A 57,990-nucleotide genomic window follows, 5' to 3' on the forward strand; every position below is an offset into this window, starting at 1 on the left:
CCACCTGATCCTATTCTCCTCTTCTCCTTCTGGGTCTCAGACAGGACTTAATCCCAACAGTGCTGCTCTTGGAGTCACATTAGCTTCACGACAACACGGTCATCTGCACTAATTAGTAAATCTGAGCAGTAACAAAATCATATTAAGCTGTTTTGCTTTCTGAACTGGAATTACTCATCTGTGACAAATGTTTAGACTCAAATCCACATACTCATTGGTTCAGTAACATGCATGATGATGAAGGCACAGAACATGTAAATTATAAACTGTGCGCTGGCTGATTAATCCTTGTCTTTTTTTAATTCAATATTTTTATAATTTTAAAAAGCATCACTTCCAAGTCATACTGTTTACAACTAATATGCTTCACACAATACACAAGCAAGCAAAGTATGATTACAATTAAAAACAACCCAATTTAACAAAAACATAAGCCCCGCCCACATCCTGTGAGTGCTGCATACAGGGGTGGAAATGTACTAAGTACAATGGAAACTGAGGTAAATAAACACAGGTCACATACATTGGGTGAGAACAAGCTGTGATGAAACTGATCTAGCGTTTCAATAATCTGCCTTATGAGGATGGATATTGGTTATAACGCTGCCTACATAAACAGCTGCCTATGTAAACAGTGCCAACTTGGACAGCTCACTAGGTGTTGGGACAGACCCATAGTTTTAGTCTGTCCTTCAGCATAAAATTAATTCTCTCAATGTGCCATGTTCATCATTTCTACAATCCACTGTTTAATTATTAATTAATTGTTCTTGTCGAGTAAATTCTGACTCTCAGTTCCAGTCTCTGCCTTCCCCAAGTTCCAGCAGGCTTTCAGTACATCATGGCCTTTCTTTCCTAACTCCTGGGCTACATTATCTGCTGCCTGTTTTGGGTTGTCAGCTTTTTTTTGCATTTCATAACCAGACTTGAAACCCTTTCCAGCCCCATAACAAAGAAGTAGCCCCGCCCCCACACCTGCACCTATTCCAGTAGCTGCTCCTGCACCAAGAGCTGCTCCCTCTGCTCCTAATGCAGCAATCTCAGCCCCTATACCTCCTGCAACAGCCATACCAGCACACGCTTCTGCCCCTACATCTGTTTTTTTCATTTGTGGCTGTCCAGGTGGTGTTGTTTGATCTTGCAGCTTTCTCCATCCAGCCCTTACAAGCCCTGCCACCGACACTGCTGGTGCTGCTATTCCAACTCCCACACCCAGTAAGGCTCCCAGTAATGCTCCTGTGGCCACACCACAGAGCAGTCTTTCCACCTTGGTTCTCACTCTCTCTCTAGCTCGTCTCTTAAACTCAGCAAGAGTCTCAGGATTTAACTCAGCAACATCCTCCACTCCATTCTCATGTAAGATTTGACGAAGCTCTTGTTGAATGGCTCTTCCTAATTCTTCTAAGTTCTTGTTTTGGAAGTGTTTGTCATTTCTGTGCATGTTATTTATAGTCCTCATTAACATGCTGATTTGAAATGTGTTGCTTCGGTATGGGCCAGACTCTGCATTTTCAGCTTCATCTACCATGGAAAACCACAGGAAATCCAAAGTTGTGCTTTCCCAGTATTTGTTGTCAACTACATGAACCCGATTTTTACATTTATCTATGAACTCCTTCAAGGTTTTAGAACTCTTGTTATTAACATTAGATTGACAACTTATGAACTCACCAATTTTCATGCCCTCATCAAGGTCATCACCATGGGTGAAAAGCACCACCATATGGCCAATTACTTCCTGACCAAAATATTTGATCAGTGTGTCTATTGCTTTTTGGTTCTCCATGGTATATCTTTCTACCTTCAACACTAAAATGAAAACGTGTGGGCCAGGTGCACACTCTACAAGACAGGATATTATCTCTGCCCTGACATCTTTCTCTGGTCTGTCAGTGTCAAAGATTCCAGGTGTGTCAATTACAACAACCTTTCTGCCATTATTCTTTTTTTCATGTCTTGAAGTGATCTGTGTTTGACTTTGGGGTGCACATGATGATATGAATATACGCTCTCCAAGAATCAAGTTGCCAACAGCACTTTTGCCAACTCCGGTTTTACCCAGCAGTACAATCCTCAGCTCATCTTCTGAAAAACAAACATGCACAAAGGAATAAAATTATCTAGTATTACTACAGCATTTCTCTAGCATTTAGCATTACTATACTATTCTTATAGCATTACTATAGCATTTCTCTAGTGTTACTATACTGTAGCATTTCTCTAGCACTTCTAGCATGGGAGGTTTTTTTTGAAGATGCTAATCCAATTAAATAACACGTTATTATGCTCTAATAAACAAATATAGACTAGCTTGGATTTTTTTTAAGTAACTGTCCTATATTTAGATGGCAGCTGTTGGTATTCTGTCAACCAGCTTCATGAAGCAGCACCTATGATGCTTTTCCATCAGTCCTGAAGACATTCACACACACGTGTGTGTGTGTGTGTGTGTGATATATGTGTGAATTGTAAATTGTTACCGGGGCGGTGTAAAATGGACACAAATTAAGTGTTATATCGCGATATATCGATCGCCGGTGGTTGGCGCCAGAGCGAACTAGTAACTCATTGAATCATAGATGTGGATCAAATGTAAATAAACTAGATTTTTTTTTTGGCGTGAGAAATCAGATGTGTGGCGTGAGAGCGTGTGAAGAAGGTCAAATGTGTGTGACTCACGCTCAATGCGTGAGAGTTGGCAACCCTGATATATATGCGCGTGTTTGTGTGTGTGGTGTGTGCATAATTAGATTTAAAATGTTCTATTAAGAACATGCATATAGTCAAGTGTGTCCAAACGTTTGACTGGTAATGTATGCTCTGTGTTTATATTTTGGAGCATAAAATCCTTTATTTCCTTGAATCATTTATTCTCCTAAAACATATCCAAATTATTTCTTAACAGACCTAGACAGACAAAGCCTTTTAATATAACATTAGATCATTCTTTACGGCACAATGAAAACAATTCTCAGAATGTTGTATTAATTAATTATCAGAATGTTCTATTAATTTATTCTCAGGATTTTTATTAATAAATTCTCTGAATGTTATAACATAATATAACGTTATAACGTAATATAACTTATCGCTGCTCAGCAGTTACATATTCAAGTTCCATTAATAAAACGAACTGTCATAATGGAAGTGATTAGCGTTATGTAAGTATTATTCTTAGTCCTACAGAATAACACAGAATAAAACAGAATAACATAGTTACCAGACTGCATAATGTCCTCCTGTAACATAATGTTGTCCTGTAGCATAAACAAATCAAAACAAAAGTTACATGACAATCATTCATCTCATGGTAATTCCATGAGACTTTAATCTTTTCAAAGATAAGAATTTTCTTTTCAAACTGTGAAAAAAGCAAAGATAACATAGCAAAGCTGCTCTAACTGGACCTAGAATTTAAATATTCAAATATAGGCTCAGTTCTCTAAAGTACATAAAGGTTTACTAATGGTTTAAACAGTAGTAAATAGTTGTTTGTAGCTCCAGAGGTGTCAATTCCAGGTTCAGAAAGTAAAAGTCCTCACCAGGATTTTGCTCAGGCTTCCTGGATTGTGTTGATTCCACTAATTTTACCTGGACTGCACTAATTAGAAGATCTAGCAGGCTTGAGCAAAATCCTGGTGAGGACTTTTACTTTCTGAACCTGGAATTGACACCTCTGTGTAGCTCCCTTGTTTCTAAGACCCACCTTGTGTGCCATAGGAGGTTTTTGTTGTCTCTTGAGAGTCTTGAGAGATGTGTCGATACAGAGGGCTATAACAGCAAAAATAAATGGTTAAAACATTGTCCTGTCTGTCTGTCCCTCCCCTTCTCTTAGGAAGACTGACTGAAATTTATTATTTACTGGTGTTGTGCTGTCCTTGCTTGAGTTATGTTTATAATTAAGTTCATACACCCTGAGCCTTAGCCTATCCGCTTTTGTTTCTGTTATTGACAAGTGCACTGAATTAGAATAAACTACAAAAAATCTTTCATGTGGCCAATGTCATTTCAAGAAACTTCAGCAAAAGTGAAGGACTGCCTACAAGACACTATTTGTACCAAAACCCTTGCAGTGTCATCTGGAAAGGTCTACGTACAAATGAATCTAGCCCTCTGTCTGAACCAGCTCCTGGAATCAAGTCCAGAGGATCAGGATCAGGATCAGCTGGGTTGTTTCCTTGCCCTTCAGCCCCAAGTCATGTGCACTTATAGCACCAGTGTAAACATGGCATGAGAAATCACATTGCAACCAGAACTATTGATCCGGTAATCTGAGGAGCTGTAGGTAATACAGAGTCCAACATAGTTTACATGTAATTATCAAAGAAAATGGCAAATACCCTAACAAAGAAAAAGTGGTAAAAATGTAGTAAAAGTGAGATTTTTTACTAAAGGCTTAAAAAAAACTTTAGGCTTTAAAATAATCATACATCATAATCATCTCCTAAATTTGTTGTTCTGTCAGTGGCCATGAAACTCTTCTAATTGTATTTGGTAAGTGTAATGTTCAGATGTTACAGTAACCTTACCACTATCAACGGTTACGCATGACGAGTTCGGCCAGGTCGGAATAGGCTGTGTGAGTAATGGAACATCCTTTTTCTGTTGGGATGCTGCTTCAAAAGCCTGTAATGTGATTTCTCATGCCATGTTTACACTGGTGCTATAATGTAATTTCTCATGCCATGTTTACACTGGTGCTATAATGTGATTTTGTACTACTCCTCATGCCCAGTTTAATGCCCTGTTTTAAACTGTGTTTGAACAATACTTGAACATTGCTTTTCTTTCTCGACTATAAATATGCATTTAAACCATAAAAGTGTTCCAGCTAATTTTTAACCATTACAGTTCTACTCATTGAATTATTCTATATATCCAAACTAGAACCTCAGAGTACTCTGACTTACCTTTTTGAAGATGATTACCCAGGCTGCCTAAGTCATAAATATGAAAAATGAAATGAAAATTAGTTTTATAGTGTCTGTATTCATATGCACAGTAGGGGAGGAGAAAGAACCAATCATTCCACAGCATAATCTTATAGGCCAGCCTATCATATCTACTTACAGTGTCAAAGTGATAAATATGTACATTTCTCTTTATAAAAGTGTCTGCCAAATGTCATAAATGTAAATGTAGCCATTTGCAAAAATGCCAAAAAACTATGACCATACAGGAATTACACCCTAAATAAAATCTAAAGATAAATAAGTGGCAAATAACTACCAATTATGTTTCATTTAAAACATACATGGTACATGTTTATTTTACATTGTAGCAAAACACATTAATGTAAAAAGACAAACTACAGAAACATTTCTGTGCTCATCTTCTATGGGTAACTGTGATCCGTAGATACACATATTTAAAGACATGCATACATTATAATGGGAATGTTGCCTGCTGATACTGATACTGTGACACTAACTGTTTTCTCATGAACATGAAACAACATTGAACTTGTTGTTTTTGAGACTTAGTTATCATGTCTTGGAAATTCTCCATCACAACAACCAGGGGTCTCTCTGTAAGAATAGTTAGCAGCGCTCAGAGAGTGTCAATGAAAGCAACACACGCACGCAAATGTTACTTCACCAAAGCACTCTAGTTTATTGAACATTTTGTCAGTCGTTATATACCTTGAGAGACAGGTCATGTACACAAAGTCATGCCACTTATGGATATAAGATTACACAGATATGACATACGGTAATATCTGTAATGTCTGCCTAAACTTAGCATAAATCCTGCAATCTTGTGGAAACTGTTCTGTCAGGAACATCTTCTTTCCCATCTTCTTCCTCCTTTTGTCTGGTCCATTGACCTGAGGGTGACCTAAAACGTCCTTATTCAAAAATAATGTCTTATATCAGAAAGCAGCAACTCAGCATTTTACATTTTACAACTCAGCATTTAGTCTGAAAACAGGGAAATTGTGGGAAATTGTGATATGTAACTTGACATATTTTCAGTTCCTGAGTTTGACATTTCCTGTTTTCTCATGAACATGAAACCTTGCAGCACCTCTGTGGTCTTCTTGACAGCAGAAGTCATTACTGCAAAATCCCAACATTAGCATGCAGTGTCAGACTGAGGTCCACGCTTCTCTTGCATGTGAAAGTGTGATATGTAACTTCCAGAGGTGGACATTCCAGGTTCAGAAAGTAAAACTCCTTCCGAATGAATTTTCTCATTAGTGTAACCCAGGAAACACGTTCACCCATCACCACAGTAACCCAGGCACATGTTCACCCATCACCACAGTAACCCAGGAAACACGTTCACCCATCACCACAGTAACCCAGGCACACTCTCACCCATCACCACAGTAACCCAGGAAACACGTTCACCCATCACCACAGTAACCCAGGAAACACGTTCACCCATCACCACAGTAACCCAGGAAACACGTTCACCTACCACAGTCAGTCAGGTAAAATCCTCTTTCTGTTCAGCACTTTTAATGAAAAGTCAGTTCTATACATTTCTTAATTGCACGCACACAAAAATGTAACTCTCAGTGTCATAATTTAGCAGTGAGACAAGCAAAGGGTCTACAAAAAAAGAAAACTCTATACAAACCACTATGAATGTATTACAATTGTCACTGTGTGTTGTGCATACAACTGGTGATTTGGCCTGATGTTTGAATAATGAGAATATTTTAATTTAAACTTTAAAAAAATATTACACTGCAGTGCACCTGTCCTCTACCTCACCTGTAGGCCTACTGGGAGCTATTCTGATTAGAATTGGTGATGGTTCATGCTACTCATGTAAAGGCATCCAGTTTGTGGACCAGTTTGTATAGCACTTTTCTGAAACTCAAGCTCCCTGTCCACAAAGCATACAGAAGAGTGAAGAAGACAGATGGTTTGAAGCGAGTGACAAACCAAACACACAACCAGGTACTCCACAACTGAGGACATTTTAGCCAGAGACTCTACAATTGAGGACATTTTAGCGAGGGACTCCACAAGTGAGGACATCCATCCCAACAAATGAGCCACCACATGGAGCTCAAGGACGGTGAACGATAATAGCTAATTTTAGTAATTACAGTAATTATAAGCCTGGATGCATAAAAAAGCAGAAGGTATGACAGGTTGATGAAATACAGACTTGTTCAGAGGTAATTACAAAATGAGTTTAAACCTGTGAAATAAGGCACTTAAACACCAAGACCCATATGAAGTGATGGTTAAAGTCCTGACTCGTATGAAGCGATGGTCAAAGTCCTGACTCGTATGAAGCGATGGTCAAAGTCCTGACTCGTATGAAGCGATGGTCTTGATAGGTTCACTTTGTGGTTCCACAATTACAGACTGTAGTTAGGCCTGTCACGATAACAAAATTTTCAGAACAATATATTGTCCCAGAAATTATTGCGATAAACGATAATATTATATTTATACTTGACGCGTTGCAAACGGCGTGAAGGTGCGCGCGGCGAAAATGACGTTCGCGAACATCTCCACCTGTGTGTGTGGAGGCACTGTTATTGACGCATGCGCTCTCCGTGTACTGCACTCATTTCCTAACCGGTAGATGTCGCTCTCTGATCACAGATTTGTCTTCCCTTAAGGGGGGAGGGGGTGCGAGAGAGCAGCACTGCGTGCCTTTCTGAAATCTATCGTAGTTGCGGTTTTTTCTCATGTAAACAAATGTGCGTGGAAACCCAATGGCCAATTATCGACATCAGCAAAAATGATCGCGGTAAAAAAAATTATCGTACGATAAGTCGATAATGTAATTATCGCGACAGGCCTAACTGTAGTCCATCAGTTTTTCTGCATACTTACCCCCCTGTTGCCCTGTCCTTCCATGGACAGGGTCCCCACAGAGCAGGTATTATTTGGGTGGTGGATCGTTCTTAGCACTGCTAATGTCATGTTGGTGTGTTTTGCTGGTAGAAGTAGATAATGTACAGTATCCCCTGCAGTTAAGATAATGTCTTTGTCAATATGTATAATAAATCTATTCTTCTGTCATAGGTGCACAGTGCCACATAGCAAGGAAAAATGCTGATATACCGTACTGTGACAATGTCTTAGGCCACCATTATATTTACAGGGTTCCCACACCTTGGTTAACATCAAATTCAAGGACCTTTCAATGACTGTCCAGGACCAACTTCCTCAAATTCAAGAACTGCACCTGGTAGCATTTACCTACTGTTACCCCTGAATATGTTGTCAAAAAACCATGTTTATTCAATGCAAATTCAAAAGACCGAATGCCATTTCAAGACATGCATCCTGAAATGTTCTGTGCATGACATTAAGCGCTGATTAAACGAAAACTTAATTCACACTCAACATGACTGGCAATTTAGCAGTTGACCTGTGAGAAGGTCAACTGCTTATTTCTTGTCAGACATTCACGTAAAGCGGCTACACATACGTTAACTACATACAGGAAACACTAGCTTTCGGTACTGAACAAACAAACAAAAATTTCTCTACAGGAGAATGACCAAACTTTTGCAAAGTAAAAGTCAGCAAAGGCCCTGTAGAATCAATATAATTTTAAATGAACTTGTGCTGGCAAAATAATAACATGTTGACAGTAGACAAATAATAATAACAATAATACACATACAGCACATACATAAAACACAGGAGCAAAGCCATATAATGAGATTAGAACTATAGATTTCTAGAGAAATCTGGTGTGAGATGATTCTAGTATTTTCCAAGTTTTTTTATCTACTTAATGAAGAGTAATATGATTTTTTTTCATTCATAAAGAGAAAAGAAGGCTTTTAACCACTCCACTTACTGTAGTGAATGTGGTATTTTGCTAAAAGTACGACTACATTTATGGCATCAGAGAAATCCGAACTTAAGTTTTCCGCATAAAGTAAAATGGTATCAAAAGAAAGAATGTTAAGTTTGAGATTAATCGAGTTTCTAGTGTCCATGCTCAAACTTTGTGAATGTTGACATGAAAAAACAAATGCTCCTGGAATTCATCTTCTGACTTACAAAAGGTACATGAATCCACATAAAGTTTAAATCTTCTTTCAAGAAACATGGCTACAGGATATATCTTATTTAGTGGTGGGACTTTAACGTGTTAATTTCGATTAATTAATTACAGGAAAATTAACGCACTAAAAAAATTAACGCATTTTAACGCATTTAACGGACGAGACACTTTTGCACCGTGGAATGTTTCTCAGTGCGCGAGTTCCGGGCATACAGATTATGGACACACAATAAGATGATCATGATGGAGATGACTGAAGAGGCTACGCTGGTGGATGGGAAATTTAAATATAAGAAACTTTCAGATGGAAGTACAAACAAAAATAGTGTTATTTACACTTTATGTAGGAAGGAGTTCGCTTATCACAGGAGCACTTCCACCCTTCGTTACCACCTCAACGCAAAACATGTTGCGGCTAAAGCTGGGCGTACACTGTGCGATATTTTAAATCGTGTACTCAGCTCCAGCTCAAACTGTACGACTAAATCGCAGGGAGAGTCGGCTCGTGGAGCTGCTTCAACAGTGCGATACTCTCACGAGGAGCGATTTGAATTTCAAACATGTTTGATGTTCTTGCGACGCTGCGATTTATGATCGGGAGTTGGTCGTGAGGTGTGAATCGTTCCTCGTTTACCTGTGTAAACTATACGCAGAGGCGGTCTTTGCATAGAGGCATTGCTAGGCAATTGCCTTGGGCCCCTCCCACTGCAACCCACTGTAGGGGCCCCCTGACTAGCTAACTTATTTCTCGCATATTAATGTTGATGGGCCCCCTAGCTAAATTTGCCTTGAGCCCCCAAATTGCTAAGTCCGCCACTGACTATACGATGCACGACACGCGATTGAGCCGAAACGAGTGAAAAATCGGCTGAAAATGGGCCAAAAATCGCACAGTGTACGCCCAGCTTAACGCGCAGGTCAGTAATGATAACTTAGCTGCTAAATGTATTCCTAGTACGATAGGGTGACCAAACGTACGTAATTCACATCCTGTGAGGAAACGTCCTGGTTTTTAAATGACCTTCATTGGACCATTAAGACTGGATTAAACTTTCGCGAATGGCCGTAGCGCGACTCTGCACGCGTTTATACATGATGCGTCACATTATTTGTGTTGTCCGCTCTCTGTGGTCGAAGATAAATGCTTACAAGAAGCGCTGCGAATTGCGTCAACTGATGCAAGTTACGAACTACCGTCCAGGGGTGAGTTTCCCAAAACGTTCTTAGCGCTAAGTACTTCTTAACCTCGTACGTAAGAACGAGGTGACAAAGTACTTGGCACTAAGAACGTTTTGGGAAACTCACCCCAGAAAGACAATGTCGAAGAAAATCCAGCAGCTGTATGATGAGGAAAGAATTAAAACAGGTTATTGTGAAGAGTGCCACAAATGTGGCTCTGACTGGGGATCACTGGACCTCTGTTAGCAACAAGAATGATCTTGGTGTGACAGCTCATATTATAGATGATGAATCTATAGATGATGAAGATCCAGTCATTTGCTTTGAGCATGCAGAAGACCACTTCTAGGCACTATGAAGATGCCTATGGCAGAGGCCTGGGAAATTAAAGAAAGTCTACCATCTAAAATGGTATTAAAAAACATCTTCTGATTTACTTCAATTCTTCCAATATCCTGAGCAAAACTCCCTAAATTAAACAACATTTTTGGTCAGAATTTCTAATGTTCTGAACTGTTTTCTGCACACTACACATATATTGGTCTTCGTAGTAGACTGGTGGAAAAATAAACAAGATGTTGAAGTTTATGATTATGTTCATTGATTCATTCATCATTCAAACTTAAATTAATATTTCTCATGTTAAATACTGAAATGCGATTAAAATGCGATTAATTTCGATTAATTAATTGCAAAGCTTCCGATTAATTCGATTAATTTTTTTTATCGCGTCCCACCCCTAATCTTATTTATTACCTTATTTATTATTTTGAAATGAATCTCTTTTACTTTAGAATATATGGGCCATTTGATTAATTGAATTAATGCTAAAGGAATCACTTTGCAGACTTTCTTAAAATCTTTATAACAACTATCATATCAGATCATATTTTTCAACAAAGGATGATAAATTTAAAACATTATGACAATCTTTTTCATAGCAATCTTTTGTAAATATTGACTTCCTACCAACTGTGCCCTATTATTCCTTGACTGCGGTCTTCATCCATGTGAAATTGAAACCCCCCAAAGTATTCAAGGACCTTCAAGGACGGCTGTCTTTTATGCCTGTTTTCAAAAACATTCCAGGGCCTTGAACTTATTTTTTCAGATTCACAAACTTTCAAGGATTTCAAGGACCCGTGGGAACCCTGTATTTATTGTTTTAGCAATGGACAATAACCAGCGAAAACACAGGGTGTACAAACACAAGGTGTACAAACACAGGTGAAACTAAAACCTGGAATGTATAATACAAATTTTTAACAAAACAGAAAATATAAACAAAGCAGAATGTTGGACTCTGGATTACTGGAACAGTAGGTTTGGTTGCAATCTGATTAATTTTATTAGTACACTGGTGCTATTTGACTGGATTTTGTTTGAGAAGGTGGTAGTTGCAACTATTTCTCTTGTACAGTATGTGCATGGATTGTCAATTTATACAGTTAAGTCCATAAACATCTGGACAGATACACAACTTTTTTTTCTAATCTTGGTTCATTAGCACAATGAATTTTGAACAAAACAATTCAGATGCAGTTGAGGTTCAGACTTTCAGCTTTAATTCAGTGTGTTGAACAAAATGCCCCTTCAGCTTTAAATGCCCCTACAGCTCTAAATGCAGTGTTCCTTTCTGCTCTTACTCTAGTGTAATAGCAAATACATTAGACTCACCCATGCTGACATGTAGTGAATAAGCCAAACTACAACAGGAACTCAGCTCTTACCAAATGGTGACATTAGTTTTTAATGTATTTTGTGCTTAAAGGTCAACATTACATTCATGTTTTTCAGTGGCTTACAAATAACTTTGGCTCTAAAGGATACAAAACCAGTTTAAATGTTTTTACATAACATTAAATGGTTTTACTTTACTTTAATAATTATAAGCCTGGATGCATCAAAAAACACAAGGTATTACAGAATGATGAAATACAGACTTATGTCTTATAAATGAAGTATAAACCTGACAAAATATAGTATTTTATCTTTATAAAAACTTTACAGTGACAATGTATGTGGCCCCAAAAAAAGCCATGAGGGCCCCAGTGTGAGAGGGAGGGGCCCCAATATGTGAGAGGAAGGGGTCCAATGAATGAGGGAGGGGCCACAACTTGTGATAAAGAGACACAGCCAGGTCCTTCAGGATCAAAAGCCCGTTTTGCCAATTTAGAACAGCCAAGCAGGGAAGTTGCTCAAGTCAAGACAGAGTTGTATGTGAAACTGATACCAAAACCAGCCATGTCACTGCTCCACATCCAACCAGAGAATACTGCCCTCTAGGGTTAGCTGATAGTATCACATCTCGTGTGTTTTTTCTTGTGCGAATGAAAACTGCCGAGGTAGGCGAACGTCTCTGCGCACACAGCGCAGCGGTATGGCTTCTCCCCAGAATGCTTACGCTGGTGGGTCTTCAAGGTGTCCAGCCGAGCAAAGGTTCTCTCACACTGAGAGCATTTGTAAGGCTTGTCTCCTGTATGAACCCTGCTGTGCACATTCAGGGTGTAAGCTTTGTTGAACCTCTTTCCACACGTGGTGCACACGTATGGCCTTTCGCCCGTGTGCGTTCTCTGATGCGTTAAGCAGTCCTTCAACCGCGTGAACGTCTTCCCACACTGAGTGCAGAGAAATGGCTTCTCCCCCGTGTGGATTAATTGATGAGACAACAAGTAACGCAGGACTTTGAAGCTCTTCCCACAGTGAGAGCACTTGTGCGGATTCTCTGCATTGTGTAACGCCTCATGCGCTCGTAAACCGTGGGATCTGCAGAACGTTTTTTCACAGTACGAGCAGCGGTACGGCCTCTCGTTCGTGTGCAAGCGTACGTGGTTCACACAGTGGGTTTTGTAACTGAAGCTCTTGTCACAGTAGGAGCACTGGTAGGGCTTTTCCCCTGTGTGGACCCTCAAATGCGCCTTAACGCTTCCTTTACAGCTAAAACGCTTCCCGCACACGTCGCAGCCAAAGGGCTTATCCCCGTGCTTTGCCTGGTGCGCCTTAAAGACGGAGAGCTTAGTGAAGACTTTGGCACAAAGTGAGCACTTGTGCATGTCTCTTTTCGCATGCAGACTCTGGTGGGTTTTGAGACTACCTTTAGTACTGTAATCCCTATCACACTCGTTACAGTGGAAGGTCTTGTCCCCGGTGTGTTTCATCATGTGTGTTTTCAGATAACTCTGTGTGGAAAACATTTTCTTACACACTGTGCATGTGAACAATTTTAATCCAGATTTGGTGTACTTCCGTTTCCCATGCTTCCGCTCTTTGGTTGGAAAGCCCCAGCTCCCTTTAGCGGACTGCGCCGTACCGTTTCCACCTGAAAGAAAGAAAAACATGTATGTACACGTTTTATATTAGGGGTGGGCATAGATTCATTTTTAAAATCTAGATTAATCTCACTGAAATCTTGAAATTAATCTAGATTAATCTATATTAAAATGGCTCATATGCGTGCTACCCAAGTAATGACTAAAAGTCCGTTTTTGAGAAAAAACTCAATAAAATGTGGGCTACTCGTGTTCAACGGTTTATTCAGTTAAACATGAATTTGTAGCCTACATACTGTACATTAAAAGGGGTTGATAACATGTTTATTCAGCTAAACATGATATTTGAAATGTAAGCCAACATTTAGTACATTTAACCTCACGGAGGTAATTTGGGGGGGACTTTTTCAAAAGCCGGTTTTGGTCCTCTGCAGTTTTAACGGTTAAAAATAAATATTTAAATAGCGACGAATCTAGCGCTAGGACCATGCAGAAAACAACCGCTCCGAGCTCCGCTCCAGTAACACTTTACGTTCCTAAAAATGAATTTTCCATGAAGCAAACCTAGCGACTTCGTGGCTGCATCCATGTAAACACACGTACGATTTGTAATTCACAGGTTTGAAAACACATTCTCGCCCCTACTGTGCACTTTGGTTAGGAATACAGCCGAGCTAAACTATCAAGCTGAAAGTCATCATAATTTGCTTACCCATTTTGACCCAGTTCCCAACACAACTTTAAGAATAGATTAACGGCGATAATTTTTATATCGCCGATAAGAATATCAAATTAACGAACGGCATTAACGTCGTTAACGGCCCACCACTATTTTATATATATATAGTGGTGTGTGTGTGTATATATATATATATATATATATATATATATATATATATATACACACACGCACACACACATTTATAGGACACAAATATATATGTAACACATTTCAAATGTTTTTATTTTATATATTTTTTTATATAAATAGCTAATCTGCACAAAAATGGCATAAAGAGGAACTGTTTAAAGGCATGTGGTGTTTAAAGGCGTGTGGTGGTGTGCGAGTGTAGTGAGGATGACTCCTCAGTAAATAAAAAGATATCTAACTAGATTTTTTGATGGTAGATTTTTGGCAAAACATTCATACTTGTTGAATAAATGTAAAGTAGCGAAAATCCTTTAATAAATCTATGAGTCAGTATCTAGATAAATCTAGATATCTTTTTGCTCAGTTGGAACAGAATTCATCCATGTATACACCTCAATCAGAATGCACTACATCACTGTATACATTTTAATTTGAATACAATACTGCTATCAAGGCCATTCTGAACACAATTTCAGTTTGACCTTGTCAATAATTATTTAAAAAGAATAATAGCCATGTAAATGAAGCTCTGACCATATTCAGAGCATGTGCATCAAAAAGGAGGTGTGTGTGTGTCAAAAAGGAGGTTTGCAATGTTCAACATGACAAGAAGCAGGAACAGAAGAAACAAAATTGATACTATAATCTTTAAAGGACCTGACAAAAGTTCCCAAGACAGCAAGACAGGTCATAAAGCTCGCAATAACATGGCTGGTGGCATTATAAAGATTCAAATATGACTGGTCTCAATGCTGTACTCCTGTCCATGTGAGGTACATTGTTATTAGCATGTAACAATTTGTAAAGTAACAAGTGTACACACCACACTGAAAACTTTGGTCAATCTGGTAAACTGCTCACCTCATACAAAAATACTCAACCACTATGAATTAATGAGGGCCCCAGTGTGAGAGGGAGGGGGCCCCAATACGTGAGAGGAAGGGGTCTAACCAATGAGAGGGAGGGGTCCGATGAATGATGGGAGGGGCTCCAATATATGAGAGGGTGGGGCCACAACTTGTGATAAAGAGACACAGCCAGGTCCTTCAGGATCAAAAGCCCATTTTGCCAATTTATTACAGCCAAGCAGGGAAGTTGCACAAGTCAAGACAGTGAGTCAGCACACCTGAACCCAGTGACATTACTACAGCACACCTGAACCCAGTGACACAGCACACCTGAACCCAGTGACACACTACTACAGCACACCTGAACCCAGTGACACACTATTACAGCACACCTGAACCCAGTGACACAACACACCTGAACCCAGTGACACACTACTACAGCACACCTGAACCCAGTGAGCCAGCACACATGATCCTAGCAGTGCAATCACTATTGGTGAATTCATTATACTTTCTAGGTAAAGAACACCAATTCTGGCTGATTAAGCCTGAAAGCCATTGGGTCATAAATGAAAACAAACCAATGCAATGCTGATAGTCCAGTTAAAGTTAATGTATTCATAACTCAATGTGATGCTGATTGGCCACAAAGTTAATGTATTCAAAAACAAAATTAATGCTGTTTGGTTACACTGGCTAACCTAACATTATGTGAGTAGTGTAAGCAGAATTTGGGGTCACACATCTCCCATCAAAACTACAACTACGATTGGCCATACAGTTAAAAAAAAAAACAAACTGGTGTTATGGTGACTGACTATACAGCAGTTAATGAGCTGAAATCTTTTTTCATTTTGTTTAGTCTAGTGAAAAAAATGCATGTGTACGATCCAGCAGAGATGCGCTGCTGGAACAAACGAAATTATTCACAAGTCAAACTTCCTCATGGCCCCAAACACAGAATTGCAGCCGTTTCGCTTTTGTACCAGTAATGCAGGCAAACATCAGAGTAGAAAGGTCAGAGGACAACAGCGGGGAAAATCTGTAGGCATACAAACCTGATACATCTCATATTTTTATCAAATCAAATATATTTGTATAGTGCTTTTCACAACACATGTTGTCACAAAGCAGCTTTACAGGATTTACAAGTTTTAACAATCATATGGGTCTAAATCCCTAATGAGCAAGCCAGAGGCGACAGTGGCAAGGAAAAACTCCCTAGATGGTGGGGAATAGGAAGAAACCTTGGGACAGGCTTACCTGAAGGATCAAAATCTTCATCCTCATCACGCTCAGCATCATCTCCTCCACTCTGGTCTCCATGTGCTGTCAGATCAGAAGTCAGAGGTCAGGACAACAGCGAGGAAAAATCTGTAGGCATACAAACCTGGATACATCTCATACAGTCAAATGAAAAAGTTTGGGCACCCCTATTAATCTTAATCATTTTTAGTTATCAAAATTTGGGTTTTTGCAACAGCTTTTTCAGTTTGAAATATCTAATAACTGATGGACACAGTAATATTTCAGGAATGAAATTAGGTTTATTGTACTAACAGAAAATGTGCAACATGCATTAAAACAAAATTTGACGGGTGCAAAAGTATGGACACCCTTATCATTTTCTTGATTTGAATACTCCTAACTACTTTTTACTGACTTACTGAAGCACTAAATTGGTTTGGTAACCCCATTGAGCTTTGAACTTCATAGCGAGGTGTATCCAATCATGAGAAAAGGTATTTAAGGTGGCCACTTGCAAGTTGTTCTCCTATTTGAATCTCCTCTGAAGAGTGGCATCATGGGCTCCTCAAAACAACTCTCAAATGATCTGAAACCAAAGATTGTTCAACATAGTTGTTCAGGGGAAGGATACAAAAAGTTGTTTCAGAGATTTACCTGTCAGTTTCCACTATGAGGAACATAGTAAGGAAATGGGAGACCACAGGGACAGTTCTTGTTAAGCCCAGAAGTGGCAGGCCAAGAAAAAAATCAAAAAGGCAGAGAAGAAGAATGGTGAGAACAGTCAAGGACAATCCACAGACCACCTCCAAAGACCTGCAGCATTAACTTGCATCGGTCAGCAATACAGCGTACTTTGCACAAGGAGAAGCTGTATGGAAGAGTGATGCGAAAGAAGACATTTCTGCAAGCACGCCACAAACAGAGTTGCCTGAGGTATGCAAAAGCACATTTGGACAAGCCAGTTTCATTTTGGAAGAAGGTCCTGTGGAATGATGAAACAAAGATCGAGTTGTTTGGTCATACAAAAAGGTGTTATGCATGGCAGCAAAAAAACACACTATTCCAAGAAAAACACTTGCTACCCACTGTAAAATTTGGTGGAGGTTCCATCATGCTTTGGGGCCGTGGGGCTAATGCCGGCACCGGGAATTTTGTTAAAGTTGAGGGTCGCATGGATTCCACTCAGTATCATCAGATTCTTGAGAATAATGTTCAAGAATCAGTGACGAAGTTGAAGTTATGCCGGGGATGGATATTTCAGCAAGACAATGATCCAAAACACCGCTCCAAATCTACTCAGGCATTCATGCAGAGGAACAATTACAATGTTCTGGAATGGCCATCCCAGTCCCCAGACCTGAAAAGGGATGCTGTCACGTTGAGGACCCCGGCCCCTCCCTTTTGGGCGTGTGTTTACGTAGTCTACGTGCATCGTCTGCGTCTGTGGATATTCCGTGGTGATGGCTATGTCATGTGATAATCCGTCTCACCTGTGAATCGTCTCGTAATCACCTGGGGTTAATGTGGTTTGTCTATTTAATGTGCGCTCGCGCAGTGTCCTGTGCTCGTCGTTGTCTAAGTCTGCACGTTGTGTGAAGTGTTCATGTTACTCGTGCGCTGATTGCGCAATTTCTGTGCGTACAATAAAGTGAGTGTGCGTAAATCGGCGGACTCGTGTCTCGTCCGTCTCTCCGAAGCCCACGTCACAGAACGACGAGCCGACCAGAGACACCCATCATGCCGGGCTACAAAAGCAAGCCCAAGAAGGGCAAGAAGCCCAACAAGCGGCATCCCCGCTCTTCGTCTTCTTCCCCACGCCGCGGGGTTTCGCCGACACTGGCGCAGCTCAGGGAGGACCCGGAGTGCGCGTACCTGCTGTGCGCAGCTCGGGAGACCTCCATTCCCGAGCTGGCAGCAGAGTATCGCCAGACGGCTGCACGGGTGTGGCGGGAGAGACATCCCTCGCCTGCCCGTGAGCTTTCGCCTATACGGGTCAGCGTCCCCGAGCTCTATGGCGAGACAGGGACGTCATCAGAGGGCGAGCTCGGGGAGGACCCTCCCTGCAGTGAGGAGGAGGGAACACCCCCGCACCGCGACGCCGCGCCAACGCCAGGACAGCTGGAACGAGACCCGCAGTGCGCCGCCTTGCTAAAGATGGCTCGGGAGACCTCCAGCCCCGAATGGGCGGTGGTGTTCCGCCAGGAAGCAGTGAGGGGCTGGCTGGACAGACACGTGTCTCCTCCCCACGCCCTCTCGTCTCAGAGGGTGGACACCTGCGCCGTCAGCGCTACCGCGTCAACCCCGGAGGAGGAGTTCGGGGAGGGGGATTCCCCTGGCGAGGGGGAGGAGCAGGAAGAGGTGGAAGCCGCCTACCCTCCATCGTTCGATGACGCGTCCACCGTGGACTACGGTGGAGAGGGAGTGGACTACCCCCCCTCGCTCGATGACGCGTCCACCGTGGACTACGGTGGAGAGGGAGTGGACTACCCCCCCTCGCTCGACGACGCGTCCACCGTGGACTACGGTGGAGAGGGAGCGGACTACCCCCCGTCGCTTGACGACGCTTCCACCGTAGACTACGGGGAGGAGGAAGAAGAGGAGTCCGAGGAAGAGGACTATCCCCCTCCGCCCGTAGGTCCCTCTTCCGGCATAGAGGGCGGGGAGGAAGACGACCGTCCTCTGTCCGTGTACTCAGGCGTCTCTGCCCGCCGCGGCTGCACCCGGTGGAGGGAACGCAGCGAAAGCAGGAGGAGGACTGCCCAATGCAGCACCAGCAGTGCCGGATCTCTCTCCTCTGCTCGCGCTCCTCCTGGCGCGAAGCCTGGTGCCTGTTTCCTGTTTGTCAGTCCCAATGTTTGTGAGTTTTCCCGTCTGTGTGTCAAATCCCCTTTTCCCGTTTATTCCTCTGTGTGTGAGCGTGCCTGTTTGTGTGTTTGTGAATGTGCCGTTGAATGTGTTTAACGCCTTTTCCCCCGTCTTCCCAGGGAGGGTGTGCTAGGCGATTCGTGATGGACGCTTCGCCAAGGGCAGTCACCTCCCAGACGCAGGACGGAGCGCGTCGGATCCGCCCATCGTCGTGGGTTCGGGGCACTCGGTCCTGTTGGCACCCCGGGACGGGTAGTGCCCTTGGAGGGGGCGTCTGTCACGTTGAGGACCCCGGCCCCTCCCTTTTGGGCGTGTGTTTACGTAGTCTACGTGCATCGTCTGCGTCTGTGGATATTCCGTGGTGATGGCTATGTCATGTGATAATCCGTCTCACCTGTGAATCGTCTCGTAATCACCTGGGGTTAATGTGGTTTGTCTATTTAATGTGCGCTCGCGCAGTGTCCTGTGCTCGTCGTTGTCTAAGTCTGCACGTTGTGTGAAGTGTTCATGTTACTCGTGCGCTGATTGCGCAATTTCTGTGCGTACAATAAAGTGAGTGTGCGTAAATCGGCGGACTCGTGTCTCGTCCGTCTCTCCGAAGCCCACGTCACAGATGCACCGATTCCGATATTAATATCTGTATCAGTCCCGATATTGGAAAAAATTCTAGATCGGGTATCGGTGACAATATGACCGATCCATAAAAACAGATCTATTCAGTCTAATTCTTTCCTAGTAACGCTTTTCGGAGTTAGTTCAACCTTAAATATCCACTCTGTCCCGGATACAAGTGAACTTGGACAGTTAACAGGCGAGTGAAACACGAAGCACACAGAGGAGAGGTGAATCGCTGACTCGTACTCGCGCTGGTGGTATTCCACTTAGTCCGTTTATTTGCTGGTTGACCAAAATAAACCTGGGATCCAGCACTACTTGACTGTTCATACATGAATTGATGAGTTGTCCAAAGCTCATTGAATGCGTTACTTACAGAAATAAAATAAAGATAAAATAAAGAGCTGTGGTCTGAGTCGGTCTACGGCAGAAAGCTAAAAAAACAACAATATTCCATATGCGCACTCAACTCGCTCCCTTAAAGAGACAGTACACATATTTCTGGTCGTTACCTGCTTTGTGCTCTGCGTGATGTCTGCGCTAGCAAACTAGCCGCATAGGTATTGCTGTTTCTCTTATTTCATCTCATTATTTATTTTAAATTATATTTAGAATTCTTGAACCATTTCAAAGGTTTCTTGCAGTTTATTTTTTTCATGTTTGACCAAAGTTGTGAACCTATTGTTTTTGTCAGTTTCAGGTTCTTTGGTATTATTTATTTTACATTCAATGTTATATTCATAATTGCACTGACTGAACAAATGCAAGTTGTGTTGTTTTTACATGTTTTTATGTGTGTTTAAAGTGTGCTATACTGGTGCAGAGTTTTCAATAAACTTGTAATTCAGTATGTCTGTGTTAAAAAAAAATGTTTTAAGTCGATTCAGCACTGTTTTACTCAGATCAGTATTGGCTGATATTAAGCCTCAGATATCTGAATCGGTATCGGAAGTGAAAAACGTGAATTGGTGCATCCCTAGACCTGAATATCATTGAACATCTGTGGGATGATTTGAAGCGGGCTGTCCATGCTCGGCGACTATCAAACTTAACTGAACTGGAATTGTTTTGTAAAGAGGAATGGTCAAGAAAACCTTCATCCAGGATCCAGGAACTCATTAACACCTACAGGAAGCAACTAGAGGCTGTTATTTTTACAAAAGGAGGATCTACTAAATATTAATGTCACTTTTCTGTTGAGGTGCCCATACGTTTGCACCTGTCAAATTTTGTTTTATGCATATTGCACATTTTCTGTTAGTACAATAAACCTCATTTCAATCCTGAAATATTACTGTGTCCATCAGTTATTCGATATATCAAACTGAAATAGCTGTTGCAAAAACCCAAATTTTGATAACTAAAAATGATTAAGATTAATAAGGGTGCCCAAACTTTTTCATATGACTGTATTTCTAGGACAGGCTTACCTGAAGGATCAAAATCTTCATCATCAGCTGCACCCTCATCATCTTCATCCTCATCATGCTCAGCATCATCTCCTCCAATCTGGTCTCCATGTGCTGTGGTGTTTCCATTCAGCTCCTGTTTTCTCCTGCAGTCCACCAGTCTGACTGAACACATCTTTAATGGAGTCTGCAGGGTGTGCTGGTCTCCACCGTTACAGTCAGAGTCCAGACTCTCTGTGGGGTTTGGGTCACTGTAACAGTGTAGAGAGAGGCTGGGTACATCCTCCTCCAACTCCTGCAGTGTGGAGTGCTTCTCACGGTCACACAAACCATCCAGTGTGGATACAGACGTCTGTTCAGGTTCACTAATGGAAGACAGACTGGGTTCATCCTCCAGGTCCAACAATGTGTGCTGGTCCCCAGTGCTACGGTGTTGTTCCAGTGTCTCTATGTGGTTTGGTTCAGATTTACACACTGGAGACAAACTGGGTTCATCCTCCATGTCCTGTGGTGTGTGCTGGTCCACAGTGCTACGGTCTGGTTCCAGTGTCTCCATGTGGTTTGGTTCAGGTTTACACACTGGAGACAGACTGGGTTCATCCTCCAGGTCCTGTGGTGTGTGCTGGTCTCCACCACTGTGACCAGAATCCTGTATTTCTGTTTGGTATAGTTCAGATTTATAGACAGAACACAAAGTGGGCACATCCTTCTGAGAAAAAAAATCACAAAAAACAAATTTGAAACAAAGTACAAATATTGCAAGTATTGTAGTTTTAAGTATCAAAACTAAATGGCACACACGAGTACACGAGTCTACACAAAATACCACATTATGACCATGCGATAAAAGGTTTCTTGAGAGTTTTGAAAAAAAATTTTAAATAAAAAACTAACAAATCACATTTACGTAAGTATTCACAGCCTTCGCCATGAAGCTCAAAATTGAGCTCAGGTGCATCCTGTTTCCACTGATCATCCTTGAGATGTTTCTACAGCTTAAATGGAGTCCACCTGTGGTAAATCCAGGTGATTAGACATGATTTGGAAAGGAACACACTTGTTTATATAAGGTCCCACAGTTGACTGCATGTCAGAGCGCAAACACCAAGCATGAAGTCAAAGGAATTGTCTGTAGACCTCCGAGACAAAATTGTCTCGAGGCACAAATCTCAGGAAGGAAACAGAAAAATCTCTGCTGCTATAAAGGCCCCAATGTGCACAGTGACCTCCATCATTCGTAAATGGAAGAAGTTTGGAGCCACCAGGGCTCTTCCTAGAGCTGGCCGGTTGTCTAAATTGAGCGATCAGGGGAGAAGGGACTTGGTCAGGGAGGTGACCAAGAACCCGATGGTCACTCTGTCAGAGCTCCAGCGTTCCTCTGTGGAGAGAAGAGAACCTTGCAGAAGCACAACCATCTCTGCAGCAATCCACCAATCAGGCCTGTATGGCAGAGTAGCCAGTCGAAAGCCACTCCTTAGTAAAAGGCATAAGGCAGCCCGTCTAGAATTTGCCAAAAGGCACCTGAAGGACTCTAAGACCACGAGAAACAAAATTCTCTGGTCTGATGAGACAAAGATGAACTCTTTGCTGTGAATGCCAGGCGTCATGTTTGGAGGAAACCAGGCACTGCTCATCACGAGGCCAATACCATCCCTACAGTCAACCATGGTGGTGGCAGCATCATGCTATGGGGATGTTTTTCAGCAGCAGGATCTGGCAGACTAGTCGGGATGGAGGGAAAGATGAATGCAGCAATGTACAGAGACATCCTGGATGAAAACCTGCTCCAGAGCACTCGACCTCAGACTGGGGCGACGGTTCATTTTTCAGCAGGACAACGACCCAAAGCACACAGCCAAGATCTCAAAGGAGTGGCTTCAGGACCACTCTGTGAATGTCCTGGAGTGGACCAGCCAGAGCCCAGACTTGAATCCGATTGAACATCTCTGGAGAGATCTGAAAATGGCTATGCACAGACGTCTTCCGTCCAACCTGATGGAGCTTCAGAGGTACTGCAAAAAGGAATGGGCAAAACTGCCTAAAGATAGGTGTGCCAAGCTTGTGGCATCATATTCAAAAGTTCTACAAAGTATTAAGCAAAGGCTGTGAATACTTACATAAATATGATTTCTTTGTTTTTTTTATTTCAATAAATATTTCCCAGGAAACCTTTTCACATGGTCATAATGGGGGTATTTTGTGTAGAATTTTGTGAATGCTTTCCGGATGTACTGTACACATGCACAATTCATTAGACAAAAATACCCTTCACTGTATTTTCCTTCTTCATATTTAATTTCTTCAATTACAAAACAAACCTCCTTAGAACGATTTCCCCAATTAAGGAAGCAAGAGCTACAAACCTCTTTAGAGTGTTTTTCTGTTTGCTGATTCAACTTTCTCTCTAGCAAATCAATCACTTTTCTCAGTTCACAGACTTCAGTTTGTAGGTTTCCAATATCCTCCATGGAGAGGTCAGTCCCTACTGACTTTGTGCAGGATGTTTCAGAGTCACATAACAGGTGTAACTCCAGCAGAACCTCTCCACCCTCCTCACTGCTACAGTGCCCAGACATCTCTAGAGGTGGCGTCAGAGAGCTGTGCTCGATTAACTGAAAAGGAAACCAGTTTTGAATAAATTAGCTTTATTTTTGTTACACAACGAGCATACACTATTTAGGCATCATAAGGATCATCCCTGATCATAACTATGGAAATATTAACAATTTTGGTGTTTCGCTCAGATCCTCGTCACCAATAAACAGTATGATACAAACATCCCAACCAGGAACACAGCAGAACTCATCAATGGTACACACAAATAATACCAGGTCACGTTTGAGTTAAAAAACCCCAGGCCAGAATCAGTTATGAGCCATGTTCTCATTTCATTTTTAGGTGTACAACCACCAATAGCAATAGGGTTCCCCTTACAGTAGAAATTCAAACATTCTTAAAAATATATTTTAAAATGCTTATTAAAATTAAATATAGGCTACACCTGTTTAATTTATATCCTATTTTTACAAAGCACGCATTTTTATTAGATTTCAATCTTTTTTTTTACTGAATCAACACTGCCAGGGGAAAAACAACATATTTGCTGTTCTGTTTGTAATAACAAAGTGAACGCTGCAACAGGTGTTGTGTTGAATTCCGACGCTACAGATAATATTCGGGATTTATGTTTCTATGCATAAATAAGAGATAGACTTTAATTATCCATCACAGCAAACGGCACATTATCTATGTCCAAAGACACACTGACTAAAGGGAGTTAAATGTTTTTTTATAAAAACACACTGGCTATACCGAAGTTCACCCCTGACCACATGACTCACAGGATTACAGCAGTAGTATGTCTAAAAAAATTTTTTACTATAGCTTAGTTATATATATATATATATATATATATATATATATATATATATATATATATATATATATTAGTTAGCCTAACTATAGTTTAGTTAGGACAAAACTAGAGTGCTCAATGAACTAATTTATAATCACTGTAACTTACAGAACTGAAATGTCTGGTTAATTCTTTTTTTATTTTGATGACTTATCTGGATGTGTAGGCTATTCCATATAAAGCACATATCTCTACGTTCAACACGGGTTGTTTTAACAAGGGGAGCATAATTTTGGTGATGCCAGCACAAACCTGCCTAAATTATTCTCCTGAATATAATCTGTAGTGTCTTTATCACCTGTGTGTGTAAACCAGGGCAGTGGGAATTCAACACACGTCTTTATTCTCCATTACAGTATCTGCGGTCCTGTACGAGAATGACCGGACACTGCAATCCCAGTAATCCTCTCTCTTCCCAATGTAGATTACGACGGAGAAACCCAGATTATAACCCAGTAACTTTAACACCCCCACGGCTCAGGCCTACTTTACCTTCATGTGCGCCTAGTTCCCCATGCGTTAAACCTTCTCATCGCTCTATATGGGAGTTTCACTAAGGGTTTTAAAATATAGTTCATGTGGATAGAAACAGGAATGATGAACACAGCTTGTTAAATGAATTTTAGCGGCGACACGTTAGCCCTTTGTCCCTGTGGAAATGTTGTTGCGTTTCGTGGTCTTCGCGGTAGTTCGGAACGTAGGACCCAAGGTAGATGTCTTTACTCTGCCTGATTAAAAAACATATATATATATATATATATTTTTTTTTTTTTTTTTTTTTTAATCAGGCAGTGTGTGTGTGTGAGATAGATAAATAGATAGATAGATAGATAGATCGATAGATAGATAGATAGATCGATCTTTGTTGATCCCTTTGTGATGTTTCGCTCAGAGAAATTAAGATTCCAGCAGCATCATAACAGTAAAGAAGAAAAGAGTGTGTGTGTGTGTGTGTGTGTGTGTGTGTGTGTGTGTGTGTGTGTGTGTGTGTGTGTGTGTGAAATAATCATAAGTAGTAGTAATAATAGTTTGTCTGAACTAACTTAATACTAACTTTCCTTAGTTAGTTAGTTAGTGATATTATTTAAGGCACAGGTAAATTCAATTTCAATTTCAATGTTTATTTCAAATATGGAAAACTAAAAACAAAACAAATGATAAAACAGATAACAAAACACTTTTACATATTTGAAAAGGAATGGGAAGAAGTATAAAAAAGATACTGAATTTAAAATCTATAATCCTTCACTGTGAAAATTAGAGTTAGATGTGGACATCATAGAATTTCCTGTTTGTAATACGACTTTCAAAACAATATAATAAAATCTAATTTATATGTGTGAACAAATGTTATCTTGTATCATGGTGCTACCATTTGGCTACGTTTGGGAATGTCATTTGTATTTTTTTTCAGTTAAAAATTATTTATCACTTCCAGAGAGAAATTCACGTATAGTTTATACTGTAGGCTCATCAGAATGAAAATACTGAAAAAAATAAACATTCTAACATGAAGCTTCATTAATATCTTTTATAATGTGTGTTCATGTCCTTCACCCTCAGGATAAGAGAATCTCTATCAGCTCACACTCAAGAGGAAGTATGAGCTGAGAGTGGACCTGCAGGACTTTGAGGAAGGAACCGTGTATGCCCGGTACTCCTCTTTCTCTGTGGAATCTGAAACTGAAGGATACAAACTCCATGTTAGTGGCTTTATCAATGGAGGAGCATATATATGTGCCCGCCTCTCATTGCGTGTGATTGGTGGATTCGTGTGAATCTGACCAATAGGCTGTTGGTCCCTGGGCTCACAGGGTTTATTCCTCACGGTCCTCTGAATGCCCGCTCATTCTTCCACCGACACCGGAGACGTATTACACGAGCCATGAAGACTCGCCGATCGGTCACCGCCGTCGACATGACCGCGGCGGCTCTCGGGAGTAGCGACGACGAAAACGGCGTTTCAGAGCCCGATGGTTTTGATTCATGTGATGAGGAGGAGTACCGAAACAACAGAGATCCGTCTGAAAACGGGTAGGTGGTCCATTTACCGACGCCGCCGTGTGAAACTGATCTGAGGCGCAACGGTCGTGAGTTTTGGGCGGGAAATTCAAACTCGAACACACACACACACACACGCAACAGCACGCAGAGTAATGCGAGTCAGTCAGTGTATTTACACACACACTACATCTTATATTAACATTTATTTAACGTGTATTTACACAGACACTACATATTATTATCTTAAGATTTATTTAACGGTCATTCCTGTTGAGTATATGTCACATTTGACCACGAATCCGCAGCAACTACGCGACATTAGGCTGGACGTCGCACGGCGAGTCCGCAACTAACGCCTTCCGTCTCGCCTCAGTATCCAGCCATCGTTTTAACACTTAACGCAGGGTTCGTACGGTCATGAAAAACCTGGACAAGTCATGGAATTCGAAAATGGCAATTTCCAGGCCTGGATAAGTTTTGGAAAAAATAAAAATACTCAAATGTTTTGGAAAAGTCATGGAAATTTGCTTGACACAAAATGTATGTCGTTCTGATAACCGGAAGAACACAATAAATATTATATAATATAGCAATTTTTTTTTTCATTTTGCGGACCACTAACGTAACTTCACACGTTAGTTCACTGCGTTAGCGGAATGCTGGTAAATGCCGGTTCAACAATGGCTGCCTCATGGACAAATACAAGCTGTGGCTTGAGAGACAAGGACACGGGGAGTGAAAAATGTGCACTGTGTGGTTAACCAACTGGTTAACGATGGGGTTAGAGACTGAAATGTCCGTCGTAAAGCAGTTTTCGTCGTTAAGCGTGACCGTAGATTTAGATACGGTTTGATCATAAATACAGTAATAGAAAAAAACTAACAATGTTCTCGGGCGTACAGCGTGAGAGAGCGTACACTACACTACACTACACAGTGCTGCCACTGCTTCTCCGCGCACCGCGCAAAATATAAAAAAAGTCAGTCGTAACTCCGGTCCGTCGTTAAGCAGGGACTCACCGGCTTTTAGCCCGGTGTGGCTTATACAACATTTTCCATAAAAACCCTGTGCTTATATTGATATTTAAAATACGTTTATTTTTTCAATTAAACCACGTGGCTTTTCATTAATTTACGATATACTGTGGACCTTTTGGCCTGGATTTTTCCTTATTTTTCATGTCTACACATGTATTTAGAGAATATATAGTAATTAAAATGTGCCTCAAAGTCATGGAAATGAATTGTCAAAAAAGTGTATGAACGCTGTAACGTGATTTTAAAATAACATTTGGTAATACATTTATTGTCAAATCTAACAATTAAGAGAAAACATGTTCTTATTTTGTTTTTAAAAAATTATTGGGTAAGTTTTAATCTTTGTCAAGAAAGAGAAAGGTGGACAGAGTTTCGGATTTTTCAAGAAAAAATTATTATTTTTTTGTTCAGAATTGCTTCCCATATGTGGAAAACTTTTTATGCATATGCATTCATTGAGTTTGGTAGTAACGAGTGTCCTACATTTGATATTTTTTTGCAGAGAGGACTCGCTGCTGAAAATACCCAGGGCAGCTTTGTTACAGAAGACAGCGTCTCACCCTGCTCCTCGCCGACGACCATCACCCGCCCAGCCAACAAAGAGGCCACGTTCTCACCTGGCACAAATACCTGTCCCACAGCCATCAATAATGACCCGGTCAGTAAAGAGGCCACATTCTGACCTGGCACAAGTACCTGTCCCACAGCCACCAATAACGACCCAGCCAGCAAAGGTGCCACATTCTAACCTGGCACAAATACCTGTCCCACTGCCCTCAACGCCATCATCTACATCCCCAGCTATTCTGTCCTGGAAGACGGACAAAGACCCAGACACTTCTCCCCCTGTTTCCAGGTTTCAACCAGCTCGGACACCAGGACCACAGCTCAGTTCTACCTCCACATACACACCCTTTGACCTCTTCAAACTTTTCTTTCCTGTGCAAACAATACAAACACTGTGTCAAAACACAAATAAGAAGGCTGCTCAAAATATACTACAGGGAGGTGAATACAAATGGACTGACCTGAACACAGAAGATATGTATAAGTTCATGGGTCTGAATCTGTACATGGCTATGGTGAAGATCAGCAACATTGCTGATTACTGGAGACAGGATCACCTCTTTTCTTTGCCTCTACCACCACAGGTCATGTCATGGGACCGGTATTGGACAATCATATGGAATCTTCATCTTAGTGACCCTGATGAAGATGTTCATAACGACAAGGAAAAGGGAACATCTCAGTACGACGGACTCTTCCGTCTAAAACCCTTGATGAACACACTGAAAGACGCTTGCAAGTCATTTTTTCATCCTCACAGAGAGCTTGTTGTTCATGAAATGATAGGTGCCCCAAAGGCTCAAAGTGGGGTGACTCAGAACACGAAACTCTCAAAGTTGGGAATCAAGTTGTTTGGCTTGGTCGACTCTAAGAGCGGCTACACAGTGGACTTTTCCGTCTACACGGGGAAAAGGGACATACCATCTGGACATAGCCTGTCCTATGACGCTGTAATGTCCCTTGTGCAGCCAGGTTCTTTGGGCACAGGCTACCACATATATTTGGACAGTTTTTATTCTAGTCCCAAACTCTTCAGGGATCTCCATGAGCTCAGATTTTCAGCCTGTGGAACTTACAGAGATAACCGCAATGACTGCCCTAAACCCGAGAAGAACGCCCTCACTAAAAAGTCGGAGTGGGGTTCTATAAGATGGTTCCGAGATGGCCCCATCGTTTACATCAAATGGATGAGCACAAAGGAAGTGTCGGTCTGCTCCACAATTCACCAAGCACATTCTGCTGAAGCTGCACAGAGGAGGATGAAAGGGAGCAATGGCACCTGGACACAGGTGTCGGCCTCCTGTCCCACACCAGTTATGGAGTACTACAAACACGCGAGTACCACTGGTCACTCATACCAGCCTGCGCGGTATTTGTCTGCCCAGCATAAAACCATGTGCTGGTACAAAGAGCTGTTTTATTATTTTCTGGACATTGCCACAACAAACAGCTTCATTCTTCACAAGGAACTCTGTCTGGCTCAAGACAAGCAGCCCATGACGCACAGAGCCTTCATGGAGACACTGACCGCTGAGCTCTGTGGCATGCCTCTCCATGCAGCTCCAGACATGGCACACGCAGATCACTTTCCTATGCCCATACGTTACATCGAAATGGAACCCATTGGCAGAACCTCCATAGGCCGCAGGAGGTGCGATCGTTGCCTTATGCGAGGCGTACGAAAGGACACTCCATGGAAGTGCGGTGAATGTGGTGTTGCCCTCTGTATTCAGCCGGACAGGAACTGCTTTGCTGCATGGCATGATGGTTGAGATCATGCACACATTTGTAAATAGTTTATACTGTTTGTGTTTTATTCTATTTGCCTCAATAAATGATTGGACTATTTTATTTTAGATATTTATTACACACATTTCACTACTTTTGTGAACTAAAGAGTTTGGAAAACTTTATTCCTTACACCAAAACAGTTGAGTAAATCCATATTTTACTGCAAGAGAGTAAATATTAGAATCTCACCCTAAATTTTGAGCTTTAGGGCCATATTTCTTTATGCCATGTAGAGGCGACCGTAAACTGTCGACGGGGGGGGGGGGGGGGGGGGGGGTGCGAACGCATTTGGGCATCTGCTACCTGTTTGTTGTTGCCATAAAGGCAATCCCCGGCATCGTCTTGAGATCGTGGTGCGCGATTTCAAAATAAGAGGGGGTAGTGCGATTGAAAAAAAAGATTCCTTAAAAAAAAACACTTTTCAAAACAGCTCGCGGGCCAGAAATAGATAGGCCCGCGGGCCGCTATTTGAGTATGGGGGATTATATAGTATGTTTTAATGTTGACCTGTTATTAAGTGAAGCAATCACTGCTATTCTATTACACTAAATGGTAGGACACTATGATCTTGTATTGATATGAAAATAAAGATCTCAAAAGCCTGTTATATTCCATAGTTTCTGGTGTTATTTACAATACTATTGCAAGTGTATTAACATATTAATATGTCATTATCAGTTATCAACAGTATATTGCGCCACCCTTAATACACATGAACTTAAAGCGTTTTGCGCAACTGTTCAATACTGTGCAATATGGAAGATACAAACAGCTGAATATGGGAAAAGTATGGCAAGATATTAACAATAAGTAATATGAAAGTGTATAAAAATGTAATTGTTTATAAAAGTGTATAAAAAATCCCTGGTCTCTGTCCGAAATGCCGTACTTCCCTCCTATTCAGTACGTGATAACAAGTAGTATTTCGAGAATTTCCAAATACACAGTATGGATTAAAAAGTAAGTGAAAAGTACCCGGATGACACTAAATCAGGGGTTCGTTTTAAAGCATGCCATTAAACAAAACAGAATAATAAATGACAATAAATATGGCACTCATGACATCTACCTCAATACGTTTGTTTTGCAATCGTTTCCCTTATGTCTAGATTGATATACATAATTTAATTAACGCTGACGGTGGGTCTGTGATGTGTTTGTAGAAATGGAGCATTTGTAGCCGCATGACGTGTTATGTCCATTTATGTATAAATGGAGCATCTGTATCCATGTGTGTTATGTTCGTTTATGTATAAATGTAGCATCTGTAGCCGCATGGGTGATGTTCATTTAAATGCAGCATCTGTAAATAGCCTCATTTTAGCTTTGGCTAACACTAGGAAACCTACTCATGGAAACACTATGCTTGTAGCCTAATACCTTAAGCCTATCCTAATAACAGATACATTCGATGATTTATTTCTTACATACAGTTTAATGTATTCAGGGTAATACAGCTGATAAATGTGAAGCCCTGATGCCTCCTTAAACAAGAATAGTAATAATACTCTACATTTTGACACACAGCTGCCGCAGTGAAGAACACAGCGCTACCAGCTCCCACGGAAGCTCGCTATGGTCACTAGCAAGCATCAGAGAGACTGGGACGTGAGATTGCCCGCAGTCCTGCACGCTTGTCGATCAGCGGTGCAGAAATCGACTGGTTTCACCCCTTTTTTCGCCTGTTTGGCAGGGAGCTCCGCACGCCCATAGACGCGGGCCCGCCGTATGAGCCCAGTCTGTTGTTTGTTAAGGACCTACTGTATAGGTTACACAACGCACACCAGATCGCAAGGGACGCCCAGGGGGCTGCGAGCTTCAAACAGAAAAGAGCGTATGACGCGAGGTGTAGTGGGGGGTCATTGTCCCTGGGTCAGCAGGTTTGGTTGTATAACCCTAAATTCCTATTTAGGGTCGCCAGGATGGCTGATTGTGAGGGGGGGCTATGGACTTATGAGCTCCGCCACCGACTAGCGGAGGATGCTGGGAAATGTACAGGGTGGGAGATTTACGTTTGTTAATGTTCCTTAACATGGCAATTTATGCATATTTGTATTAGCAGTTCATTTATGGAAATGTGGGAGTGCTTTGGGGACATTTTGTTGGGGAGAGTAAAAATCACCATAAATGTTAAAATGTGTGCAGTGATATGGCATGACTGTCGCCAAAGCACCTGTGGGTGTAAAAGAAAGTAATAGAACAGTTATTACCGTTGTTCAATAAAGAGCATTTCTTGCAAAATGAGCTTCCTGAGTGAGTCTCCTTCTTCACCAGCACCACAATATTATAGTTTCTATTTTATAATATAAAGCGCTAGAGGATTACAGATGTTGTGCATTTAGCTCATTGTGTAAAATGAGAATAAATACATAATGAATCACAAATTTTTTCGTCAGCAGTAGAGCACCATAAGCTCTCATAATTAACATAGCGCTCTCATAATTAACATAGTGCTCTCATAAATCAAAATAGTGCTCTCACAGTTAACATAGTGCACCCAGGCCAGCCTGGAGCAAGAGGATATAAAATATCCATCCGTCCATCCATTCTCATCCTCTTATTCGGGTCCGGGTCGTGGGGGCAGTAGCCTAAGCAAGGAGGCCCAGGATTCCCTCTTCCCTTTCCCTCTCTACTCCGATCCTCTCCCAAATGGCCGTGCTCCATACCTTATCTCTTAGCTCCATACCTTATCTCTTAGCTCCATACCTTATCTCTAAGGGAGAGTCCAGACACCCTGTGGAGAAAACTCATTTCAGAGTTGTGTTCGTGATCTCATTCTTTTGGTCACTACTCCATGTCTCAAGAGCTAGCTTCAGTAACCAAGGATTGGTACGCCAAGGTCCCCATCTTGGGCCAACATGAAATATGAAATAATTGGATAATTGACATGAAATAATACCTAGGTATATCTTCACCTAATGGTGATTGGAATCTTACATTTTCTTTTGTTTTTGTAGCACTTCTAAAAGAGAAGGCAAAATGAATCCTTTTACCATTTTGAAAATGGTGAGGTTGAAAACACGCCATCTTAGACACACATGACACAATAAAGTTTACACACAGATTTGTGTGTTATCTTAGGTAGCTACAGCCTGACTGTCAACAATTAATTTATTCTGACATTTTGTAAATCAGCTTAGATTCGTCCTGGGTTTTAGCAACAGTACACAGAAAAAAGCCTAGAATGACTTGGTCTGCTTTAAGTAAGTGGTAAAATGATTTGCTGAAAAAAAACAACAACAACATGATCATTAGTATTTTTAGAATTAGTAACGGAAGTGTATTACCGGAATACATATTTCATAGTGAACTACATCCAAAAATCTGCAGCGTATCAACGTAGTGTACCTGGACGTGACGTACAGAGCATGCGCAGTCGAATCTGGGCCGCTTTGGAGATCATACCGCCACACTTTCAACGACGAGCGAAGAGATGTTAAAAACAAAACGTGGTGTTAACAGTTAACGTCGTTTAAGCTTGAACAACAACAAAAAAAGATCTGTCTCGTCATTTAGAGTACGGAATATGGATTAATGGAAGAGTTATATAGTTAGCTATCTTAGCTGCTGCAGCTAACGAGCAAACTTTGAGGTGTTTGCTTCAGATCTTCAAAGCGCTCACTTACATGGGGAGACGTGTACAGATATTACAGCCGTGTGGGTATTAAACTAAGAATAAATTAATGTTAGTTACGATACGTTAGACTAGCGGCGGGGTGTCTTAACGGGTTGAAACGCTGGTCCATAGTAAGAGGTTTACTAGTGTCTGATATTGTGATAGACGGGTGTTCCTTTGGCTCCCAACGGTTCTTCTGTCATTTTATTCCTGGATGCAGGGAGATCCTGCACTTGCGATATTCTGAATTATCTTTGAGAGGACATTTTCACTACATTTTGAGATTTTGCAAACATCAAATATTTGAGTGACATTTTCTGCTTACAACACACGTCTTTGATAAATATGGCAGTATTAAATGCATCGTGTGTTGATCTGCTGATTAAGTAATTACCCAGTATTCACCGTAACTAGAGATGTCGGCGCTCTGCAGTGTGGAGGGTGGAGAGGTTCTGCTGGAGTTACACCTGTTATGTGACTCTGAAACATCCTGCACAAAGTCAGTAGGGACTGATCTCTCCATGGAGGATATTGGAAACCTACAAACTGAAGTCTGTGAACTGAGAAAGGCTATTGCGCTCTTGGAGAAGAAAATAAGTAAATGGGCAAACAAGATTTCTGAAGAGGTTTGTGGTACCTTTATACTATAAAGTCTCAAGTGTTGTTAACTGAATGTCTGAGGCATGTGATGCCTGGTTGTAGAAATGATTCACATTGTCTTCTTACAGCGGTGTCATATTTTTCTGTTAGTTTCTAAAATTATATTTCATGCCTCACTGGTTTATTTAAAACACTGGAAGTAGAAATTACTAATTACGATTGTACTGTTTATTTGCTGTTTATGCTGTTTATTTTATGTGCTGTTTCTGTCAGGAGATGGATGCTCCGACTTTGTCGACTTTTTGTAAAGCTGAGCTACATGAAGCGGAAACACAGCACACACCACAGGACTCTGGTCACTGGGCTGGAGACCAGCACACACCACAGGACATGGAGGATGAACCCAGTCTGTCTCCAGTGTGTAAATGTGATCTAAACCACATAGAGACACTGGAACCAGATCAAAACACTGAAGACCAGCGCACACCACAGGACATGGAAGATGAACCCAGTCTGTCTCCAGTGTGTAAATGTGATCTAAACCACATAGAGACACTGGAACCAGACTGTAGCACTGGGGACCAGCACACATTGCAGAACCTGGAGGATGAACCCACTCTGTCTCCCATTAGTGAACCTGAACAGACGTCTGTATCCACACTGGATTCTGTGTGTGACCGTGAGAAGCAGTCCACACTGCAGGAGTTGGAGGAGAATGAACCCAGCCTCTCTCTACACTGTTACAGTGACCCAAACCCCACAGAGAGTCTGGACTCTGACTGTAATGGTGGAAACCAGCACACCCTGCAGACTCCATTAAAGATGTGTTCAGTCAGACTGGTGGACTGCAGGAGAAAACAGGAGCTGAATGGAAACAGCTCAACACATGAAGAATTGGATGATGTGAGTGATTGTGAACAACACAGTAGTAGTGATGCTGATTTTTTACCTTCAGGTATGTACAGTTTATTTTCTTTAATATTTTATTTGATAAACATAGTTTGTGTCTGTATAGAAATAAAAGATATAATTGTTTTAGCAACAACAACTAACAATTCATTGTGAATTTTTAAATACTATTTTGCTTGAATTTTAAAATAATTTCATGTTGCTGTTGGGCATATCCATCATTAGGTGGCAGTATAGAGTCTTCTGATGAAGAAAACAAATCCTCTGGGGAACAAAAGAAGAAGGAAACCGATCAGAAAGCAGCATGCGCTCCTTGTAGTGTTTGTGGGAAGACGCTTAGCTCGGTGGGGTTTTTGAAAAGACACCTGAAAACCCACAGTGTGGACGTGCCCTCCAGACCCCACACCTGCCCTGTGTGCGCAAAGACCTTCACCAAGCCCGCCGTTCTGAAGGTGCACATGGTCACTCACAGTGGCGAGAAGCCGTTCTGCTGCGCTGTGTGCGGCAACCGCTTCACCACCAAGGGGAACTTGAAGACCCATGAGAGGACCCACGCGGGGGTCTGGCGGTTCCAGTGCTCCTACTGTACCAAGCGCTTCGACCACAGGTCACACCTCCACAAGCATGAGCGCATACACACCAGAGAGAAGCCGTACCCCTGCTCAGTTTGCAACAGGGGCTTTGCCAGCACGCAGAGTCTAAAAAGTCACCTGAAGCTTCACACGGGGGAAAAACCATTTCGCTGTTCATACTGCGACATGACTTTCAGTCAGAAGGGTCACCTGAACCGTCATCAGCGGCGACACACTGGCGAGAAGCCTTATCTGTGTGACCACTGCGGTAAAAGGTTCTCAGACCCTAAACACTTCTACACCCACAGGACCACACACAGGGGGGAGAACCGGGCGAGGCCGCACCAGTGCTCCTTCTGTGGGAAAGGGTTCTTCCACCGGATCAACTTGAAGCAGCATGAGAGGATCCACACCAACGAGAGGCCTTACAAGTGCCTTCACTGCGACAAGGCCTTTGCTCGGCCCGACATCCTCAAAACCCATCTGCGGGTACACACAGGTGAGACGCCCTATCATTGCTCCATCTGTGCTCGGAGCTTTGCATACTTGGGGAGCTTCCGCACACACCAGAAGAGTCACGCCAGCGAGGACCTGAATCTGAACTTGTAGTGTTAAATGCAGCAGAAACAGAAAGCTTGCTTTCTGCCCCCAGCAAACAAAGCTGAACGAGACAGACAGTCACTGGAGAAGAACAGCCCCCCGGAGAACCTCCACAGTCCTCTGCGGAAGCGTGCAAGACCAACTCATATTTTAATCTTAAAGGGATTACAGAGAACAACAAACATGATCATTGTTAACTTGCAGATTGAATGTGTTCATTGAAAACTGCTGCTTCAAAGGCTTATATAAATGACAATTAAAAATAGTAATGCAAAATAAATATGCTTATATATATGTCCTTTCTCAAACAGTCCAGTGGCTGGGAACGGCGTACCTGTCCATCAAATACAGAAGGTCACGAACTGAAAAAATGTCATGAACTGGTCAAGAGGTTAAACTCAGCCCTCATCTGATATTGCAGCCAATCAGATTACTGGAAAATTGCACAAGCATCAAAAAGAATTGCTCAAACATGGTGTAGGCTGTGATAACTGTTGAAGGCCAAAATTGCATTGAAACACAGGAAATAAAGAACCAAATGTATTTTCTTTGTTCTTTTCTTGGTTTTTAACAGTCCTCATTGATTCTGTTCACACCGCTTCAAAGAACTGTTCTTTGTGAATATTTTTCTTTAGCAGCACAACTTTTGCAGTGATCTTCTAGGCCTTACTTTAAGAGATAATGTTGTTACTGGTCCTGCTGTGTCATAGAGTGTGTGTGTGTGTGGGGGGGGGGGGGGGGGGGTGTTTGGCCATACGCGCTGGGCTGCCTTTATGGTTCTAGAATATCTTGGTCATACGTTCTGGTTCCCCCCATGGTTGTAACCATATGGAAGTCACTAATAAACTACCAGTCTTGTTTCTTGAGAAATGTCTTCAAGACCAACTTCAGTTGGTATCAGTACTGGTAGTGGTTTCTGAAAAGTGATCCTAACACTACAACAATGTATGTCAGTCTTGTTGGTTTCTGATGTAACTAGATTGATTTTTTTTTTTTTTAGATTGAACTAGAATGATTTTAAACTTTTGCTTAATTTTACGTGTATATGTAGGGCCTCTAGAGATTCATTTATGCTTAGCGTAAAAATAGCTCAGTCACTGTGTTTGTTGAGACACCATGATATCTCTTTGGAATCTCTGAGAATAGGGTACATTTCTCCTTTTCACATGTCAGGCATGTGGAAGATTAAAACTGCTGTTTCAGGTTCAACACTAGTGTTAAACGCAGAGAAACACTGCACGTTATAGTTGAATTCATGTCTACATCTGATCTTCCATTTGTTAACATTAATTTCCTTCAGGTAGGCTGGGCCAGTTCATTATGCTGATAACGAACATTTTCTAATACATATTTTTAAAAATCTTCAGCCCAAGTGTTTAGACACAGACATGTATTTCAGCCTCCGAAAGATGGAGAATGGTCTTCATCATTCCTATCACAACCCCCACAGTCACGGTCTGGTGGTAGGGAACCGGTCTTGTGACCGGAGGGTTGTGGGTTCAATTCCCATGCCTGAGGCCATGACTGAGGTGCCCTTGAGTAAGACACCTAACCCCAACTGCTCCCCGTGCACCGGGCTAGGGCTGGGCACCGCTCTGGGCACGTGTGCACCACAGACCCCTAGTAATCACTGCACAGATCAGTAAATGTGGAGGACAAATTTTGACTGAGGTGAAAACACAATTGTTATGGCTCATTTACATTTTTACAACCCACACATGTCCAGGGATGTCTACGTCCAGTTTTCACCTCCATGTTTCTCTTACCCGTGTGCTACTTGTCATTTGGAAGGCCTCAAGCCAAATGGGATGAATTAAGAGTTGGGAAAGTCCCATGTCTGGTATGTACCAGGGTGTTCCAGTGGTCGGCCCCGATGGCTGATAGGAACTGTTACTGTATCTGCTGGCCAAAGGCTATGTGGTCAGACCTATAGGGAGAGGTTCAAACCACAGAAGAGGAAGGTAAGGGTTGTGAAACGTGCAGGGGTATGAGTTGGGGTGTGTGCTGGGGCCTGTAACGGAGTGCCATGGTTGCATAAGACCACAGGGCAGAGTGGGCGAGTGTGTGCATGCAGCAGGGTACATAAGCCTCAGAGGGCTTGACGGTCACCATTTGGCCCCATCATGGCTCTGCTAATGAACTGGGTCCATGTCCTGCTTTGGGTCCTGTTTGCGTCCTGCGCTCTTGCCCGTAATGGTAAGTTCTGCCTATTGTGTTTATTAGAGCTCAGCTGATCCCCCTTAGGTAAGATGCTACTGAACGTCAGGACCAATCAAACAAGGCCTACTCAGTAAGCAGCTTCTCAGAGAGCATTGGGAGATGATTGGTTGATTGATTGATTGACCTTCTTATGAGTAATAATGCACTCACAGTTAGCCAGTTTCTTGACTCCTCAATTCTTGTTTCAGTACCTGGAGATGGAAACACAGATAGTGATGAAGAAACAGAGGTACAGCTCTCCAGTACTATCAGCCCCTGGTTGTTTCATTATATCACAGATGTAATACAGAAAGAGACTAATACTAATCTTCTCCCTTTTTTGCATACCCTAATCATGTTTAAGATTACATTCAAAGATCTCTGTGTAGGTAAGTAGTTTAATTAAATCATGTCTGCATGCACCATAGTTGGACACATCTGCTGAAGTTTACACATCCTTAGCATTATTTCAGTATTTATGGCCTCGCCTGTTGTCTGGGGCGATTCAAAGGTTCTTAACTAGTGTTTAGTGCTTTCTCATATGGTCTTTGATCTGCAGTGTTTTGGGCTTTCCCATTTGGTCTTTGATCTGCAATATTAGTGCTCTCTCATGTGGTCTTAAATCTGCAGTATTAGGGCTCTCTCATGTGGTCTTAAATCTGCAGTATTAGTGCTCTCATGTGGTCTTAAATCTGCAGTATTAGTGCTCTCTCATGTGGTCTTAAATCTGCAGTATTAGTGCTCTCTCATGTTGTCTTAAATCTGCAGTATTAGTGCTCTCTCATGTCGTCTTAAATCTGCAGGATTAGTGCTCTCTCATGTGTTTGTCTGGCATGATTATACTCTCTACCTTTCAGGCATCGAAAACGAACTGCAGACCTGTAATAAGAGACTGTTTGAAAAGGCAAATTATTCCGGTAACCTTGGTGAGTCACTTTGAACAGAGAAACCCATGTTTATTGTATATTAAATATATGCAATAGTGTGAGTGTAAAACAGATGAGTGACTGATTCCTATTAGTGTAAAACAGATGGTTGACTGATTCCTTTGAGTGTAAAAAATACCTTTATGCATTAATGTTCTAATGATTACATGTTTGTTACTATGATGTCCACCTTATATTTATTTAATTGGTGTATTATATTTTCACATATTCAATTTAATCTGTTATTTGACTGATATGTACTACTTACATAATTATGTGATTTATTAATTCGATTAGTATTAGTATCATACGTTGTACAGTTTGGGTTGATGTTCAACTATTCTAAACTATTCTGTTTAACTATTTTATTATACTACAGCCCTGTCCTGTTGTGATGCAGCCTTGTATCACTGTAATAACTTACTGTATGTAAGTTGTATTGTATATTTGTTTGACTCTTAGTATTAAGATCATCTTAAATGAGAGAATTTTCTGTATAATACATGCTCTGCCATTTAAAGATGATCTTTGCTTGAAATGATTTTGGGGGAGCCCTGCCTCAGCGAGACTCTCTGGGCTGCCCTTATGGTTCGATAGAATCTCCATCCTATGTACTGGGCTACCCCCATGGTTCTGTAGAACTACAAATGATAGGTTCTGAAGAACCTCAGCATCAACTCAGGCATCTTATCTTGATCTTGTTTGGGTTGCGGTTCCTCCAGAGAATGACCTGTTTGTTCTGAAGAGGCAGCTGAGGCAGGTCCGTGTGTCATGCAAGGACGCGGCCCAAGCCTCCAACATTCAGATCTCAGGTACAGTGGCATTCCCTCCTTTATCATCCAACCTGAACCTGAAGACAATGATTTGCACTGACCCTCACCTGAGTTCCCCATCCAGATGTGATGTTCCCCAACCAGATATGACGTTTTCAACGTTTCCTCCTCATGCTCCAGGGAGATTTTTCTTCACTGTTGCCCTTGGTTTGCTCACTGGGGCCTTAGACACATTTAAAGCTGTTTTATGATATCAGCTGTTGTAAAAAGCACTTTACAATTAAATTTTTATTTTGACTTTGATAAATGCTGTGGCATAGCGCCATCTGCTGGGGATCTTTTTCTAAACGTTTGCATTCTGTTTGTACACGCAGCACTTCAGGTTCAACTTGATGGTCTGTTGGAACAACTTGGGAAAAAAACAGACGGTCCTGCCAAAGCAGGTATGTGGAACACGTCTATGAAAATGATGTGATTCTCGCTGGTAATATATGAGTGTGTGTGTGTGTGTGTGACTGAGTGTGTGTGTGGGCATGTGTGTGAGTGGGCGTGTGTGTGTGTGAGGGCATGTGTGTGAGTGGGCGTGTGTGTGTGTGTGTGTGAGGGCATGTGTGTGTGAGGGTATGTGTGTGTGAGGGCGTGTGTGTGAGTGGGCGTGTGTGTGTGAGTGGGCGTGCGTGTGTGAGTGGGCGTGCGTGTGTGAGTGGGCGTGCGTGTGTGAGTGGGCGTGCGTGTGTGTGAGGGCGTGCGTGCGTGTGTGTGAGGGCGTGCGTGCGTGTGTGTGAGGGCGTGCGTGCGTGTGTGTGAGGGCGTGCGTGCGTGTGTGAGTGGGCGTGCGTGCGTGTGTGAGTGGGTGTGCGGGCGTGTGTGAGTGGGGGCGTGTGTGTGTGAGTGGGCGTGCGTGTGTGAGTGGGCGTGCGTGTGTGAGTGGGCGTGCGTGTGTGAGTGGGCGTGCGTGTGTGTGAGGGCGTGCGTGCGTGTGTGTGAGGGCGTGCGTGCATGTGTGTGAGGGCGTGCGTGCGTGTGTGTGAGGGCGTGCGTGCGTGTGTGAGTGGGCGTGCGTGCGTGTGTGAGTGGGTGTGCGGGCGTGTGTGAGTGGGGGCGTGTGTGTGTGAGTGGGGGCGTGTGTGTGTGAGTGGGGGCGTGTGTGTGTGAGTGGGCGTGTGTGTGTGTGTCTGTGTGAGTGGGCGTGTGTCTGTGTGAGTGGGCGTGTCTGTGTGAGTGGGCGTGCATGTGTGAGTGGGCGTGCGTGTATGTGTGAGTGTGTGTGTATGTGAGTGGGTGTGTGTGAGTAGGTGTGTGTGTGTGTAGGCACGCTTAGCTGCTTAGCTGGGACCGTCACACCACGACAATAATGAAACCAGAATGACATGTAATTTTTATTTTGTAATGTAATTTGCACATTCACATAAATTTGCACATTTGATATTCATCCTAAAATATTTTTAAACTTCAGAAAATCACACTGCATATACCCAGTTAACATGTTTTCATTGATCCCACCCAGTATTAGGTAGAGATTTCCCAAACTGCACATTATATTCATGTCAAATGCAATCTTGCAGGTAGATCTGTCTGGGCAGATATTTTAGGATGTTACTAACTTTGGCTTTGTACACTCACATTCACCTCTCAATCTTGGCCTGAGTGTTTTGACCTGGGATTCCTGCTCTGTAGTTTTAGACGTTCTCCAAAAATATGTTCAAGTGAAGAAGTTAGAGATTGAAATCACCATGGAGACAGATACAGCAAAAATCGCAGGTGAGTCAAAACATTACAACATAATAAAGCTGTTAGATTTTTTAAAACAATTGTTGACCCAATGACACTGTTAGAGGATGTCCAGAATGTTCACATCTTTATCAGGAATGTTCTGAAGCTACCTACCAAGAATATTAGTGTTTGTGGGAGAATATTGGCTGGTTATGATCTGGTCTTTGGACACTCTATGATGTGACTTCCTGACTCAAAAAAGGTGTACATTGCTCTGTTAGACATTTTGTTTCATCTCCGTGTTATTTAGAGAAGGACAATCAGCTGAAGAAAGCTAAAAAGGAGATGGCAGAAGCTTTTGCCAATCTGAATAAAGTGAAAATGTGCCAGACTGGCAGCAGCAGTGAAAGTGAGGACCGGCACACACACTGTTTGTCTTTCTGTGAATGTGAGGACCAGCATATACAGTTGGCCTGTCTTTCTCTGTGGGTCTGTCTGTCTCTCTGTCTGTCTCTCTCTGTTGGTCGGTCTGTCTCTCTGTCTGTCTCTCTATGTTGGTCTGTCTGTCTTCCTCTCCTCTGTCAGTCTGTCTCTGTTGGTCTCTCTCTCTCTCTCTCTCTCTCTCTCTCTCTCTCTGTTGGTCTCTGCCTGTTGATTTGTCTGTCTTTCTCTCTCTCCTCCCCTCTCTCTCCCTTCCTCTCTCTTTCTCGGTCTGGTGGAGCACTCTTTAGGTCAGAATAACCCATAGTGCCCTTATCTTTTCCTCTGGTGCAGTTGCGGAGATTAACACACTGCAGCAGGAGATTGACAAACTGCGCACAGGAAGTGACAGTTCTGCACAGTCATCACAGATTGCAAGTGTGTAATGTCAAGCATTAGTCAGTTTATATATATTTTTAAATATTTAAAATTTTAAAATATATAGTAAACATTTTCCCATATATATATATATATATATATATGGGAGCACACCTCCCATATATATATATAAAGCACACCTATATATATCTAGATATATCTCGTATTTGAAATACCAGGTGTGCTTTATTGCTTTTATAGAGTTTTACAGAAGACCATGATGTGTTACTGTAGCAATTTTATGTGCTGAGCTGTGCTATTGAGATTAAATATATCACATCAGAACTACAGAAGCAACTGGAGGATAAGCTGAAGGCTCTGAAGGAGAAAGGTGATGCCACGTCTACGCATGGTAGGTGCAGTTCACAGAGAACCTGGCTGGGGTGGTAATCCAAGCTCAGTTTTAAAATATGCTTTATGCCGTTACTAAAATATCAATCATGGTACACTTGCACAGAGAGACTATTAACAATCCTAAAAAGTGAATATGTTAACATTTGATACCAGTAAAATAGTACATGATCATAAAGAGATTTTTTTTAGGTCAGTGTCCTAAGTGATCAACTCATCAACTGCATCTTGCGTTAGGGTTAGGTTCAGGGTTAGGGTTAGGTTCAGGGTTAGCTGTACCAGTAGAATACAAAGATGACTGATTGCATTGTGTACCTGTGTAGGGTAATGTTTATTTGCCACCTTCCTGAGTGACCTGGAGTGAAACTAAGGGCAGGTGTTAGCTGGACACTCTTAACGTACACTTATGCTGCGAGATGCACCTGTACATATTGTATATATAAATATTGATGAATGCAGAATAAACGTATATGCATTTATACATTTATACAAAACATTTGTAGACATCACTTGTTGTAAACAGCTTTTAAAAACACAGCTAAACTGGGCAAGGAAGTGTAAAGAACTGAGTAAGGACTGTTACTATACAGTAGGAACATCTGATCAAGTGATGTCTACAAATGTGATCTTTTATACATGCTAGTTAACATCTGATCAAGTGATTACCCAGTGTCTTTTACACGTGCTAGTTAACATCTGATCAAGTGATCACCCAGTGTCTTTTACATATGTGATGTCAGTCACCCAGATCATTGGAAACCAGGATGAAGTTCTGGATATCGAGAGGAAACTGGCAGACCTGCAGAAGACTAAAGCAGAGCACAGCGGTGAGGCGCAGACTTGTGTACAGCACCTGGAACTTTACGTTTAACACCTTTATTTCTCACTAAAGGACACTTACACCAGTCTGATATGTTTGACGTGTGTGTCTTAGCCCAGTGTAATGTAAGTGATGTGTGTGTTTTAGACCAGTCTGATGTGTGTGATGTGTCTTAGACCAGACTGATGTGTCTTAGACCAGTTTGATCAGACTGATGTGTGATGTAGATGAGTCTGATGTGTGTGATGTGTCTTAGATCAGACTGATGTGTGATGTAGATGAGTCTGATGTGTGTGATGTGTCTTAGATCAGACTGATGTGTGATGTAGATGAGTCTGATGTGTGTGATGTGTCTTAGATCAGACTGATGTGTCTTAGACCAGTTTGATCAGACTGATGTGTGATGTAGATGAGTCTGATGTGTGTGATGTGTCTTAGATCAGACTGATGTGTGATGTAGATGAGTCTGATGTGTGTGATGTGTCTTAGATCAGACTGATGTGTGATGTAGATGAGTCTGATGTGTGTGATGTGTCTTAGATCAGACTGATGTGTGATGTAGATGAGTCTGATGTGTGTGATGTGTCTTAGATCAGACTGATGTGTGATGTAGATGAGTCTGATGTGTGTGATGTGTCTTAGATCAGACTGATGTGTGATGTAGATGAGTCTGATGTGTGTGATGTGTCTTAGATCAGACTGATGTGTGATGTAGATGAGTCTGATATGTGTGATGTGTCTTAGATCAGACTGATGTGTGATGTAGATGAGTCTGATGTGTGTGATGTGTCTTAGATCAGACTGATGTGTGATGTAGATGAGTCTGATATGTGTGATGTGTGTGGCTGACAGCACTGGAGAAGCAGCTGAAGGAGGCAACTATAAAGTTGTCCAACCTGAAGAAAGAGAAGGAGAAGTCCTCAGAGACGGTCACAGGTGTGTACGGCTGCTCATAATTCAGCCTCTTCCTCACTCTCAGTGATCAATAATAATTACATGGACTGTTCTATCAGAGTGGTTATAGACATTAACTCAACCTTAACCTTGCCCATAACCCAACATTCACCAACCTTAACCCTGCCCATAATCCAGCCTTCACCAACCTTAACCTTGCCCATAATCCAACCGTCACCAACCTTAACCCTACCCATAATCCAACCTTCACCAACCTTAACCCTGCCCATAATCCAACCTTCACCAACCTTAACCCTACCCATAATCCAACCTAATCCATCACCTTCACCACAGTTGTTAAGTTTGTAAAGTTTTCCATGTTATAAAATTGAATGTTTGTAATTGATTTGATTTTATGGGTTGATATTTCTTTTGACCACATAAGGGCACAGTTGTTGTTTAGGCAATGTGCGAAATCTAGCTAGGCAACTAGCCAGATGGTTAAGCTTATCAGTCACCTAATTGCTATATAAATATAACAAAAAGAAAATGTTTAGCAAGTAACTTGTGCTAGAGCTCATAATGTTCCCAGAAATGATCACCAAATCCAACATGATGTTTGTGACTTATGTTATATGCACAATATTTAGCTGATAATGAAAAAACTCGTAGTTTAAACACATGCATTAAGATGGACAATGATTGTGAGCACGTAGCCTGTATTTGTGCACGCTGAATCCAGTTTTTTTTTTGTTTTTGTTCCATTGTATTTACATGACACACACATGATCTACCACAGTGCTTTTAGGTGTCTGTTTATGTATGTTACAACTGATTATACTGACATATTATTATTTATGAATAATAACAGAATAATTATAAATTCACTTAAAAGCATGCCTGAGAGAAACAACTTTAAAACAGATTTGAATTTATTATAATAAGAACAATGAAGAGTTGATGTTCAAAATGAAACGTTTTGTTGATGTAACTGTCAAATTCAGCAGCATGTTTGGCCTCCCACTTCTGTCTTTACTCCAGACTCCCCAGTTTTGAACCCCTCTTGTAACATACAGGAAAACCCCCCAGACAGGCCATGTCTGACAGATCATGTCAGACAGGCCAGGTGGACCACATCAGACAGGCCAGGTGGACCACATCAGACAGGCCAGGTGGACCACATCAGACAGGCCAGGTGGACCACATCAGACAGGCCAGGTAGACCACATCAGACAGGCCAGGTGGACCACGTTAGACAGGCCAGGTGGACCACGTCAGACAGGCCAGGTGGACCACGTCAGACAGGCCAAGTAGACCACGTCAGACAGGCCAGGAGGACCACGTCAGACAGGCCAGGTGGACCACGTCAGACAGGCCAGGTGGACCACGTCAGACAGGCCAGGTGGACCACGTCAGACAGGCCAGGTGGACCACGTCAGACAGGCCAGGTGGACCACGTCAGACAAAACAGGTAGACCACATCAGACAGGCCAGGTGGACCATGTCAGACAGGCCAAGTAGACCACGTCAGACAGGCCAGGTGGACCACGTCAAACAGGCCAAGTAGACCACGTCAGACAGGCCAGGTGGACCACGTCAGACAGGCCAGGTGGACCACGTCAGGCTAGTACACACATCACAACTGAAACCTGTCACTGCTGTCATCATAACAACAACCTGTTTCACTGCCAGATGAAGAGATCAGTGCCATGGACAGAGAGGTGAAGATGCTGCGTGATGATCTGACGGCTCTTAACAACATTCTCTCTAAGATACCAGGTTCTGTTCTTCTAGAGTTCCTCTGGTGATAGTGATAAAATGTAAAGGTATTCCTTTAGGGTTAGGGTTATAGTATAGAGATTCCCCTGCTCTACTGACAAAAACCAAGGATGCCTTGATAATTAAACAATGAGTTAAGTTGTTCAGGATCAGAAACAATTAAAACAGTAATTGTTTACCATCCCTAAGTGCCTAACTATGATACTGCTGGTAGTCTAACTTGACGTGTTGTCAGACTGTAATGTGTCATAAATGTGTTTTTTACAACCTGCTTTTGTGTGCATCTCTTAGACCTTGAGAAAGAGCTGCTGGAAAAGAAAGAAAAAGTGGAAGACCAACTCAACCAGCTCCAGAATGATGGACAGGGGCTAGGTGTGTTCAGCACCAACACCACACAGCTACTATAGATGTATCTCTCCTAGCATTTACTATAATGTATTTTTTAACCATTACAATCCTTTCAGGTTCAGTCAGTGATTCAGTTAACAAGACAATGCAAATTTATGTAAATTAATTTAATATTAAATTAACCTTTTTGAAATGGTTTAGTTGTGAGATTCAGTTTAGGTTTTTAATTGGATAAACAGAAGTGGAATTGAATATGGTCAGAGTTGATCCCATTTAACTCTCAGGAACGGTTTAGCTGTTCCAGTTATCCGACTGAATTGTTTTATTTTGTATATGAGTTCGTATTTGCTTATTATTCTTTTCCTTCCCTCAGTTTCCAAGATCTTGGCTCTGCAGTTTCAGTTGCGTGAGGCCCAGGTCAAGGCACAGGGACAGAAGAAGGCAGCAGATTTCCAAGTAGCAGGTGTTTCTGTTCACACTGACACAAATCTTTACACTTATTGGTGGGGGAGGGGTGGATGTGGCCTCTTCCTTCACCAAACTGTCCTGCAGAACACATGGGGTGTGAGATACTTCATTATTCAACCATCAAACAGGTGGACTAAACATTATTTCAACAATTACTTTTGTCTTCTCAGATCTGCAGAAACAGCTGAAGATAAAAGAAAAGCACATCTCTGACCTGCTGACTGAGAATGAGGGTAATCCTAATCCTAGCTCTAACCCTAACCCTAACTCTAATCCTAGCCCTAGCCCCAACCCTAACCCCAACCCCAACTATAATCCAAGCCTGTTTGAACTCTTCACCACAGGAAGGCCTTTATGAATTCACAATCAGCAATTGTTTATATTAATCCTAAATTACACTAAAACAGAGTCGGTATGAATTCTGAATCACTTTAAAACTGTCTGTATTCATTCTGAATAACACTAAAATAGATCTTGTATGAATTCAAAACCTCACTAAGGAATAACCTATATGACTGTAGAATCACTAAATTAGAACCCAGAATTTAAATTTGGAAACCAAGTTGGAAATTGTTGGTTTTTGAAACAGCAGGCCTGGCCCATATTATGATGTCATTATTGTGCATTTAGTAGCTGTCACGGGTGAGGTGAGGCAGAGATGAGTATAGCTTATACACGTAGCTTATTGACGTAGAGAAGCAACTACAGCGACTGGTACCTATCAAACCAGAGCAGACTGGATGGAGATGTAGACTGTAGATATTCACATGTATGAACCCTGTCTGTCCATGTGCGGCATTATACAACTAGGAAACAGATAAATCACAGCTTGGTTTCTTGGTTTCTATTTGGATCTTCTCATCTTTTACACATTATAATCTGCTGATCTTTTGACTGCACACCAGATCAGCTTTGCACCTTTTTTGTTCCCACATAAGATCAATCACTGTGATGTTTAGTAGCTTGTTATCTGTCACTGATGTGAATGGCCAGACAGTCTGAATTAGTGGTGGCTGATACCAAATTGTCCCGCTCCATTTCCTGTCTAGTTCTGAAGAATGGAAGAGGAAAACATTGTGAAGATCTCGAGGATGCGTACATCGGTGAGAGAGCCTCACACCAGACCAGGCCACACTTAACCTCACTAGTCCTGACAGTGAAATTGCAATCATCATATATTTAATGGCATTTCATTTGGTGTGTTGTATCATAATATGTGTTGTGGGGGGCGTGTCACTAAAGTTCTCTTCAGATAAGCAAGTACTGTAACATATTAACTTAATCAAATTGGTTTTGTTTATTATTTTACTTAATATCATTTACCATTAAGAATTTAACCAGTGTTCACTGAATGTGCCAGAGCTGAGAGATGAATAAAAAATGAATGAGCAGGACAGACAACTTGAATGAGTACAGATGACATTCTTCTTTCTCTTTCTCTGATTTTGCTTTTCTTTCTGTTTTTGCAGAAATCCTAGATATGATTAAAAATCTTCCTGATACAAATATAAAGCTTGGTGAGTGAAGTGCTGTAGTTTGGGGAAACCAGTAAAGTACATTTACAAATAACTGTGTCCAGTTGTCAAAACACGGAAATGTCTATTGTAGTTTAAGCTTCTGTCCAAATTGTATCGCAGTTCTCGAGATTGTGTCATTCACCATTGAAATTGACATCATGAACACCATCGCTGAGAGTGAGACGTCAGAAGAGAAGATCAATGGTGCGTTACATCAAATCCATGTTTTGATATGTGGGGTTACTGGGTCTCTAGTACATACAGAACTGTGGTACAGGAACACCAGTAGCCGCTGGCCACTGGGAGCATAGGTTTCATGTTCAACCACTTGACAGATCTCTGTTTGTCAAAGAATTAAGGAAGAAGCAAAAAGACGTGATTCATCAGCTGAACTCAAAAAAGGAAGAACTGTACGATAATGATTTATCTGCAGAGAAAAGTACGTGGTGCCAAGATTAAAGGCTTACAGCACTCTAATAATGTACTACATTTTTTGAGTATTTGTATAAAGTACTTCACCACTATTCTTGAGATAACTTATAGAGTATTGTTATGAATTACTCTGCCACTTTACCATTTTAAAGTATTAGTACAGAGTATTTGTATTTCATATTAGTGTTTTAAGTAATAATCAGAGACTGAGAGTACCAATGTAACGATATACGTGTTGGTCTTTGGGTCAGTTCTGAAGATAGTAGCAAAGCTGGAAAAGATCCGGAAACTGCAGAATCAGGCTGCGAATATCGACCAGATCAAAGGTACTTGTTCTCAGCATTTTTTACTAACATTACTAACATATTTACTAAAACAATAGACAATGTATGCAAAAATTTCATGGAACATTTATATAAACATTTCTCTACCAGCCTGACATACTGTATGACATTTAGCTTGGATGTGGACACAAGTGCTGAATAGAACCGGATTTATTAACAGTTTTCAGTGGTTTCATGTAGCCTAACCGTGCCGACACAGAGGGCATGGTGATGGCGAGGCATGACAAATAGAATAACAAGACTAACAACAGATTTGAAACTATATCACCAAGGCACAGAAAACAATGGCACACAAATGGGAACGCAATACACATGAAACACAAAAGACCATACACAAAAAGTTAAACCAATAACGATTAAGACAGACTAGAACTAAGGAACACGACAAAACCAGATATAGAGGACAGTAGAACCACGTAGAGTAATCAGCAAAGGCTAAAACATATAGCGTAATAAGAAACTGGGGATAGTTAACAATGAAACAGCAAAGATGCATATAATAGCTTAACCAGGAACTGTTTAGAGAACACGAACATAAGAACAGCGAAAAGACATACAAATGCATAACCAGAATGTGTTGGCAAATATGCGAACACATGAACAAACGAACACTGACCTCCAAACAATGACTGGGACACACAAGGTATATGAACCAAAACAAATCACTAAACTAAACTAGAAGCAGCTGAAACCAAACTAGCAGGACAAAGACATGAACAAGGGTTTGATGGAATTCCTTTTTGTATATGTGAGTGTGTGTGTGTGTGTGTGTGTGTATGTGTGTGTGTGTGTGTGTGTGTGTTATGAGAGTTTGATCTTTGTATATATCGTTATGTATTATATAAAAATTAAACTCTAAATAAAATACTCTTTTTTTGTTCTATTTTTGAAGTTGAGGAAGAAGAAATGTTCAAACTGATCAGTGAGCTGGAAGATTCCAACCCTGTCAAAATCCGTAAGTCCATTTCTGAGGTCTACAGCTTGGGTGCAAGCTGGCGGTCCTGGGAGACTCCAGTCAGTCATAGGGTTGAACCTGCTTCTGATTCCAGTCAGTCATGGGGTTGAACCTGCTTCTGATTCCAGTCAGTCATGGGGTTGAACCTGCTTCTGATTCCAGTCAACTAGTTTATGTGTTTGAAGAAATTGTCAAATTGTGTGAGAGTTGAAACAGATGTATTAAGCCACACAACATTCTAGAATAGATAGATAGTTGATGAAAAACTTAAAAAATTAAGCAAGGAATTAATTCAGTAGTTCATTACTCTAACACTTTTTCTTCTCTGTTTTACATAATTGACACTGAATGCATTTTAGATCCTTTTGACCTTTCTCTCCTTTGCCACCATTTGTTTTCTGTTGTCAGTTCTAAGGAACATGGCTATGCTGTCTGATACAACCTGGTTAAAGAAGCAAATCGAAGTTATCAAAGATCAGACTCAGACCCAGATAACCGGTACAGATATCCTACTTGACTAACACAGACCACTGTTTCATTGACATTTTTTCTATGTTTCTAAGGGATGAATATAATAAATGGGATTGTCACAGTAATAATTCCTTTTTCTATAATAGAGATTCAAGAGAAGCTTTCAAAGAATGGAGAACTGCTAAAGAAGAAGACCACAGAACTAGCCAAGGCCCAAAGTAACATAGAGCAGCTGAGTGAGTTGTTTTATTTGCTAACGAGCCGATATAGAACAGATTAGTGAGTGGTTGTGTTTGCTTATGAGCTGCTCATTGCCAAGCTGGTGTTCATTTTATTTCATTGTTTTTTCAGACAAAGAGATCACTGTCCTTCAAGAAGAGGCTAAAGTTCTGAAGAATCAGATGAAGGATCTGGAGCTGGTGTCAGACAAGAGGCTGAAAGGTTCCCCATGGTTCTTCCTGATGTTGATGCTGCTGTGGATAACCTTTAGTAGACCTCCTAGACCAAAAACTAATTATTAGAGTGGCATTAAAGAAAACTAGACAAACGTTTTCAAAATATCGGAATCAGTCTCTATTTCTATGTAACGTCTTCTGCTGATTTACATCCACTTCCATGACAGATCTGGAGAAGGAGTTAGCCCTGACAAAACAGGCACTGGTGAAGGGTAACAATGCTCTGCAACAGAAGGACTCTGAATTAGCAAATAAAGGTGAGATAATCTAATTTTAAAAGATCTAATTATTCATGCATCTTTCAGAGTCTAAGTTATGATCAGTGTTACAAAAAACACACATGGAAAGCGCTGCTGCCCTTACACTGTAAATGTTCAGCAAAGTCCCTGATTATTAGCACCACTACGGGCACCCACTAGCACCACTACGGGCACCCACTAGCACCACTACGGGCACTCACTAGCACCACTACGGGCACCCACTAGAACCACTACGGGCACCCACTAGCACCACTACAGGCACCCACTAGAACCACTACAGGCACCCACTAGCACCACTACAGGCACCCACTAGCACCACTACGGGCACCCACTAGAACCACTACGGGCACCCACTAGAACCACTACGGGCACCCACTAGAACCACTACGGGCACTCAATAGCACCACTATGGGCACTCACTAGCACCACTACGGGCACTCACTAGCACCACTACGGGCACTCACTAGCACCACTATGGGCACTCACTAGCACCACTACAGGCACTCACTAGAACCACTACGGGCACTCACTAGCACCACTACGGGCACCCACTAGAACCACTACGGGCACCCACTAGAACCACTACGGGCACCCACTAGAACCACTACGGGCACCCACTAGCACCACTACGGGCACCCACTAGAACCACTACGGGCACTCACTAGCACCACTACGGGCACTCACTAGCACCACTACGGGCACCCACTAGCACCACTACGGGCACTCACTAGCACCACTACGGGCACTCACTAGCACCACTACGGGCACTCACTAGAACCACTACGGGCACCCACTAGCACCACTACGGGCACCCACTAGCACCACTACGGGCACCCACTAGAACCACTACGGGCACCCACTAGAACCACTATGGGCATAAGTGGAGGACACTATTTTGATTGATGATTTAACAATTTATCATTTAGTATAGCAAAGAGAAGAGGCATTTATGGAGTTAATGCATTGCTAATATTTGTTTGGTAAGCTTATTCAGTTCCAAAGCTACATGTCTGTTTATTAAGTCCTTGAGATTAGGACTGTGCTGTAGTTTGTGCAGGACTGTGGTGTAGTTTGTGTAGGACTGTTGTGTAGTTTGTGTAGGACTGTGGTGTAGTTTGTGTAGGACTGTGGTGTAGTTTGTGCAGGACTGTGGTGTAGTTTGTGTAGGACTGTGGTGTAGTTTGTGCAGGACTGTGGTGTAGTTTGTGTAGGACTGTTGTGTAGTTTGTGCAGGACTGTGGTGTAGTTTGTGCAGGACTGTGGTGTAGTTTGTGTAGGACTGTGGTGTAGTTTGTGTAGGACTGTGCTGTAGTTTGTGCAGGACTGTGGTGTAGTTTGTGTAGGACTGTTGTGTAGGACTGTGGTGTAGTTTGTGCAGGACTGTGGTGTAGTTTGTGCAGGACTGTGGTATAGTTTGTGTAGGACTGTGGTGTAGTTTGTGTAGGACTGTGCTGTAGTTTGTGTAGGACTGTGCTGTAGTTTGTGTAGGACTGTGGTGTAGTTTGTGTAGGACTGTGGTGTAGTTCTAATGTTCTTTATTTTCAGTTAACAAGATCACAGAGCTTATTGAGCAGCTAAAGCAGGCAGAAGAGGAAGTGCAGAAGGTGCAGCAGGAGATGTCTGAGCGAACATCTGGTGAGGTTCACTCATTCACATCCACCCATCCATCCACATTAATTATTCCATCCACATTGAGCATCAATTAATCCATCCACATTGAGCATTAATTAATCCATCCACATTGGCCATTAGTTAATCCATGTACATTGTTAATTAATCCATCCACAGTGATCATTAATTAATCCATCCACAGTGATCAATAATTATTCCATCTGCATTGATTAATCCATCCACATTGATAATTAATTAATCCATCCACATTGTTCATTAATTAATCCCTGCTCTTTGTTCATTCATTTATGCATCTACATTGGTTCTTTCATGAATTAATCCATCGCTACTTTGTATGCCTGCCATTGAGGCATGGAAAACTGTTTTTGTTTATTTTTGTTTAATTTGTTTTACTTCCTCATACAGATCTAGAAGCAAAACTAAAGCAGGTGAAGGTGGAAAAATCGCAAATTCTGGCAGAGAAAGAAAGTAAGATGGGTTCTGTGGGAATTTGGGTTGGGGTGCTGGTTATAAGTATAGGATAGATTTTGGGTGGAGGTGTGGGTTTTGAGTAGAAGTATTGTTTACGTGTGGAGAAGTAGGTTATGAGAAGAAAAGTTTCTTGGGTGGAGGCAGTGGTTTTAGTGTGTGTTGTGGTTGAAGATGGATGTGTTTCGAGGTGTGTGTTGTGGGTGGAGGTGTGGATTGTGGGTCAAATCAGATGTCGTGGGTGGAGGTGTGTTATAGGTGTTGTGTTGTGGGTCGAGGAGTGTGGGCCTCGTGAGTCATTGATGACCTGTTTCCTTTTTCAGGACTAGAGCAGGAACTGAAGAAAGCCAAAGAGTGTGATGAACTCAAAAAGTCTTACAAAGGTATTCAGAGACACGCCAGTCTTAAATACTTTTAAAACACAGTTTTAATACATACTCTTAAAAACACGGCTTTAAACAAAGCATGGCTTTAATACAAAAAGTCTCTGAATAATTTAACGTGTTAAAATTAACACCTTACAAACTATTTTTTAATGTAGCGTTATCAATAATTATCACTGACGTGATTGGTGTGTGTGTGTGTGTGTGTGTGTGTGTGTGTGTGTTATAGAACTAGAGGCTAATTTCCAAAATACAGTTTCAAAGCTGAATAACAGTTTAGCCCATCAAGGTGAGTACTAAACCCCAGAGGTGGGACCAAGTCAGTGTTTTGCAAGTCTCAAGTAAGTCCAAGTCTTTATCCTCAAGTCCCGAGTCAAGTCTCAAGCAAAGACAGTCAAGTCAAGTCAAGTCTCGAGTCAAGACAGGCAACAGTCAAGTCAAGTCCCAAGTCTGAAACTTGGAATTTCAAGTCCTTTCGAGTCTTTTTTTTTTTTTTACCAATGTTGCAGGTATATTTCAAATGTAAATAATAGACGTGTTCTTTTTTAAATTCTCCTCAAATCTTGATAAAACATGTGCAACTGAAAACACAAAGTATAAAAAAAATTTAAATTACACCTCTTTATTGCACAGTTCAATTTGTTAAAATTAGCTGCAAAAATATTCATACTTTAAACTACAATTTTCCAGAAATAAATATTCTGTGAAAAAGTCATAAGTAGAACTCCATGTTCAAATAAAAAGTGCTGATATTTTCACAGTACAATACAAAGAACCATAACAGCATTTTTCCCTCTCTTCTCTTATCTGGTTTCTTGGAGAACATGTGTGTCCATGTGTGAGTGACACAAGACAAACAAATATAAGAACTGAACAATTAACAGGAATCAGGAATGCAACTTTAGACATTTCAGTAAACTATTCTGCATTGCATTTGCAAAAGACCAAACTGGCCAAAAGTCTGTATGTCATTTGTGCACGATGAGGCCGTAGAATGATGTCCCCATAGCTGAAAACTCGCTCCACTTTTGTCAATATTTTTTTTCTCGACGTAGATGTCTTCAAATACACAATCCATGCTGAGATAGAACTGGATATGATGGTGACAGAGAGAGGCTATCTTCCCTGAGTTCAGATACAGAACCCAGGGTTGCCAACTCTCACGCATTGAGCGTGAGACACACGCATTTGACCACCTTCACACGCTCACACGCCACACATCCGATTTCTCACGCCGAAAAAAAAATCTAGTTTATTTACCTCTGATCCTTATCTATGATTCAATGAGTTACTAGTTCGCTCTGGCACCAACTACTGGCGATCGATCGATCGCGATATAATACTTTCCATATAAGATGGAATTTGTGTCCATTTTACACCCCGCCCGGTAACAATTCACGTTCGCTGACCCCCCCATTTGATTGGTTGTGCTGCAGCTCATGCACACACACACACACACACACACACACACACACACACACACACACACACACAACGTACAGAGTGTGGAAAAGCAGAGGACCGGTCTGCGTCAGAAGGACGGAAATGAAATTAATGGGGCGCACATTATAAATATTAATATGCGTTTTAAAATTTAGATTTGGGGTAAAAAAATCAAGTCTTTGCAAGTAAACAGGTTCAAGTCCAATTCAAGTCCCAAGTTATTGGTGTAAAAGTCCAAGTCAAGTCTAAGTCTCTGAATATTTTTTCAAGTCAAGTCAAAAGTCTTAATATTAATGACTCGAGTCTGACTCGAGTCCAAGTCATGTGACTCGAGTCCCCACCTCTGCTAAACCCTATTGATTTATTTTAAAATACCCTTTAACAAACTGTAATTGGTTTCCTCTTTAATAGCTGTAATGGGGTTTCTCTTAAAGGAACTCTAATGTGTGTCCTGTTTAATTAGCTCTGATATATTTGCTATTTAATGAACTTAGTGTGTGCTTTTCCAATAGGCTCCGCTTTGTTTAATCATTTGCGCTGTGTGTTGTGCTCATCTCACTTTGTCATGTTAATCTTTCGCAGTTTTTACAGTCCAACATCTCACCCAGGAAGTGGAGATACTGGAGAGAAAAATCAGTTCATCAGAGGGTGACGTCAATGGTACGTGTGTCACTACGGCAACATCGGTGGTCATTGTGTGACTGGGTGTTATTGTGCAGACTCCCAGAGGAGTCAAAGCTCGACAAACACCAACAACAGCTGTACAGATCATTGAGGGTGTGGTTTAAAGCACCTGCACAACATGTGTGCAGCCAGGTAAGGACAGAGCTTTAAAGCAGCATGTTAACAGGCCGATTTTCTCACAGCCCTGAAGGTACAGTTGAGGAAGAAGAAGGAGGAGCTTGAGAAGGAAAAGAAGAAGGTGCAGAGTTCAAGAGCGGAGAACGCAAAACGTGAGTCACACGCCCACTTACCCCAGGCTGCATACAGCTTCTTCAGATGAGTCACCTAGTACTTCCCCTGCACCTCTACCTCATCCTGCCCCACTGCCCCTGCACCTCTACCTCATCCTGCCCCACTACCCCTGCACCTCTACCTCATCCTGCCCCACTACCCCTGCACCTCTACCTCATCCTGCCCCACTACCCCTGCACCTCTACCTCATCCTGCCCCACTACCCCTGCACCTCTACCTCATCCTGCCCCACTACCCCTGCACCTCTACCTCATCTTGCCCCACTGCCCCTGCACCTCTACCTCATCCTGCCCCACTACCCCTGCACCTCTACATCGTACTGCCCCACTACCCCTGCACCTCTACCTCATCCTGCCCCACTACCCCTGCACCTCTACCTCATCCTGCCCCACTACCCCTGCACCTCTACCTCATCCTGCCCCACTGCCCCTGCACCTCTACCTCATCCTGCCCCACTGCCCCTGCACCTCTACCTCATCCTGCCCCACTGCCCCTGCACCTCTACCTCATCCTGCCCCACTGCCCCTGCACTTCTACCTCATCCTGCCCCACTGCCCCTGCACCTCTACCTCATCCTGCCCCACTGCCCCTGCACCTCTACCTCATCCTGCCCCACTACCCCTGCACCTCTACCTCATCCTGCCCCACTGCCCCTGCACCTCTACCTCATCCTGCCCCACTGCCCCTGCACCTCTACCTCATCTTGCCCCACTGCCCCTGCACCTCTACCTCATCCTGCCCCACTGCCCCTGCACCTCTACCTCATCCTGCCCCACTACCCCTGCACCTCTACCTCATCCTGCCCCACTACCCCTGCACCTCTACCTCATCCTGCCCCACTGCCCCTGCACCTCTACCTCATCCTGCCCCACTGCCCCTGCACCTCTACCTCATCCTGCCCCACTGCCCCTGCACCTCTACCTCATCCTGCCCCACTGCCCCTGCACCTCTACCTCATCCTGCCCCACTACCCCTGCACCTCTACCTCATCCTGCCCCACTGCCCCTGCACCTCTACCTCATCCTGCCCCACTACCCCTGCACCTCTACCTCATCCTGCCCCACTACCCCTGCACCTCTACCTCATCCTGCCCCACTGCCCCTGCACCTCTACCTCA

The 57,990-nt window shown here is 42.1% G+C and overlaps 4 protein-coding genes across 7 annotated transcripts in view; 2 read left to right on the forward strand and 2 right to left on the reverse strand.

Moving 5' to 3' along the window:
* Positions 1-281: 281 nt before the first annotated feature.
* On the reverse strand, positions 282-4,942 carry LOC143484193 (uncharacterized). Its single transcript, XM_076982814.1, has 4 exons — positions 4,911-4,942; positions 3,707-3,771; positions 3,221-3,257; positions 282-2,085 (listed from the first exon to the last, which is right to left on the reverse strand). The coding sequence occupies exons 2-4, from the start codon at positions 3,716-3,718 to the stop codon at positions 761-763; spliced, it is 1,374 nt and encodes a 457-aa protein (XP_076838929.1). The 5' UTR covers positions 3,719-3,771; positions 4,911-4,942; the 3' UTR covers positions 282-760.
* A 6,950-nt stretch (positions 4,943-11,892) lies between these two features.
* LOC143484171 (uncharacterized) lies at positions 11,893-25,403 on the reverse strand. Of its 2 annotated transcripts, none has more exons than XM_076982782.1 (5): positions 25,206-25,403; positions 23,662-23,910; positions 21,320-22,004; positions 16,425-16,490; positions 11,893-13,492 (listed from the first exon to the last, which is right to left on the reverse strand). In XM_076982782.1, exons 1-5 carry the CDS (start codon positions 25,209-25,211, stop codon positions 12,462-12,464), a joined length of 2,037 nt encoding a protein of 678 aa, XP_076838897.1. In that variant the 5' UTR covers positions 25,212-25,403; the 3' UTR covers positions 11,893-12,461. The 2 variants fall into 2 exon arrangements, with proteins under 2 accessions (XP_076838897.1, XP_076838895.1); XM_076982780.1 differs by having other exon boundaries at positions 21,320-22,007.
* Positions 25,404-33,476: 8,073 nt separating this feature from the next.
* LOC143484175 (uncharacterized) lies at positions 33,477-36,952 on the forward strand. Of its 3 annotated transcripts, none has more exons than XM_076982789.1 (4): positions 33,477-34,354; positions 34,602-35,283; positions 35,463-36,308; positions 36,462-36,952. In XM_076982789.1, exons 1-4 carry the CDS (start codon positions 34,145-34,147, stop codon positions 36,629-36,631), a joined length of 1,908 nt encoding a protein of 635 aa, XP_076838904.1. In that variant the 5' UTR covers positions 33,477-34,144; the 3' UTR covers positions 36,632-36,952. The 3 variants fall into 3 exon arrangements, with proteins under 3 accessions (XP_076838904.1, XP_076838906.1, XP_076838905.1); XM_076982791.1 differs by having other exon boundaries at positions 36,721-36,952; XM_076982790.1 differs by having other exon boundaries at positions 35,463-36,603.
* Positions 36,953-38,450: 1,498 nt separating this feature from the next.
* LOC143484145 (uncharacterized) overlaps positions 38,451-57,990 on the forward strand; it is a 32,146-nt gene continuing 12,606 nt past the window's right edge. Inside the window, exons 1-32 of the mRNA XM_076982700.1 lie at positions 38,451-38,605; positions 38,818-38,858; positions 38,973-38,997; positions 39,466-39,534; positions 40,257-40,346; positions 40,682-40,750; positions 41,985-42,068; positions 42,331-42,429; positions 42,795-42,878; positions 43,162-43,230; positions 43,970-44,056; positions 44,902-44,985; positions 46,636-46,722; positions 47,014-47,094; positions 47,444-47,533; positions 47,709-47,771; positions 48,588-48,641; positions 49,008-49,055; positions 49,176-49,259; positions 49,408-49,494; positions 49,739-49,813; positions 50,724-50,786; positions 51,195-51,284; positions 51,404-51,493; positions 51,609-51,698; positions 51,880-51,969; positions 53,518-53,607; positions 54,010-54,072; positions 54,396-54,455; positions 54,685-54,744; positions 56,481-56,558; positions 56,765-56,851. Of these exons, the coding sequence (XP_076838815.1) occupies positions 38,533-38,605; positions 38,818-38,858; positions 38,973-38,997; positions 39,466-39,534; positions 40,257-40,346; positions 40,682-40,750; positions 41,985-42,068; positions 42,331-42,429; positions 42,795-42,878; positions 43,162-43,230; positions 43,970-44,056; positions 44,902-44,985; positions 46,636-46,722; positions 47,014-47,094; positions 47,444-47,533; positions 47,709-47,771; positions 48,588-48,641; positions 49,008-49,055; positions 49,176-49,259; positions 49,408-49,494; positions 49,739-49,813; positions 50,724-50,786; positions 51,195-51,284; positions 51,404-51,493; positions 51,609-51,698; positions 51,880-51,969; positions 53,518-53,607; positions 54,010-54,072; positions 54,396-54,455; positions 54,685-54,744; positions 56,481-56,558; positions 56,765-56,851 (2,404 nt within the window). The 5' untranslated portion in view covers positions 38,451-38,532. The remainder of the gene's footprint in view (positions 38,606-38,817; positions 38,859-38,972; positions 38,998-39,465; positions 39,535-40,256; positions 40,347-40,681; positions 40,751-41,984; positions 42,069-42,330; positions 42,430-42,794; positions 42,879-43,161; positions 43,231-43,969; positions 44,057-44,901; positions 44,986-46,635; positions 46,723-47,013; positions 47,095-47,443; positions 47,534-47,708; positions 47,772-48,587; positions 48,642-49,007; positions 49,056-49,175; positions 49,260-49,407; positions 49,495-49,738; positions 49,814-50,723; positions 50,787-51,194; positions 51,285-51,403; positions 51,494-51,608; positions 51,699-51,879; positions 51,970-53,517; positions 53,608-54,009; positions 54,073-54,395; positions 54,456-54,684; positions 54,745-56,480; positions 56,559-56,764; positions 56,852-57,990) is intronic.

This window comes from Brachyhypopomus gauderio, chromosome 20, assembly GCF_052324685.1.
Source record: "Brachyhypopomus gauderio isolate BG-103 chromosome 20, BGAUD_0.2, whole genome shotgun sequence".
Classification (NCBI taxonomy): Eukaryota; Metazoa; Chordata; class Actinopteri; order Gymnotiformes; family Hypopomidae; genus Brachyhypopomus; species Brachyhypopomus gauderio.

Coding starts and splice junctions, on each gene's coding strand:
- LOC143484171 (XM_076982780.1), bottom strand. Junction 22,008..23,661: donor CAGAAAAACACTCTAAAGAG/GTTTGTAGCTCT, acceptor TTTTTTTCTCAG/AAGGATGTGCCCACTTTGTG. Junction 16,491..21,319: donor TGAAGATTTTGATCCTTCAG/GTAAGCCTGTCC, acceptor CTGATCTGACAG/CACATGGAGACCAGAGTGGA.
- LOC143484175 (XM_076982789.1), top strand. CDS start 34,145: ATGTCGGCGCTCTGCAGTGTGGAGGGTGGAGAGGTTCTGCTGGAGTTA. Junction 34,355..34,601: donor CAAACAAGATTTCTGAAGAG/GTTTGTGGTACC, acceptor TGTTTCTGTCAG/GAGATGGATGCTCCGACTTT. Junction 35,284..35,462: donor TGCTGATTTTTTACCTTCAG/GTATGTACAGTT, acceptor ATCCATCATTAG/GTGGCAGTATAGAGTCTTCT.
- LOC143484193 (XM_076982814.1), bottom strand. Junction 2,086..3,220: donor GGAGGACATTATGCAGTCTG/GTAACTATGTTA, acceptor TTTGTTTTTCAG/AAGATGAGCTGAGGATTGTA.